Raw genomic sequence first — 68,636 nt, 5'->3', positions numbered from 1 at the left:
TCTGTGACACAGGGAGGGGTCCAATCGCCAGAGCCCTGACATGCCAAATGGATGGTCAGATCCTTATCATCGGGGGACAGAAAGTAACAGAAAGCCTCTGTCCCAGAGATAGGGATCTCTTGGGCAAGGCAGTGGGGGTTCCTCCAAGAATTTTTATGGGCTGACATTTCTCGTCTAACAATTGTTTGTGAACTTGGACTTGAACAGGGACTGTTCACCCACAAGAGGGAGAAGAGCCCAGGCACGTTTGTCTTCTCCAGACACTGCAGTTTCTCATGAAAAAACATACAGAAAGTCCTCCTGTTTCTTGTCTTGCCCAAATATGGAGAGAACATCTGGGGAAAAGAGTTAAAATAACAATCTGCTAAGGCCCCAAAACATTCTGGGGAAAAAAAATCTTGGATTTATAAACAAGTCTCCACTTCAAAGATGCTGACTTTTGTTTGGCCAATTCTGAAGAGGGGCGAGTGTAGGAGAAGGGGTTCACTGTGGCACACGCACCGGGGAGACACCCAGGCTGGTGTGCGAGGAGGGAAACGGGGGACAGGGAGGCCCCGACACCGATCTCCTCTCGCTGCAGCCTAGTGCCCTGGGGTGCACATTCCAAAAACATTTTTGCCAAAAATATACATATATATTTTTAAATTTTTCCCTTTTTGATCAAGCAAATTCCAGGGCACCAGCTTCAGTCTGACTTTAGGTCTGTTTATATACCTGGATGCCTCAGACCGGCTCTGTGAACCCTGGCCCAGATGACAGGCTTGTCAGGAGGCCACCATGCAGGAAGCTCTGTGATGTGAAAGGTTATGCAAACCCCAGCCCTGCACAGGCCTCCTTTGAATTTGAAACGTGGGGAATTTATGGGTTGGAAATTCTTGACCCAGAAATGTTTCTCCAAGCACCAGAGAGGCCCGAGCTGGTTTCCACTAGTCTTTTCTTTAGAGGCCAGAGATGTTGTGGGTAATCTTCACCCCAGCAGCCTCGGGCTTTGTGTTTGCTACATCTGAGAGGTCCTGCCAGCCAAACTTCCCAACGTGCTCAGACTCACTTTGACACTAAACGAAACGAAATGCGAGCAAAGCCCCTCAAGCCCCGGGCCTTGGGAGCTCCCGGGTCCACCCCTAGCTCCCGGTTGTTCTCAGCAGCCCCCCCTTCCCCACCCCCGGCTCCAGATATCTGTCCTGCAAAGCGTCCCCACCTTGGTGGTCCCGAAGGACCCTGAGCCTTTCCAAAGCCTTAGTTTCTTTTTCAATAAATCTGGGGTATCGAGAAGAGGCATGAAGTGCAGTCGAGGGGTGAACACGCCCTGCGACTGGGGCGCTGGGCAGTGCTGGAGGTTAGAGATGTCTCTCCCACCACCTCCGGGCCGCTGCCCTCTGCCCTGTGATCAGGCTTGTCCTGCCCTCGCCGGGCTGGCCCAGTCCCCCTTTCGGGCCCCTCTCATGCGGAATCCAACCTTATTCAACAGATATGTCCTGAGTGCGTACTGTGTACTGGGCACACCGGTCCCCTAAGTGACCCAGATCTGTCTCTTCCTTCCTGGTCCCGCCACGCTGCCGGGTGCATCGTATCAGTTCGCTAGGGCTGCAGAAGCAAATTCCACTGGCTGGGGGCCTAAACCACAGAGGCTTAGTGTCTCAGAGTTCTGGAGGCCGGAAATCTGAGATCAAAGTGTGAGCAGGGCAATTCCTCCCAGGACCCCTCTCCTGGGCGTGCAGACGGCTGTCCTTTCCTTGTATCCTCATGGGGTCATGCCTCTGTGTGTGTCTCTATCCTGACCTCGTTTTCTAAAGACCCCGGTCAGGTTGGATTAGGGCTCGGCTTAATGACTGTATTTTTCCTTAATTACCTCTTCAAAGGTCCCATCTCCAAATACAGTCACATTCTGAGGTCCTGGGGTAGAGGACTTCAGCCCACGGATCTGGGGGGGGGGACACAGTTGACTGGACAGATGGACGTGTCCGGTGACTCCCAGGCAGGAAGTGGGGAAGCAGATTTTAAGCTTAGGTCATGGGACCCCAGTGACCACTCCCTAACCACTATGCAGCCCTGCTTCCTCCTGGGTCCGCTCTTTCACCTGTCACCTCTCCAGGGCCTCTCCACCCAGAAGCCACAGTGGTATTTCTAAAATATAAATCTGGTTGTCACCTCCGTCGTGTAAAACCCCTTGGCAGCCCTGACTGTCCTCAAGACACAGTCATGCTTCTGACCCCAGCGTCCAAGGCCCTGCGTGGTGGCTTTGCTCCCGTCAACCTGTCTGCCTCCCCTCTTGCCCCTCACCCCTGGCACCAGCCCCACTGGACACTGCCATGTCCCCAAGCTCACCATGCTCTCTCTTGACCTTCGTGGCTCCAAAAACGAGCGCTTTCTTTGTTCTGCCCAGCTTTGTCATCAACGACTAATGCTTTCTCAAGGCCCCTGCCCTGGACTGCTGCCCTGAAGCCCTTTCTGCACCCGCTGGGCCCACTGCCTGGGGGCCCGGGCCGTGCTCCTGCATGGAGGTCGGCTGTCCTCTAAGGCCCAGCCCCGATCGGTCCTCCTCCGGAAGTCTTCCTTCCGCGGCTCTCCCGCGCACGACCTGTGGAGTTTGCTGTCGTCATGCCATCGGTGTGCTTGCTCCCCCACGCCCCAGAAGAAAAGCCCCTCCCAGGCCATGAGACAGTCTTCGTCACAGTGACTCCTGTGCCTGGCCCAGGGCACATGCCCATCAGTGTTGGATAAATGAGCGGAAGAATTTTTAAATGAACATAAGTAGAAGAGAGGAGAGTCTTTCGAGGTGCCAAGCGCGTCTCGGTTCATAGAGGACGGACGCGCTCCTGGAAGGAGCTAGAGCCTGGCACGGGGCAGGCTGACATCAGCGTAGGCAGGAGGAATGTAGAGCCATTTTGCAGGATGGGCCACCAGGACTTGGCTGATGATGGGACGTGGGGAGCCGGTAAGAGGAAATCGAGGGTGGCTCACGTTCTAGCCTGGGGAACTGGAAGGATGGAGTTGCCCTTAACCAAGATGGGGAAGACTGCAGGAAGAGTGGGTCTGAAGGGGAGAGGGAATCAAGATATTGGTTTTAGAGATTTTCATTCCCTTTTTCCCAGCTGAGGCTCTGGAGCCCAACAATGGAAAGTGGCTAGGCGAAGCCACCCAGCCACCCAGCCGTGGTCAAACTGCAGTGTTCTTACTGCTCCCAACAGCGTCCACTTTGCAGGCTGGTTCTCCGTCGGAGGACGTGGCCCAGGGCTCCAGGGAGCACAAACAGCAGCTTCTCCCCCCAACACACCCCCCAGCGATACATGAGGGTGGCAGGAGGTGGGGGGACTGATCTACAACCTGAATTTACCTTTACCGAGTGCCCCAAGTTCTTTAGGGCACAGGGGACTGAGGGCAGTAGGACCCGCTGGGTCCTGGGGAAGCTCTTGGAGCCCAGGAGTCAAGGCCAAGGGCTGTCCTTGAAGCAGAAGAGGGTGAGCCGGATGCTCAGACCCCCGCCCCCTTGCCCTGGGGGAAGGTGAGGCTTCTGTGGTCGAGCAATGGCAAACTGGTTTGTCCAACTCTGGAATGAAGCACAGCTTAGACATTAATCTCTCTTTATCTGTGGGATCTGGAGGCTGGCAGGCCTGGGGGGTCATTCTTGCCTGGCCACGAAGGTCTTGGTTGGCTCAGAATTGCTCTCCCTCTGCCACATGGGTCAGTCCCCACTGGCCCCTCACCCCAAGCCGACCTGGGTGGGTCAGAGCCTGGAGGATGAGCCCAGGCCCTGGAGGGAGGAGGGGGAGCATTTTATAGCTCCCAACCCTCCCCTCCCGCACTTCCCTTCATCCCTGCCGCAGCTTGGGTAGGCCTTTGGTGTTCCCTCCCCCCCACTTTACAGAGGAGAAAACAGGACCCCCAGACCCCCAAGGATGGCTGGACACTGGGAGCCTGGACTCCAGCCTCAGTCTGATTTGACTGCTGCTCACCCCCTCCCCAACCCCATCAACCCCAGCCACTGCCCAGCCAGTGGGAAGGGGCCCCGTGTGCGTCCAGATCCATCAAGGCCTGGAGGGAAGAGCTGGGGACAGCCACGCAGCACGGCCCTAGTTGCGTGGGCTCAGAAGCCCCTGTTCTTGCCCCATTTGCACTCCTACGTCCCCGTGCACATGCACGCGGGGGTCCTGGCCCCTTTCTGCTGCCTCTCAAGCTCAGATACAGAACAGTTCCGGCCGGGTGTTTTCTGATCCTGCCCTTTGGGTGCCGGAGCCCTCACTGGAACAGCCCACCTGCAGCCCCACATCTAAAATGACTTTGCCGTGTCCTGTCCCCACCCGAACTCAAGCCCCGTTAGGGCCCCTGAAAGTCCCGACAAATGAGTTCTCATGAATCCCTGAATGCCTCTGGGCCTCCTGGACAGTCTGCTGGGGAGGCCCAGAGGCATCCAGGCTAAGCCCGAGGGACTTACCGTCAGCCCCACGGACTGCAGCTTTGGGCGAGCGAAGTACTCGTTGCCTGGTGTCCTCCTTCGGAAATGGTCACAATCTCTCCCTCCTGGGTCTGCTCTGAGGATGAAATAAACTCGTGTATACAGCAGAGGACTCAGTTGGGAGGATTCAGTGGGACGATATCTGGTGAATCAACGGCCCCTGGGCTGTGGCTGGTTGAGCAAGGTCTTCCTCTAGGAAAAAACCCACCACGGGATTTAGGACGTCAGGGGTGGTCGGGGGTCTTCTGGGGAGGGGCTGGTCTGCGGCTGCTTCTCAGATCCGTCCATGTCGTTGAGCCTCTCCTTTCTCCAGACCCGCGTGTCCAATATTACAGCCTCTGAACGCGCGGCTGTTCACAGTCCACCCGCATTAAATAAAACAGCGAAGTCAGCTCCTCGAGGGCGCTCCCCCATTTCAAGTGTTCGGTAACCACGCACGTGGCTGGCAGCCGCCCTACAGGACCCCGCAGATCGAGAACATTTCCATCGCTGCAGAAGGTTCTGTGGGCACTATTCTGGAAGCCGGGTTGGCTCTCTGGGGGCATCACACCGGGATGCCAGTTACGGGTTTGAACGGGGGCAGGCATAAGAGGCGAGACCCAGCTCCTGCCCATGGCCTCCCAAGAGCCCAACACAGCCAGCAAGGGAGTAGGGAGCAATGAGCTCACTGTCCTCCAAACTTCCAGCCTCCAGCCAGGACCCCATTGGCCAAACCCAAGGGAAGCCTGGGGGCAGGGTGATTGTTGGTGCAGCCCACCAGGGTCAGGGGCTCCAGGGGAGGGTGGAAGGATGAAAAGAGATCAAGAGGGGCACATGGAGGGAGCCTGGTCTTTGTCCCTTCCAGGCTAGATGGCTGGGGGCACCACGGGAAGTGACAGCCTACAGGTCTCCCCATCAGCTTTCGAGATCAGCTTGCAAACCTTAGGTTCTGACGTCTGACTCTAGCAAATGTGAACGCTTAGAAAAAGTGATTTTTGTCATGGAAAATTTAAAACACACACAGAGGTAGAGATAATAGAATGTATACCTAGTACTCAGTGTCACCCACGATCAGCACTTTGCTAATTTTGTCCCATCTGTCTCCTGATTAAAAATTTTTTTTCATCATGGAGGATTATAAATATATACAAAGATAGAGCAATGACACAATGAATTTCTAGTACCCATCCCCCAGCGTTGACAGTTATGGACTCTTATCAATCTTTTTTTTTTTTGAAGATTTATTTATTTATTAGACAGAGAGAGACAGCCAGCAAGAGAGGGAACACAGCAGGGGGAGTGGGAGAGGAAGAAGCAGGCTCCCAGCGGAGGAGGCTGATGTGGGGCTCGATCCCATAACGCCGGGATCACGCCCTGAGCCGAAGGCAGACGCTTAACGGCTGTGCCACCCAGGCGCCCCGACTCCTATCAATCTTATTCTGTCTGTGCTCACGCCCGTTTGCCCCTCCCCTGGGATTATTATGAAACAAATCCCAATTTACAACTATTGAAGTTACAGAGTACTGGATTATTCCAGGAGTCCTTGCCTTGAGTAGGAAAATGTCTTTAAACAAATGTATTCTTTATTGATACAATAATAGAATGAGGGGTAAGACAGCAGAAGCACATTCTAGTACGGTCACCTTCCTGCGACATTATGGTAACTTTGTATCTTATATATTGCTGTGGGCATGGTTTTTCATAGAGTCAGTTGGCGTTAATCAAGCACGGTCAGTTTTCTTCTTTTGATCTTCAGATTGTCAGAACTTTGGCCAATGGGAGTCCCTTAAGCAAGCTCTTGAGCCTCTTAACGTGACTCCAATAATCCTTAACAGTCTTTCTTGCCCTGTGGCTCACCGCAGCATTCCAGGTCCAGCAGGTGGCTCCTGGCCCACACATGGGGACGTGGGGACATGACCGTCATTAATGGTTGCTACTGAAGTTATTTGAAACCATGAGTTTGTGTCAATATTTCTGATGTGGTTCTAATATTCTTATATTATTTGATTCTGTAATTGTTACTTCTGTTCTTACCTGAAAATCTTGATGCCTAACCCATGAACATATATACTCAGTTCTTTTTTGTTTACAATACAATACAATAGTTCCAAAATAATTCTGCCAGTATAAGAACCAAAGGCAGGCAGGAAGGCAGGAAGGAAGAAGGAAAAAGTGCCAAATCAAGTTCAAGATTTTCTAAGCAATTCCTTTTACGGGTAGCCTGCATCCCTTTATAACGGTGAATTTCATGCATCAAACTGGCTGGCTGGACCCCAATGGCCAGATATTTGGTTAAACATTATCCTAGATGTTTCTGTGAAAGTGTTTTTGGGACAAGATTAGCATTTAAATCAGCGGACTCCAAGTAAAGCAGTTTACCCTCCATGATGTGGGTGGGGCTCACCCCATCAGTTGAAAGCTGATAGAACAAAAGACTGAGCTCCCCTGAGCAAGAGGGAATTCTGTCTCCAGCTGGCTCTTGGACTGGAACGGCGGCCTCTCCAGGTCTCCAGCCTGATGGCTGCCCTGCAAATTTGGGACTTACCAGCCTCTACCATCACATGAGCCTATTATTAAAATCTCTCTGCCTCACCACCCCCCATGCCCTGCTGTGGCCAGGTGCGTCTGCAGGACCCCAAGACACCTTCTAACGGTGTTCTATCCTGTGCCTTTGCTCCAGAGCAGAGGTCTTCAACAGGGGTCAATGCTGCCCCCGGGAAGACACACGGTAATATCTAGACACACCGTGGGTTGTCACCACCGGGGTGATGAGGAGGAATGCTGCTGGGATCTAGTGGGAGGAGCCCAGAAATGTTTCTAAACATCGTACCAGGCACAGGGCAGCCACACACACACACGCGTGGTCAAGGTCTGAGCTTGGACTAGCGAGGCGAACCTCAGCTGAAGGCACGGAGAACGATCACAAAAGTGGAAATAGGGTAGAGCTGTGATTATAACTCTAGCAAAAACCAGTCCCAACAACGTGCCGTCTGAGAAAAGATAAAGTGGGCTAGGCTGGATAGCGGAGTCCCAAAGATCTTTCCGTCCTAATCCATGGAACTCACCCATTTAAAGTGCACCATTCGGGGGACCCAGCTGGCTCAGTTGGCAGAGCATCTGCCTCTTGATCTCAGGGTTGTGAGTTCGAGCCCCACGTGGGGTGTAGAGGTTACTTAAAAATGAAATCTTTTTAAAAAATAAATCAGTGAAAAATAAAGTGCACAATTCGGCGGTCTTTGTTTGCAGGGTTGTACTCATCACTAGCAGACATTTCCATCACACCAAAAAGAAGTCCCATACGCGTTAGCAGGCACCCCTCCCTGTTCCTGCTCTCCCTGGCAACCACTAGGCTAGTTCCCGTCTCTAGGGATTGGCCTATTCTGGGAGTTTCATATAATTGGCATCACACAATATGGGGCTTTTTGTGGTTGCCTTCTTTCACTGAGCACAATGTTTTCAAGATTCATCCATATGGGTTTTTTTTTTTTTAAGATTTATTTATTTATTTGAGAGAGAGAGGGAGAGAGCACACCAGTGGGGGGAGGAACAGAGGGAGAGAGAATCCCAAGCAGACTCTACACTGAGCACGGAGACTGACGTGGGGCTCGGTCTCACGACCCTGAGATCATGACCTGAGCTCAGACCAAAAGTCAGATGCTCAACAGAATGAGCCACCCGGGAGCTTCAAGAGTCGTCCATGTTGTAGCAGGTGTCAGGACCCGTTCCTTCTCACAGCCATACTCCACTGTGTGGACAGCCCACGTGTCCTTATCCGTTCGTCCACTGATGGGCATTCCGGCTGCCGTGCCCACGTTCCTGTGGGGACAGGTGCGCATTTCTCTCGGGTAGACACCTGGGCTACAGTTGCTGGGACATGCGGTTCACTCCCTAGTCAACCCTTTGGGGAGCTGCCTGCCTGTTTCCCACATTGGCCGCACCAGCAGCGCACCAGGGTTCCCCTCTCCCCGCATCTCACCAACACTTGTTACCCGATGTCTGTCTTTTTTATTATGGACACTCGAGTAGGCGCAAAACCGCATCTCATGACTCGGAGAGGTTTTCAAGATCTGGTGATTTCATTGTTTGGTTTGGAATATTTCAATGGCTTCCTGTTTATCTCAGGAAAGTCCAGGATCCTCCCCGATCCTCTAAGCCCAGGGTGTGTGGGCCTGCCACCGGGGTCACGGCCCCCCGGCGTCCCTCCTGCACCACCCCGGCCTCGGTGCTGAGCTCCAGCCACACGAGCCGGCTCTCCTCCGCATCAGGCTGCTGCTGTCCAGTTGGCCTGCCACAACTCGCCTGCTCCCGCCTGTCCCCGCCCCCTTTCCATCCCAGACTGTCTAGTTTTTGACAGCCCGAGTTGCAATGTCCCTCCCTCCCATGGGGGACTGGTTCCTGATCGCCATCCCACAGGCTCTCAGCATGTCAGGCTGCTGCTTTGCCACCTTCAGAAAACTGCATTGTTGGTCTGTCTGTCCCCCCTCCACACTCCACCCCTGCCGGCCGCGAAAACCATTTGTATTGGGCTCCGTACGTTCCCAGAGCCTGGGACGGTGCCTTAAATGAAGAAAGCACGGCGTACAGGGCTCTTAGTGCAGGGCCGGAGCTCACGTGACCATGAGCGGGCACTGCTTCCTAGGGTAGATCCTCCCTGCTCGCCTGTGCAGACCCTGCAGCCAGGCCTCAGCTGGCCTGTTTTCCCGCCAACCCCGACGGATAGAGTGGGTGGCCAGGAAAGAGTGAGGGTCTCCCGCATTCAGCATTGCTGTGTGCTAGCTGGGGGCCGTTCAAGGAATTGGCTGCCTCCTCTCTGGTCCTGACCGCGTCCTTTGTGGTAGGAGTGCTTATTATGCCCATTTTAAAGGTGGGTGTGTTCGATTTCCTGAGGCTGCCGTAAAAAAATCACCTCGTGGCTTACACCAACAGAAAGTTATTCTCTCGGGGTTCTGGGGCCAACGTCTGCAGTCAAGGGGTGGGCAGGGCCGTGCTCCCTCTGGAAGCTCCAGCAAGGATCCGTTCCTCGTGGCTGGCTTTCTGTTTCTGCGGGCCTTGCTTGGCTGGCGGCCACACGGCTCCAGTCTCTGCTCTGTGGGTCGCATGGCCTCCCTCCCTGTCTCTGAACCCCCTCCGCTTCTCTCATATAGGGAGACACCAGATTGCATTTAGGGGTCACTCCGATAACCCAGTATAAACTTCTTCCCCAAATACCCTTAACTATTCATCTTTGTCCTGGAAGGTACTATGCCCAGGTTCTGGGATCGGGAGGTGGGCATATCTTTTGGGAGGCCACCATTCAGTGCACCACGGGCCACAGTGTTGGGGGGGCAGAGCAGGGCCAGAAACACCGCAGTGTGGCTCCCGAGCTTGGGTCTCCCTGGGGCCTGCTCGCTTCCCAGGGGCAAGGGACCAAGCCCGCCCGTGGGACAGGGCATCGTGGCTGCTCTGCCGAGACGGGAGCAGCGTGGGGGGCAAGTGTGGCTGAGCTCAGAGCACCTGCATCTCGGAAGCCCGGAAGCACCTCCTCTCTGAGCTGCAGGGGCTGGGACAGGTAACCCCAGTGGCATCAATGCAGGCCCCCTGTGTGCCACGCTCCCTGGGGCTTCTCAGGACTGACCCGCTGAAGGTTATTCGAGGCGTGTTTGTTTCTTGTCTGTGTCCCTGTCTCAAATGTCACCTCCCCAAGGGCAGTCTTGGTGTCCCAGGAGTGGTGCCTGGTCCACAGGTGTTAGGAGAGGCATGGTGTGAGCGGCTGACCCCCAGATCATCTGGGGAAGTGGATCCCACCGTCCGGTCTTCATAGGTGAGGACTCTTTCCTGGGGAGCACTGAGGGGGCCAGGAGCCAGGCTTCTAATCCCGGAGGCATGGAAATGGTAGCATGGGCCCCTTCTGCAAGTCCCAGGCAGGCAGGAAGGGGGGAGGGGAGAGGGAGAACCTGGTGGTCTCCCCAGCAGAGCGTATGGAGCAGGGAAGCCCATGGCCTGGTGCTCAGCCAGGGTCCAGCCCCAGCCCTCGTGCTCCGGATGCCCCAGCCAGCTCGGGCTGCCACACAGAGTTCCACAGACTCGGGCGGCTAAAACAACAGACATTCAGTGTCTCATGGTTCTGGAGCCCAGATGTCCTGTCCACCACGGAGGGCTGGGCTGACTCCACTCCTGGCGGGGGTTCTCTTCCTGGCATGCAGATGCTGGCCTTCTCTCTGTGTCCTCGAACTCGACCATCCTTTCCTTCATGCTCAAGCAGAGAGAGCCTGCTCTCCGGAGTCTCTTCTTACAGGGACACAAATCCTCTGGGATCCTGGCCCGCCCCTATGCCCTCCTCTAACTGAATTACCTCCTTATAGGCCCCATCCCCCAATACAGCCACACTGGGGGGCTAGGGATTTAGGATTTAGGGGCTCACTCCTTCAGCAGACAAGCATGCCGTCCCTCCAAGAGGCTGGGCGCAGGGCCAGGCGGCTCAGGGGAGGACGCCACAGCTCAGAGCTAGGGCCACGCAGCTGATGGGTGGGTGAGCCGAAACTCGTGTCCAAGGCTGCTGGAAGCCAACGCCCCTGTGCGTAGCCACTGCTGGCACTGCCCAGACTCATTCATTCATTAATTCATTCGTCCATTCATTCCTTCCTCCTCTCAGCCCACGCAGGAAACTCCTGCTTCCTGAAATCAGGGACGCAGGATGAAGAGTCCTTGCCCGGGAAAAGACAGGAACACCCCCTTGTCCCCCCCCAGGGATCATTACTGTGCCAACCCCGGCCCTCCTCCAGGAGCCATCAGCTAAGGGGACAGGTGTGTTCCCATGTGTGGCCGGGGATATGAGAGAGGGGCATGAGGAGAGAGGTTCTTGGGAGCCAAGGAGAGACTGCACAAGCCTGCCAGGCCCTGGGGTGAGGCCAGCCTCTCCTTCTCCCAACGCCCCGAGCAGGTGATGGCAGACCCTCTGCTTAATTCACAGCAGTGCTTCTAACGAACCCTTCTGAGCATCCCCTCTGTGCTGGGCCTTCTCCCGTGTGTTAGGCAGGCACTGTCTTGTTAATCTTCCTGAGGGTGGAGGTCAGGGCGGGGGCTAGCTCTGATATCACCATCCCATTTGACAAATGAAAAAATTGAAGCACAGAGAAGTTCAGTAACTTACCTAAGGTCACACAGCTTGCCAGAGTTGGAGCTGGGACTTGAACCAGGCAGTGTCCCTCCAGTTTGTGCCATGTATCACTGACCAAGGCCAGCAGGGACCCTGGGGAGTGGGGGTCTGAGTGTTCTAGAGCGTTCAGACCCAGCCTTTCCAAAGCTGTCTTGCCCAGGTCAGCCAGGCTGGCCACTCCTGTATGGTCAAATCACAGAGTGACACAGATCATTATACAGATAACTGGAACCCTCTCTCATTTATTAACTGTGAGAAAATAATTTCCAAGCATCTCCGAGTCCTCTATTATTGCTCATAAACTGAAGAGGAGTCCCATAAATGGCCCCCCACCCCAGCTGAACGCTCCTCTTGAGCAGGAGACGGCAGGAAGAGACGCATGGGAGTGGAGAGGGCGTCCTGGTGGAGGGACCAGCTAACACAAAGGCCAGGGGTTAGGAGCTGGAATCCACCTCGCCGTTAGAGGTGGGGAAACTGAGGCAGGGGTCAGCCTGCAGTCTAGGAGGCCACGTCCTCAGGGGATACAGACATGAGGGGATGGGGGTGGGAGCCAGGGGACCCATTCCTGAGCATCTGTAGTCACGCAGGCCCTAAGCAAGGGGGGTGGTGGGGGCCGGGACTCCCACCACTGATGACCCACTCATCTCCCAGATTTATTCACCTGAACACCATGGCTAGAGTGGCCATTCTGGGGTGATGGGTGACCCAGGCCCAGCTCTGCCCAAGGGCTCACCGTCCACTCTCCTGGGAGACAAGCAGTGACTGACAGTATGGACGTGGTCTCAGGGGGCTGTGGGAGCCCGGGGGAAAAAGCCTAGGCCAGCCTAAGGCCCAGGAAGGCTTCCTGGAGGTGGTGGTACCTCAACTGGGTCTTTAAGGGGGAAGAGAGGCGACGAGGTGCAAAGAGTGTGTTTTTGGCGCCGCAGGGACACAGGCGGTGGGCTGCAGCGCCCTGAGCAGGACTTCGCTTGGGGAAAGTCGCGCTCCTCCTCGCCGCCCAGGGGGCAGCGCCCTGGTGTCGGGCGCCCCCTGGTGGCGGCTCCGCGCAGGGATCGGACGGGGAGGCTTGCAGGTACTTGCAGGCCTGGTGGACTTGGGCCCTGCCTCTGCTTCCAGCAGGGAGCTGCGGGTGACGGGGTCTGGCTTGGCCATTTCAAGGCCCTCTCTGGCTGTGGGCTGGAGGACCGGCTGGCATGAGAGTGAAAGCAGGGGGCCCATTCTGGAAGCCATGCCGTGGACCCCTGGGTCTGTGTCCCCTTCCCTCCATCCCCTCTACCTTGGGCCCCTTCCCTCCCCTAGGCTGCCCCATCAACTCCCACAGGCCCCCTTGCCCAGGAGCCGCCCTCCATGTGCAGGGGGAAGGACCGAGTGCGGACATGTGCGTCCCAGCATCCCACCTCATTCCTCAGGGCTCACCGGAAGCAAATCCTCCAGCATTTCTAAAGTCAAGGAGAAGTGGCTTTGAGCTTCCTGGAAACCAGAGCACAGAGGGAAATCGTCTGCTTACTTTATTCGTTCAGTGCTCAAGAACAGAGAGGAGTCAAAGGTGAAAGATTCCTCTAACACTCCATTTCGGGAGATCCCCCAGATTTGATGGAACCACAAGAGCACAGAACTCTGGGCAAATTCTGGGTCGCAGGATGGGCCCGGTTTCTGGAACCTTCAAATCTCGTGTTTCCTAACTGATGTTGGTAATTAGCAGCTCCGAAGAGGGACAGGCTGAGAGGAGAAGGTGTGTCCTCAGAGAAGCAAGCCTACCTCCCCATTAGAGGTGGGGCACTGAGGCAGCGGAGAGAGGGAGAGGCGTGGCCAATGCCACGAGGGTCAATTCTGCAAATACTTACAATCAGCTGCACTGACTGAGGCACTGACCTACAGACATGATAACGCCGGGTCCCCTGCGTCCCTCAGCAAGGGGGGCCAGAAGCCTGTGGGCAGAGAGCTCCAGGCCAGCCACAGACTCAACAACCCAGCACAGAAATAATGCTATGAAGGAGTCCGAGCACCGTTTCTGCGGCTCTCCTCACCCCTCGCCCAGTCAGAGGGTCCCCCGTGATCCTCTGCAGAGCGGTGGTCCTACATCCGATGGTCTGACATCTGTTGTGAACTGACTGAGCCATCACTCTTCTCAGATTCAGCCCATAGCCCAGGGTTTAAATTTCCTCCTAACCACCCCTGGCAACTCTGGGATGCAGCCAGACCGAGAGGGGCTTTGTTGGGTCCCCTGACAAGGGTCTGCAGGTGCAAATCTGTATCACCCCTGATCAGAACCCAGCCCCCAGCTCCCTTATCCCACAAACTCAGCTGCCTGGGGAGCCGAGAAGCTGATGCCCGAGCGCAGAGACACCAGGGGAGTTGGGCCCAGGCAAACCGGGGCGTCCCTGCTGAGGCCAGAGGGGCCTGGGGCCCTCACTCAGGCACCTGCCCCTTCCCCATACTTTCCGCACCCAGCCAGTCAGTCACATTTTTCTTCCTTCCTTTCTTTCTTTCCTTTCTTTCTTTCTTTCTTTCTTTCTTTCTTTCTTTCTTTCTTTCTTCTTCTTTCTTTTTAATTTTTAAAAAGATTTTATTTATTTATTTATTCATAGAGCTCATGCACAAGCAAGGGGAGGGGCACAGGGAGAGGCAGAGAGAATCCCAAGCAGACTCCACACTGACCGTGGAGCCCGACGCGAGACTCGATCCCATGACCCTGAGACAGTGACCTGAGCCGGAACCAGGAGCTGGACGCTCAGCCAACTGAGCCACCCAAGTGCCCCAGCCAGTCACATTTTTCAAGTAAAATCAGCAATACAGATTTTTTTTTTTTAAATTGAAATCAATCCATGTTTAGGATGGCAACTGATTTACAGATTTTTGAGGTATAACTGCCATATAATGAGCCGGGCTTGTTGCGGACGTACGGTTTGATGCGTTTGGACATATATCTGTAGTCTGATGTGTAGGTCTACAGATCCTTGAATCCATCACTGTAACCAGGGTAAGGATTGCCATCGCCCCCAAGTTTCCTGGTGCCTCTTCTGTAAGATCTGGTTGCATTTTTTAGAATTTCACATAAATGGAATTGTATGATATGTTCTCTTTTTTGCCTGACTTCTTTCGCTCAGTGTAATTATTTTGACCCTCATCCACGTGCTTACCTGTGTTCGTAGTACGTCCCTTCTTACTGCTGAGCGGTATTCCTTCGTAAGGATGTACAACTTGTTGACCTCTTCACCTGTGGGGGACACTGGGTTGTTTCCACTTTTGCCCTCTCAGCTATTACCAATGAAGCTACCACGGATATTCCAGTCCAAGTCTCTGGATGACCGTGTGCTGTCATTTCTCTTGGGGAAATCCTAGGAGGGGAATGGCTGGGTCACGTGGGAGGTGTGTGCTTAACTTCTTCTTCTTCTTTTTTTTTTTTTAAGATTTTCTTTATTTATTTGACACAGAGAGAGAGAGAGAGAGAGTGCACAGCAGAGGGAGAGGGAGAAGCAGACTCCCCGATGAGCAGGGAGCCAGACGACCTGGGCTCGATCCCAGGACGCGGAGATCATGACCTGAGCCAAAGGCAGACGCTTAACCGATTGAGCCACCCAGGTGCCCGGCTATGCTTAACTCCTTAAGAAACTGCCGAGTTGTTTTCCAAAGCGGGTGCGCATTTACTCCCAGGAGCAGCGTATGAGAGTTCCAGTTCCGCCATATCCCTGCTGACACTGGGAATGGTCTGTCTTTTTAGTTCGGACCATCCTGGTGTGTGTAGTGGTATCTCGTATCTGATTCCCTAATGGCTAATGATGTCACATTTCTCATGGGCTTATCTGTCATCCCAATCTCTTCTTTGGTGAAAGGTTTGTTTATTTATTTATTTTTAAAGATTTTATTTATTTATTTGACTATACCACTCAGGGAGAGGGAGAGAGCACAAGCAGGGGGAGCAATGGGCAGAGGGAGAGGGAGAAGCAGGCTCTCTGGGGAGCAGGGAGCCAGATGCAGGGCTCGATCCCAGGACCCCGAGATCATGACCTGAGCCGAAGGCAGACGCTTCACCGACTGAGCCACCTGGGAGCCCCTTAAAAGGTTTATTTAAAAAAGAAAGTGGGGTTGGGGGAATACCTGGCTGCCTCAGTCAGTGGAATGTGCAACTCTTGACCTCAGGGTTGTGAGTTCAAGCCCCGTGTTGGGTGTAGAGATTGCTTAAAAATAAAATCTTAAAAAAAAATGTTGGATTGTTTGTCTACTTACTGTCCGGTTATAACGGTTCTTTCTGTGCTCTCAATTACACATTTCCCATGTATGCCCTCGTGGGGGTGTAAATTTTTCCTGGAGGAGGGGAAAATGCATCTTTTTATGTGGAGGACGCAGATGTACACATAGGACGGAAACAGACATCTGCGGGATTAAACATTCATGGGGGCGTTAGGAGAGAAATGTCGAGAAGGGCTCCTTGGGGGATGAAAAAAGGCTGGGAAACATGGTTTCAGATGTAGGTCCTTTGTTGAATATATGCTTTGCAAAGAGCAGAATGTTAAATTTGGATAAAGTCCAATGTATCAATCATGCCTTTTATAGTTTGTAGTTCTGTGTGCAGTTTCCTGGGCCACCGAGATTTTTCTCTTATGTTTTCTTGCAGAAGTTTCCTATTTTAATGATTCCTTTTAGGTTTATGATCCATTTCATAGACGCAAAAATTGGTTTTTGTGCGTAGTGTGAGGTCCTTGGGGAGTTTTTTGGGGTTTTGGGGGGGTTGTCTTTTTTTTTTTTTTTGCATCAGGACAGCCAATTGACCCAACGCTATTTGCTGAAACACTTTTCTTCCCCCACTAAACCGTGTATGTATGGGTCTATTTCCAGACTGTCAGTTCTGTTCCTCTAACTCGAGTATTTTTAACATGCTGTGCAGACCAAAGAGAAGCCCATCTTTGAGCCACCTGCTCTGGGCCCCGCCCGCCCCTGACTTGGTCTCCCCGGAGACCTCTCGCCTCCAGGCCTCGGCTCTGGCTCCGACCTGGCCCCAACCCCTCTGCCCTGAGATCACCCCCTGCTCTCCGTGGCATCTCTCTGTTGATTTGGTTCTGGGAAACCTGGGTAAGGTCGGCAGGCACCGGATCACACGTAGGGCTGGACGGAGGAAGTAAGGAATTGGAGTTTTAGTCCGTGGAGATGGAGACAGGAATGGCAGGGCTGACTTGGGTTTGGAAGTGTTGCTCAGGCTGCAAAGGGAGCCACATGGAGGCCCCGGCCAGCACGTGGACCCTGCCAGCCGCTCGCCCTGCCTGTGGCCCTGTCATCAAAGCAGTCCCTCCCTTCGAGAGCAGCACCAGAGAGAGGGAAGGTGAGGTCTGACTGGCCTCGGGCAGTAGGAGTCAGGAGAGGTAGGGGGGAGGGCAGTGAGCTGCCCTGGGGGCCATGCTGGGCTATTAGAGTCCTGTAATGACCACTGGGCCAGCAGCACTCTCATGAGTGGCCCTGTCCTTTTGGGGGCCACGTCCCTCTGTCGTTGATTCCCCTCTGGCCAGCAGGGGCTCCCAGGCTCCTGTGGGGATGGCACAGACGTCACCCACACCCTGGTTCACTCACTCACTCACTCACTGACTCGGTGGCTGTGGACCTGGCGGTGGGGATATGATGGTGAGCAAACAGACACGTTCGCGCTCAGAGGTCGCAGACTGGTCGGGAAGTGAGGGAGCCATCAAGAAATCGCGCCCATGAGTGGGTCATCATGGAAGGTGCTCTGAAGTGTGCTCTGAAGGCCAGGAGTGAGTGCAGGGCAATCACAGGTTTCCAAGAGATCAGAGGACACAGGAGTGGGACCTGGTTCAGGGATTCCTGGGCCCTCCCCGGGGGAAGGACAGCCGAACTGGAAGAGAAGGCACAAACAAAGTTCTGGAAGAAAGCACGGACACAATGGTACAACAGCTGGGAGGACATGGTCTGCTGAGAAGCAGAAAGGAGGCTGGCAGGCGGGAGGCAGGGGTGGGTGAGGGGACACAAGGTGGGGCGCCACCAGCTTCACGCCGAGCCAGGGAAACCAGGAGGGTGCTAAGCAGGGACGTGACACATTCACACTGGATGTTGGAAGGACCACCCTGATCCTGGCTCAGAGCAGCTGGTGAAGAATGCTTAGGAACCGGAAGAGAAACGTGAATGCAGCTGGGGTTTAGAAAGGGTTAATTGTATTACGGGGGCGATGGTATCGTGGTGATGGAGAAAAACATGCGTTTACAAAATCGGACGCACATATCGAAGTATTCAGAAGTGAACACTCAGCATGTCTACACTCGACGTCCAAATATTCAGGAGAAAAGATAAATGAAGAAAATAAGGCGAGATATTAACAATTGTCCAAATCTAGGTGATAGGTACCTGGAGTGTCCAGGATACTCTTCACACTGGTTGGGGATTTGTTTGAAATATTTCATATCAAACTGAAAAAAAAAAGAATAACAAAGTAGGAAAGATAGATCAGTAATAGGTAGAAGGACAGACAGGCAGACAGACAGGTAGTTAAGATCATCCCGGCTGTCCAGCAGAGGCTGGGGCCGGGGGTCTCAGGCTAGGAGACTCCATGGAGACGCTGTCCGTTGTCAGTGAATTCTAAACTGACCGCCAGTGTCCATGTGTCATCTTGTCCCCTTGAGTGTGAGCAAGACTGATAGCTATGAGGGGGTATCCCTCCCACAACCTGTTAAGTTAGATGGTAAAAGGGAATCTTGCAGGTGTAAATCAGGTCCCTAATCAGTTGAGTTAATCCAAAGGGAGTTTATCCAGGGTGGGCCTGACCTAATCAGGGGAGCTTTTCAAAGAGGGAGTCTGGAAGACCGGGGAAGTCAGAGAGACGTACTCCTGTGGCCTTGAAGACACAGCTTCCATGAGTTCTACAGCTGCAGGGAGAGGACTTCTGCCCACAAGAACACGGGCAGACCCCCGAGCCTCAGATGAGACCTCAGCTCCTGCAGGCACCAGGATCTCAGCCTGCCAGATTGAGCAGGAACCCATTTGTGCCGGGCCGGCACTTCCTGCCCACGGCCACCGTGAGACAACGAGTCACCAAGAGCGTGGTGGCTTGTCACACAGCAACAGAAAACAGATATGTGTTAGCGGAGTCGAGGGGGAAGAGCCAACAGCGTGGGGCAGGGCAGGGACAGCGGGACGGCGTGAAGCAGAAGACTCGCACGTGCTCAAAAGAGAGATCACCAGATGGGCCAGAGACGAGAACCAGGGAGAGGGACAGGGCAAAGCCTCCTGGATTTCTGGCTTGAGCGGCGGACGTGCGGAGCCTGTAGGAGGAGGTGGGCCAGGTGGCAGCCACTCGGGCGTCTGGGGGAACTTGTGCAGTCGGCGGGGCCTAGCGCGAGGTGAGGCAGTTGTCGGCGTGGGAGTGAGGAGCACTCAGGACGGAGCCTGGAGGACCTGACAGGATGCCTGGAAGGGCTGGTCTGGGAAGACAAGGGGGTCCTGCCGTCCCAGAGCTGCCCCCGGGAGCCCAGCGAGCCCCAAGCCCTCCAAAAAGGGACATGATCTCAGATTTGAGTGTATAAGGATGACCGTAGAGATTGGAGTCAGGGAGGTCCCTGAAGGGAATGAGGCTGCTGCACGGGGTCGGAGGAAGGGCCAGGAGTCCTGGGCTGGGGGTGTCGCCGCAGAATTGGGGAGAGAGAACAAGGCCGAAGGCAATGAGGAGGTCATGGTGCGAGGCCTTGGGGGGCTGTATGATGTGCAGCCTGAACCCCTCACCTCACCCTGAGGCCTCTCTCCTCCCCAGCTTTTGGGACACCCCCCTTGCCTCAGTTCGTGGGCAGAACAGCCTCACCAAGAAGAAAGAAAACGTTAGTAAACTGAGGCAGCAGAATCAGCAGGGCCCTGACATGGAGCTGGACTGATGGGGCCACAGGCAGCCCCCTGCGGGGCGAGCCGGTTCAGGGTCTGAGGGTCAGGGGGCATTCTGGCAGCAGGCACGGCCTGCGTGACCTCAGGGAGGTCCCACCTCTCTGGGCCTCAGTCCCCCATCCGTGCAATGAGCAGGCTGGACCCGAGGCCTCCTAGGGCCCTACCACGTGCTCACAGCCGATGGCCTGCACCTCATTTCCACCTCTGGCAAAGGGGGCCCTGACGGCCAGAGTGACACCAAAATTCATCCCTGGGTTAAGTGAGGGCTCGCTCATGGTGTACTTCTGTTCTGGTCACGTTCCACAGATGAACAAGGGACAAAGCCCCTTCTGAGCTGGCGTCAGCAGGNAGGGCAGTGCGTTGGCCCCTGGACCTGAAAGTCTGGGCGTCACATTCCAAATCTCAGCTCTGCTCTCTTCTGTGGGGTCTCCCCTCTTGCTATCAGGGTGGCTGCCAGCCCCTGTCCTCACAACAACCCCCCTGCAAAGACAACCAGAGTCCCAGACTGTTCTGGGTGGACCAGCCCGGGACCAGTCACTGTGCCGGAGAGACTCTTTTCTCTGCTGGGCCAGCCCTGGCTCCGAGTGCTTCCCTCAGCACTGAAATGGGGGCCAAGTGGGTCCCAGAGGAAAAATCCAGACCCATGGCTGGAAGATGGAATGCATAATGCATCTGTAAAGGTAGCAGGACCCTTCCCCTCGCCCCCGCCCCCCCAGACTTGTCTACCTGGAACCTGTGAAGGTGAGTGACCTTATTTGGAAAACAGCTTTGCAGATGTAATTAAGTTAAGGCTTTTGCCATGAGAGCATCCTGGGTTTAAGGCGGGGCCGGTGTCCTTCTAAGAGAGGTGGAGGGGGATGTGAGCCACAGAGAAGGAGAGGGGAGAGGCCATGTGACAACAGAGGCAGCGACTGGAATGTGGCCACGAGCCAGAGAGCAATTGGAGCCTCCAGGAGCTGGAGAAGCAGGAAGGTTCCCCCTCTAGAGCCTCTGGAGGGATCTCAGCCCTGCCAACACCTCGATTTCTTATTTCTGGCTTCCAGAACCGTGAGGGAATGAATCTCTGCTCTAAGCCACCCAGCATGGGGTCTTTCCCTACAGCAGGCGGAGGGAACCAACAGGTCCACCCTGGTCTCACTTATGAAGCCCCGTAAGCAGCGTCTAGGGGTGACTCCCAAACCTTGAGGGTCCACCGCTGCTCCAAACACCTCAGCCAGGAAAGGACGGCAGTGGGTGCGAACAGCTGCCGCGTTCTCAACATTCAGCAGTGAGCCTCCGAAAGGTAGGTGTGAATAAATATACCCACACGACCGAAGTGAGACCACAATACACAGATAAAATCACTGCATTCTTCTCCAGGCTCATGGGCTCAAATCCCAGCTCTGCTGCACCCTGGCCACGTGAACAAGCCACTCGGCGTCTCCGAGCCTCAGTTTACTGTCCTATAAAATGGGGATGCTGTCAGTACAAGCCTCCAGTTAATGTGCAGATTAAATGAGCTGGATACAACGAATTCAGCCCAGGGGTGGGTGTTTACGAAGTGCTGTGTCCTTTCTCCACTGCCCCCCACCCCAGCTCTCTTTCTTCCACTGAGCACCACCTTTTTTTTTTTTTTTAAGATTTTATTTATTTGAGAGAGAGAGAGAGAGAACACAAGCAGGGGGAGGAGCAAAGGGAGAGGAAAAAGCAGACGCTCCCCTGAACAGGGAGTCAGATGCGGGGCTCGATCCTGGGACCCCAGGATCATGCCCTGAGCTGAAGGCAGACATCTAACCGACTGAGCCACTCAGGAGCCCCTGAGCATCTCCTTCTGTGAGCAGGCCCCACGCTCACATCCGCGAAAGAGGGATGATGATGTCCCCAAGCCGCAGAATGCCATGTCAGCATTTGCAAAGTCAGAGAACAGTGCCCGGCCCACAGTAGGTCCTGCATCCGGGTTTGCTAAATAAGGTAGAATACATCAGTATCTTCCATTTCTGATTTCCCATCAACTACCTGGCGCCCTCAGAGTCCTTGTGACCTAAGAAAAATCTAACCCACCAAGAGTTCTCAAATGTAGTGAAACTTTTATAAATAGCCAATCAAACATAAAGATGAGGGGCGCCTGGGTGGCTCGGTCAGTCGAGCGACTGACTCCTGATTTCAGGTCAGGTTGTGATCTCGAGGTCGTAGGATCGAGTCCTACGTTGGGCTCTACTCTCAGTGTGGAGTCTGATTGTCTTTCCATTCTCTCTCTAATAAATAAATAAAATCTTTAAAAAAAAACGAAGATGATACAATGTTATATCTTGTAGGTATTTAATGAAGCATCTCTTAATTTTAATTTTGCCATTTTACTTTCGTGTTCCGCAGTAGTGCGCGACGTTGGTTGTTAGTTTCTACCGGACCGAGGGGGCGAAGGCTGTGTGTTCACGCACAGGGGAAACAGCTTCTTGGCAGGAGCTCTGGGGGCAGCAAACTGGGGGAACCGGGAGAGGAGGGCAGGCTCTCTCGCTCTCTTCCCCGGCTCACCCCACCTGTCCTTCCATAATGTCGCGGCTGGAAAGGCCCAAGGGGACATCTAGTTCAGCCTCCTCACTCACAGATGGGAAGCCCAGGGCTCTGGAGCAGAAGGGACTAGACGATGTTCAAGCTGTGTCGGCCCCAGGTCTCCCTCCGGATGATGAAATTTCTTTCCCTATTTCATCCCTGCCCACACTTAGCACAGCCCACCCCTCCTCCCCGGGTTGGCTGCAATTGTGCAATTGTACTTCCAGCAACAACCCCACGGCCTTGCCGTTCCATGAAGTGGGTCTTCTCCCTTCGAAGCTCATCACCCACATTCCTTCTCCAATGGGCCCTCCTTCTTAAAACTACAGAAAGGATGAGTTGATGCCAGAGGGTGCGTGCCCGGCTGTCTCCTCCTTGCTGCGTCTCGAAGGTTCAAATCCTGGCTCCGGGTCTCCCGTGCTGAGTGATTTCGAGCATCACGCGGCCCCTCTGGGTTACACTTGTTTAACCTAACCCGCAGAGACAACACTAGCTGCCTTCCAGGGCTCAGGACCAGACTTGTCCACATTCATGAAGCTTCTGGCATAAAGTAGCTCCTTGAGAAATGTGAGGACGTCCCCCACCCCCAGTCCCATTAGGCACGTCCTCTTTCAAACTCTGAGTCCTTTCTTCTCGCTACCGTGTTGGTGCCTAAAATAACTTTAAGGTTATCCCCTCCAGGGGAATTTTAGCAGGGATCTATTTTAAAGAAGCGGAGTGCTAAAGGTGGAATTTCTGACAACAGCGAGGATGAGAAAATATTTTGTGTGTATCGGGCGGATGGTGGAAAGAGGCCTGGAGGAGGGGCGGAGGGAGGTGGTGAACCTTTTAGGTGGTGCCCTGACCTTGGTAGCAGGTGAGAAAAGCCAAGAAAAAAAACCAGAGTTGCAGGAGACGTTGCAAACTGATTCTGGGAGTGGTTGGGTTTAATTTTCTGGAGCAACAAAGGGCTGAGAACCAGGGATTGCAGCAAAGGAGAACCGCGAGTCATGAGGAGGGAGACGTCAGGCCAGAAACTCACATGACTGTGAGAAGTATTTCAACAGATTCTCTGGGGTGATCGAAGAGCCTGTGAACCTGCCCTTTGCCGTTCTTGGGCTTGCCGACCCCAGGTGGGGCTGTGCCGACCTGACTCAGCCCCAGAGAACTGTCTTTTCTTCTCGAGGAGAAAAGACGAACAATTGGAGTCCAGCTCTAAATTCACTGAACATTAAGGGCAGCAGGGACTACCTCAGCCCTCGCCCGGGGCCTGTACACCATTAAACAGACAGTCAATGGAAGCTCGGAGAAGAGAAGGTTGGTGGCCAGGGGCTCTCTCTATCGCCACCAGGACTAACAAAACAATGCCCTAAAACTGCGAAATGTATTATCTTACAGTTCCATGGAAGAACGACTGGGTTCTCACTTTGGGCTAAAATCAAGGTGCAGGCAGGGCTGTGTTTCCTTCTGGAGGCTCTAGGGGGAGAACCTGTTTCCTGGCCTTTTCCAGCTTCTAGAAGCTTCCTGCATTCCTTGACTTGTCACCCTTTCCTCCTTCAAGGCTAGCGACAATGCATTTATCTGATCTTTCTTCTGGCACGTCTCTTTCTGACTGTATCCAGGGTATCTCCAGTTTTAAGCATTTATGTGATTAGATTGAACGTCCACAGATAATCCAGGAGGACCACTCTGTCTCAAAGTCCATGCCCTTAAGCCCATCTGCAAAGTCCATTTTGCTATGTAACATATAGTCACAGGTTCCAGGGATTAGTGTTGGACATTTTTGGGGGACATTATTCTGCCCACACACTTTGCCCCCCACCCCCCATAGTCTCTCTACAAGTGCGGTTCATTTATTTGCAGAAAAATGTTTTCTCATTGTCATAGGAAATATGGCTAGACCAAAATTTTTTCAGGGATTTTAAATCTTTTATTTTTAATTCTATTTTATACTCTGAATGTTTATATACAGAAGAGTACATAACTCACGAAGTTACAGCTTGATTTTTGTACACTGACCATGTCATGTGCACCCAGATCAAGAAACAGAATATGCCCTATGGCCCAGGCTCACGCTCACTTCAAGTGCAAAATATGAGTCAACATTTGTTGACATGAAAAAGTTCCCTATGTTGGGGCGCCGGGGTGGCTCGGTTGGCTGAGCGTCTGATTCTTGATTTTAACTCAGGTCACAATCTTAGGGTCCTGGGATGGAGCCCCAAATCTCTGTGCTCAGCGGGGAGTCTATTCCAGGATCCTCTCTCTCCCTCTCCTTCTGCCCCTCCCCCCTGTGGCCTCCCTCCCTCTCTCTCTCTCAAATAAATAAATAAATCTCTTTTAAAAAATAAGTTCCCTAAATGGACAATACCAGGAGTATTATTGAAATAAATAGCGGAGAGCCAAAGTGATGTTCATTTTTTCATTCAACAAACGCTTTCTGGCACCTGTCCTGGGCTGGATCCAGGAAGAATAGCAGGAGTTGATCCGATGCTGGTCCTATGCACAGAGTCTACGAGGCGGCCGTGTGTGTGTGGGTGGAGTTTATGAAGCAGATGAAAACACAAACGCATTGGCCAAGCCTAACCAGAAAGGCTTCCCCAGCAACAGCAGGCCTTGAAGGCGAGCACAGTGGAGAAGAAAGGATGTCAGGCACGGGGAACAGCATGAACGAAGGGGAGGCCATAGGGGCAGGTAGGGGTTTTTGAGGAGTCTGGGGAGACAGACAGGGATGTGTCCATTGGACTTGCCAGCCTGTGAGCCCTCAGCATGTCTCATTCCCGTTTCTGCAGCCGTAAGCCCAGCTGTCCAGACTCAGAGCTGGAGGTCAGAGCCCTCAGGCCAGCGGCTTCACTGTACAGCTGGGGACACAGGCCCGAAGGAAAAAAGACACATGGCCATGGCCAACCACTTGCTTCATTACTTCCCTCAGTCCACACTTCTTTACAGAGTCCTCCCCACCCCCGCCCCCACACGTGGATCACTGAGGCCAGAGGCGCCAGATGGAGGCCCTGCCCCAAGGTGCTTGGGCCCAGGGGCACAAAACTAGCGGTGAGGCCTGGAGCAGGGTCCTGACCACCTATTTCCTCCCCAGGCTGTTCCCCGGCCCCATGGTCCCAGGGATCCTTACTGCCTCGTCCAAGAGGCTTCCCTGCTTCCTATCAGGCCTCTCATCCATTCTTCCTCTGCTTATCCCACGTTCATTTACAGGGTGTCCCCCAGGTGCCTGGCAGCGTGCTAGGCACCAGGAACACAGCCGTGACCTGTGCGGGAATTGGCCTGCGTAGCCGTGCCCTGTGACGTCGGAGGAGGGGAGTGCTGCGCTGTGCGGGAAAATAAAGCAGGGGAAGAGAGGGAGGGCAGGGGGGTTTCCAGTAAGATGGTCAGAAAAGGCCATTTGAGGAGGGGACACTGGGACCCCAGGGAAATCAGGAGGCACGTTTTACAAGGACGGGGGAGAAGAGCACAGTTGACCCTTGAACCAGGCAGGGCTTGAGGGACGTCATCCCCCACGCGGCTGAAAACCCCTGTGTAACTCCTGACACCCCCAAAACTTAACTACTCATAGCCTGCTGTTGACGAGGAGCCTTACCCGTAACACAGTCAATAAACACATACTTTGTATTGTGTTTGTCTGTGTATTACATGCTGTATCCTTACGATAACGTAAGCTAGGGGTCCCTGGGTGGCTCAGTGGGTGAAGCGTCTGCCTGCAGCTCAGGTCATGATCCCAGCGTCCTGGGGCTCTGTGCTGAGCCGGGAGTCTGCCTGTCCCTCACCCTCTGCCCCTCCCCCTGCTCTCTGTCTAATAAATAAATAAAATCTTAAAAAAAAACCATAAGGAAAATACATTTATAGTACTATACTGTATTTCTTGGGAAAAAATCTGCCTATGAGACTGTTGCAGTTCACACCAGGGATGTTGGGGTGTGGGGAGGGGCCTGGAGGCAGGACCTGCCCCCATGGGTCAGAGTTGAGAACCCCCTCCCAGCACTGACTCACCGTTTCCACCTGCCCCAGAAGTGAGCTAGCAGGCGTGGATCCCGGGAAGGCCTCTGGCTGCTGCTTCCCGGTCTTCCCCATTAGCAGAGGCCAGCACACGACGGGTGCCCCGCTGGACCTTGGCCTTTATCAGGATCACATGCCCAGCTGACCTCATACCTCCCTACTCCTCCATCCCCTCCTTCCTGGTCAGCACTCAGGGACACACCCCCATTGCACAGCTGAGGAAACTGAGGCTGAGAGCCTTTCTCAACACCCTGCCTGGCACTGGGCGAAGGACTCCGTGCGGGAGGCAGGGATTTGCATCATGCCCCCTGTGACACTTTCTGGGGAGGGGGCTGAGCTCTCCCTGGCTTCTGTGGAGCATGTTCCCGGCGGAAACCGGCCTCGGCAACTGGACCGGGAGGAGAGTGGCAACGTGGGGAGCAGGTGACAAAGTATTCTCGTGCGGGACAGCACCGGGTGATAGGAGGGCCGAGGGGGCGGGAAATAGGCTCCGAAGGGGCGATGGGAGGGGCTCAGAGACTCCGAACCGCTGCACGATGTTTGGGGGCGGGGGCCGGTCTCGGGGACGGCCGCGGGGGTAAAGCCTGGAGAAGTTGGGCGCAGGGGCCAGGGAGCCAGGGAGGGTCAGGAGGCACCGCGCGGGCGGTCGAGGCGAGCTCCCGACAGCCGTTTGAGGAAGAGCCTGGCTGTTGTCCGAGGGGGGCGGGGCCAAAGCTGCCAGGTTTGGTTGGGGTGGGGAAGAGACCCCGCCCGCCGGGCTCCGGGCCGGGGAAGCCGGACCCGGGGCGGGGCTTCGTCTGTCGGGGGCGGGGCCCGGCGTCTCGGGGCGGACAGGAGGCGGGGCGAATAGCGTTGGGGGGCGGGGCCCGAGCTGCCGGGGGCGGGGCGGGGCGGTCCGGGGGTGAGTCTGGAAGCGGCCGGGCGACGGCGGGGGGCGGGACCCAGCAAGGCCGAAGTGAGGCAGGGGCGGGGCCCGAGTGGCCGGGGCGGGGCCTGGAGGGCCGGGGCGGGGCCGGGCGGGGCAGGCGGTGGCCCAGAGGCGCGCGGGCGGCCGCGGCGGCGCGGAGCTGCGCTCGTTTCCCTGGGCTCGGCAGGCGGGCGGCGGCGGCGACGGCGACGGCGACGCGCACAAAGGCGGATTGTGGCTTCACTGGTTCTCGCGGCGGGCGGCGCCGGGGAAGGGGCGGCGGGGCGCGCCGGGGGCCCCGGCGGGCGCGGCGCGGGCGATGAGCCGGCCCGGCATGGCCTCTGCGCGGCCGCCGGGCCGGGCCTGCGCCTCGGCGCCCGCGCCCGCGGGGCTCCGGGCCGGGCCGCCCGCCCTCCCCGCCACTGCCGCCGCCTCCCCCGAGCCTGCGGGCGGCGCCGAGGCCGAGGAGCGCTCGCTGCAGCGCATGCTGCGCGCCATAGCCGAGGAGCGCGGCCGCCTCAGCCTGCGCCGTGAGGTCTGCGGCCTCGGTGAGTGGGGCGGGCCGGGGCGGGCAGCGCCGGGGGAGTGCGGGCCTCCGGGGGTCTCTGCGCGGGTCTCCGTCTCTGCGTGTGTCTCTGTCTCTGTGCGCCTCTCGGTCTCTGTGTCTCGGTCTGTGCGCCCATCTCCGTCTCTGAGTGCGTCTCGGTCTCTCTGTGTTTCCGTCTCTGCGTGCGTCTCTGTCTCTGCGTGCGTCTCCGTCTCTCTGTGTTTCCGTCTCTGCGTGTCTCTGTGCGTGTCCGTCTCTTTATGTCTCTGTCTCTGCGTGTCGTGGCCTCCTCCATGCGCCCCCAGCTCCCCACGTATAGCTTTTTCCTGCATCCCTGTGTCTCGGTCTCTAATTTCGGTCCCGGGAGCGGCTCCGCACACTCCTGTTCCTGGGTCTCTTCCTCTTTCCCGGGTCACTCGGTGTCTCCCTCTGTCTGTCCTTTCGAGTATGTTTGTTCAGCCTTCTCCTTCCTCTCCGTGGTTGTCAAGTCCCTGCCTTCTCTGGGAAGCCCTCCCCGGGGCTCTGTGCCGCTGCAGGGAGTGTGGGCGTGGGATCTGGGGAGACCCGGAGCGCATCACGGGGGTGGGGGGGCAGGCCCCCAATGGGCTCTGGGCAGACCTCCCTGCAAGCGTGCGGTGGCCACCGTCCCCGGCTTCCTGAAGCCTTTGTCTTCCCGCACCTCTCACACTGCCTTGCCTCCTCCCCATCAGCTCTAACTGGGGACCTGTTGGGCCTTGGCCTCCTGAACCCACCCACTTAGCTCCGAGAGCAAGGCCTGCTACCTCTCTGGGTGTGATCTTGCTCAACTGAGGCCCTAGGTCTTACATCTGCTGTGGGCTGGGGAGGGGGTGCCTGGTATTGTTTGGAAGAGCCTGGGACTGGTAGGTGTGGGTGGGGTCTCCCTGCTTGGCTGGGTGTGAGGTAATCGCTTTGGATGGATCCTGCCCAGACTGAAGCCGAGGAGCCCCCTCCCCTGTAGTGTGGGCTTTTCGTTTTCTCCATGGAAGGACCCCTCCCTTCTTCATGCGGGGATGATTTCATACCACGTTGTCAGCCACCCCCCAGCCCCACCCCCCTCGTCCACGGTCTGAGCTGGGGATTTCTGAGGGGGGTGACAGCATTGTGAAGGAGGGAATGTCAGCTTTGGAGATTCGGACAGATTTGGACCTGTCCCCTGGTCGTTTACCATCAGGGAGTCCCAAAGAGCCAACATATCCCCTCTAAGGTCACACAGCAGCAGGGTCACCGCAGCCCTAGGGTTCCAGGCCCCTCAGCAGGCCACGCCCTGGAAGCTAGTGAGGAGGGGAAATAACTTGGAATCCTCCTTTTCGTAGGAGCCAGGCTTACCTTAGCATAAGACCTGTCTCCTCAGGGAGCGGGTCCCAGACCCGCCTGTCCCAGGGATGACCTTTCCTCACGGGCAGGGGTGGGAGCGAGGGAGGGGGTGCCTACCAAGTAAGAGATGGACCAGGAAATGGGTTTCTCAGGTGTCTTTTCTGAAAAGATGTCACGACTTAGTTTTGAGCAAACATTGAAGGATCGTCATTAGTTCATTCAGCAAACGTTCACTGAGCACCTACTGTGTGCCAGGCTGTGTGCCAGCCTGGCAGGCGCACCTGCCACCTGGCACAGGATGTCTGAAATAGGAGGGGTCTGAGGGACCATCTGCTGCAGGCCCCTCGGCCCTGCTTGCTCAGAAGCTCCAGGCAGCCCCTCCACACTTCCCCGTCAGCACGCTCCCGCTGTCCTCTGCCTCTGAGCACCTTCTCTCCCCTGTTAGGCCCTGTCCCAAGGACCATTCCGTGAGGACAGTAGTAATTACTTATAGCACCTGGCACGTACAGAGCGCTTACTGAGTGCAAGGATGTTACGTGTGCTCTGTCAATTTGATTCTGACTCTGCCAGACAGGAATATCATCTCCATGTCACAGAGAAGCCAGAGGTTCAGAGAGGGGAGAGACTTGCTCAGAGATGGTCAGTGAGGAAGTGGCATGGCTGGCGTTGCCCCTGGGCCCGTCTGACCCCAGAGCCTGCCCCCCCCCCCCAGACGTGCCCAGCTCGGCCTCACTGTGCCTGCCGCGCTGCATGTGGGGAGGAGAAATGCCCCGTAGTTACCAGTCTCCTGTCCTGGCACCCAGGCCTCCCTCCTGTCTCACCCCCTGAACTCAGTCCCCGTAGTGCTCTGATGCCCTGTGTTTTAGGCCTGCTGATTTCTCTTCCTGGAAAGCCACCGCTCCTCACCTGCCCCACACACGCCTACAGGTGTCCCTTCAAGCCTCAGTGCCAGTGCTGCCACTTCCTGGGAAGCCTTCCTCCACTTCCTGTCCCGCTGCCGGGGCTCTGTGTACTGGGCACATGTCTGCAGGCTGATGAGGCCGATCGTGGCATCGTGATAGCCTGTGTGACTGCCTCCCCAGGCAGCCAGTGAGCCCCTCGAGGGCATGGCCCAGTCCATGTCTCCTCAGTGCCCAGCACAGGGCACGTGCAGAGCAGGTGCCAGGAAGCATTTAGCAGACAAATGAGAGAATTTCTGTACTAGTAAATTAAGGGTGAGGGTGTCTGTAGAGACTGGAATCTCAGCCTTTAGCAGGGCTCACTTTGTCCGTCTTTCATTTATCAGATGAGAAATTGATGTTCAGAGAGGGTCAAGCTTAGTAGTGACTTAATGCCAAAGTAGAGCTGGGACCCAGTGGTTGGCCTGCGCCCCCAGATGGGAACCCAGAATGTTTACATGGCCGGTGGTGGATCACTTCCCCATTTTTTCTCCACTTTACAGCTGTGACAACCTGTTAGATTTAGGAATGTAAACCTCCCAGATTGTGGTTGTTGTGTAATTAAAGCTGAGGTCATTCAGAAGCATGCCGTGTTCCCTGAGGTGGTTTTGAAGGTGTCAGGGAGCCTCTGGTGGTGACGCCTGACCCCAGACACACTGTTGTCACTTCTGAGTCACAGTGTCTGTCTAAGATGGGAGAGAGCGACTGGTCCCCCCACACAGGGATTGTTGCTCGGCTGTCATGATGAAAGGCACCTTGTAGATCCAAACCTGGCTGTGGACTGTTTCCTTCAGCAGTGTCTGTGCTAGAAGCATCTTTTGAGTGCCAGGTGGGGGGCTTGGGCCTGACCCTGCCTTGTGGGAGGCCACAGCTGAGTAGGGAGAGAAGCCAGGTGCACGGGTGACAGCCGAAGTAAAGATCCTGCTGGAAGCAGCTGCTCCGAGCAGGGTTTGGGGGTTTTATCCACAGGAAACTGCTTGTGATTCCAGGGAACAGATGAACCAAGCTGGCTGGCTGAGCGAGCTTCTGTGGGGCTCCAGGTTCTCGGAGCTGGGAAGAGTCAGGAGGTCCAATGCCAGATGTTGTGCGATGCAGACATCTGGACCAAAAGTGGATATAACCTGACCCTTCCTCCTGGGGCTTGGGCTCTCTCATGGGCCCGGGGCGTCAGCTCCAGCATGCTGGGCAGGAAGGCTCCCTCTCAACAGGGGCAGCATGCTACTGACATTCAACCCTGGGACCTGGTGTCCGTCACGGACAGGCGGACGCTGGGAGGGGTGGGACCCCCTCATGCTGCTTGTCTTTGGGCCCTGCCTAGGCCACGCACTTTGTAGAGCTGCTATTGCCTGGACTCTGGCCCCCTTTTAGGTGGCCGAGGGCGTTCTCTCTCTGGCTGCAGAGCTGTGGGGCCAAAGGAGTGTTTCATGTTCACTGTTTTCTTTTATTCTTGAAATAGTCCTGTAAGGTAGGTATTGTTATGCTCTTCTCTCTGTCCTGATGAGCAAAGGCAGGTTTAGAGGTGAAGTAACGTGTCCCCAGTCACATGGCTGGGAAGTGGCAGAGTCTGTCTAAGCCTAAGTTCTCAGCAGAGGTGGACCCCGCCCACACCTGTCCTCGGGGTGCTGCCCGGTCATCACAGGTGCGCAGAGCTCCCAGGCACAGGCGGATTGAGGGAGGGCCCAAGTCGAAGTGTGAGAGGTTCCCTCAGGGGGCACGGAGGAGGGAGCCCCCACGGCTGATCACGGGGATTGTGTGGGGTGTGGCCTTTGAGAGGGGCCGCGCAGGGCGGGTCTGGCCTGGGCAGAGGAGGAGTGGCTGGCCCAGCTGGAAGGGAAGCTGTGTGGGAGTGGAGGCTGCAGCAGTGGCTAGGCCCTTGGCCCAGCCTCGGGGGGTGTTGTGGCTGTGAATTGTGGGGGGGCCTGCACGGGACCCGGCACACTCGTTGTGTGCCAGGTACGCGGCAGCTACAGCAATGCCTATCGAGGGAGGTTCTGTTAGCTCCCCCATTTTGCAGATGAGAAAAGCAAGCTTCAGAAAGCAGACTGACTCACCCGAGGTCATGGAGCTGGGATGTGGCAGAACTGGGGTCTGTGGGTTCCAGCTGAGACCTGTCAGGTGCCAGGAGCCATCTTGCAGGGAGTTCGTGGAATGAGCCAGAAGGGATGATGGGGGGCACTGCCTTCCAGTGAGCTTCTCCTCCTAGCTAAACTCCCGAGTATGCCAGGCTGCCAGGCACCCGGTACCAGTCTGTGCATCGGGAGAAGGAGCGTATACCCCTGGCCCAGCCTGTCACCATTTTGCTAGGTGCAGAGTGGCTGGGCATCAGTGGTGGGGTGGGGGATTTTGGTGGGATATGTGGCTGGAAGGGAAGACCGGGGGCCTGAGCCTCTGCGAAGTGGAGGTGGCAGAGCCTGTAGGGTTGTGGGAATCATATGAGAAGTGACAGCTTCGTGGGGCAGCGTGAGGAGTGGATGAGGCATGGCAGGTAGGGCCTAGCACAAGCCAGGGCCCAGCCCAAGCCGTGGCCCAGAGGCAGGCCCGCTCCTTGCCGTTGCCCTTGTCATCAGGAAGGATGCAGAGCACTTGGCCCGGTGCCCACACATGGAGTTGGGGTTGCATGCGTGCTCTGGGGTGCAGCCTGCTGGGCACTCCCTGGGGACAGTTTCCCGGGCTTCCCCGGGGCGCCGGGCCCTCCAACCCAGCTAAGGCAGGGCAGGCTGGTCGTGGGCCCCTGCTGTGGGGAGGAAGTGTGACCGTTTGGAGTGTGGCGGTGCCTCTTTCGGTTCCTGGGCCTATTTTTAAGGCCTGTGGGTTCCGGCTCTGTCCCTTTCTGGGGCTGGAGCAGCCTGCGAGGCTGTGGTGTGGTTCTCTCCCGAGGCAGGGACTCTGCGTCCTTTGAGGGAAACCCGAGGACTTTGGACCTCATACTGTAAGGAGCCCCAGGGTCACAGCTGCAGGATCGTCTTCGCCAGGCCACAGTATACTGAGCTGTGTGGCAGCCCCCCACCCCCCACCCCAGGCCTGCATGCGAGCGCCGCCCTGCCCCCACTGTGTCCCCTCCTCGCAGTGTCTGCTGGCCTTAGTGTGCCTGCCTCCTTCAGCGAGCCGGCGGGCTCCGGGCGGGCTCCGGGATGCCGGCTGAGCCGGGAGGCCGCCGAGGAGCAGCCCGACGCGGGATCCTCATTAAAAAACAGCCTCGGAATCCCCAAACGCATGTTTTCCCAATTAAAAAAATGTTCCATGCACATTACAGAAACTGGAAAATTTAAGAGAATGGGAAAAAAATTACCATTCCAATCACTCAGATAACTACTAACTTTGCAAAGTCTTGCTTTCCAATCTTTTTAAAGCCTTTTTAAAGAATTCTTGATGGTCTCTACATAAAGTTTCTTAGTCATGCTTTCTGACTTAAAATTCCTGAAACATTTTCCATGTTGTTCAGACTCTAAACGTCGTTTAAATGACTATAGGATGACTGAGTGGTTGTGCCGTCCTCTCCTGCGTGGGTCTTACCTTGTGGGAAACTGAGCTTGGATTTAGGTCTTCAGCCCAGCTCCGCTTTGGGCTCAGACAGCAGAATGTCGTCTGGGTCACAGCCCACCTTGGGGGGAGCTGGGATGGAAGGGGTTTGAGGGGGACCCCGTCCTTTTAAAAAGGGAATCCTGGGACGCCTGGGTGGTCAGTCAGTGAAGCATCTGTCTTCGGCTCAGGTCATGATACTGGGGTCCAGCTCGCATAAGTTTTTAAAAGAATATCTGTTTTTACCTCTCCCGAGTGGCCAGTGAGTACTTCCGGGCTGTCTGTTGGCAACAGTAGAGAGAGGGGGCTTCGTTTTTCATTTTTCGTCTTGTAGGTGGAGTTGTGGTGACTGTTTATCTTTTTTTTTTTTTTTTTAAGATTTATCTGAGAGATAGAGAATGAGCGGTGTGGGGCAGGAGCAGAGGGAGAAGGGGAAGAAGACGCCCTGCCAAGCAGGGAGCCCCATGTGGGGCTGAATCCCAGGACCCCAAGTTCATGACCTGAGCTGAAGGCAGACGGTTCACTGACTGAGCCGCCCAGGCGCCCCTGGTTACTGTTTTTATTTAAAGGCAAAACTCCTTTGGTTTTGGCGATGCTTCGAGTTTTGCAAAAGGCTTTTTATCCTTGGGACGATTCTTAGGACAGAGGAAGTGAGGAAAGCAGAGTACTCTGGGGAAGAGCGGGCATCNCCTTGCTACGTGGGGAGGAGCTCTCCCCCTCCCCAGCTGCCCGGGTTTGCGCTCCTCAGCCTGTGTGCTGGAGGGCCCTGGCCCTTGACCACCCCGTGCCGGTTTCTGCCGCCAGTCCCGTGAGGCTGCACAGCCCGCTCCGTGCATGGCTTCCCCTCCCTCACCACCCGGGCTCCCCTCCAGGACCCCCGGTGCTGTGCGGGCTCAGGGTGGGCTGCTTCGTGAGAGCAGTGGGGGGCGGGCAGTGTGGGTCATGGGTTGGTGGAAAGTATCCGTGCGGTGACAAGGTGATCGTTTCTTGGGGGGTGTCCCTTGAGCGGGGCATTCCTCACAGAGGGTCCTCCCTGGCAGAGACGGAGTGGGGAAGAGGGCAGAGAAAGTTCCAAATTTAATTTTCCCCCAATGCTGTGCTGCTTTGGGGAAATCACTGCTGCTGACTGGGCCTCTGTTCTCCTGGCAGGTAGGATGCGGGCAGGATGACTGTTCCGCCTCCACGTAGGGCAGAGGCTGGCCTCCAGGCTTAAAGCATCAGAGAATGTCACGGAGGCTGCCTGGGACAGGTGACAGGGCCCGGGCCGAATCCAGGGGCCTGTGGGGGTGACTGTGGGCAAGGCCCTTCCCTGTGGCTGTCCGTTTCCTCTTACGTAACATGAGGGAAGGCAAGTTGACCTGGAGCGCTGTTCTCAGCCCGAGGGGTGGCGCATGTGTCCAAGCCACCTGTGACAAGCAGGGCCGGTGACACCGCCTCAGAGAGGTCAGTGCCACTCGAGTGCTTTGGCTCCCGCCGACAGAAGTGAAACAGGAAGAGGCAGAAACAGGAAGAACCCCATATCCCACCCCTCACAAGGGGGAAATGAGAACTGTGTCATCCCACAACCCTGAGCCGCGGCCTCACGTTCAGGCTGCAGCCTCCACAGCCTCCGAGCCCCCATCCCTGTCGGCAGGGCCTCCTTGGGCGATTCCGGATTCCTCCTGACCTGACCAGGGTGGAGGGGAGCGGTCCCCTCCACGGCGGGGCTCCTGAGCCGTGGCTAAGCTCCCTGCCGCAGGGCGCAGGGGTGCCGTCGTCTCCAGCCCGAGGTGCTGCGCCCAGGAGCCTTCCCTGGAGGCTGGCGAGGCGGGCTGGCTCCCCGAGCAAGTGGGAGCCAGGGCAGCCAGCGACGGTGCAGCCAGCATCCTGTCCTTCCCGCGGCACCCCTGTGGCGGAGGGGGTGTTCGCCCCGTTGGCAGATGGAACCGGCGAGGCCCAGAGCGGCGAGGCGCTGTGTTCAGGGTCCCAGAGCAGTCAGGCCGGGTTTGGGGCCCAGTCCTCTGGAACGCGAGGCTGTGGCCTGTGCGTTGTCGCCCTCGGACGCGTCCATCTCGCCGAGGAGAGGCATTTGGCACCACCTCGCCGAGCGGCCTCACCCGGTCCGGTCCGGTGTGGAGCAGGAGCGCGGCCCCTGGCTTCCCCAATGAAGGAGGCCTTCACGGCGCGGGGAGGAGAAGGGGATGGCTGGGAGTGGGCCCTTCTGCAGAGGAAGCTGCGTGGCGCAGGGCTGGGGCCCCGTCTCGGGGGAGCGAGCAGGGCCCGGGGGCTGGGCTGGGGTGTGTTGGGTGTGTCTGGTCTCCAGAGGGGGCACGCACGGTGGCGTGGGAGATGGAGCAGTTGTCCATTGCTCTGCCTGGGGCCCCGAGGTGCCCCCATGAACCCCTCTTCCACGCAGCATGACAGCAGCTCTGCGTCTCGGCACCTTGGAAGGCTCGGCAAACGCTGGGGGCCGGTAGTAGCCGGGTGCTGGGGCACGGCTGTGGGCAGGGCAGAGGCCCCTCCTGCCCGGGTTCACAGGTGGCTGGGCGGGTAAGGCCGGCTCCAGTCGGTTCTCAGCTCTGAGCCTGGCTCAGTGAGCGAGGAGTGAAGCGAGCCTGTGGATACACTCACATGGCCTCCAGGCCCTCTTGCCGGCTTGCGGTGTCCACACAGACCCTGCGGTTGGAGCATCTCACGGGGCTGACCTAGGCCTCTAGGGCCCCCTGGCCTGCCTCGCCCCATGTGGCCTGTTGGGGTGGAGGTGGGAGGAGGAGAAGAAATGCTGTGCAGAGGCCAGGCCGGTGACCAAGTGATCTCAAGCCCAGGCAGCGGGGCAGGGGTGGGGCGGCGAGCGGGGAGCTGGGGTGGCCGGTCACAGCTCCCGTCTGGGATGGGGCACCTTGCGTGGGTGTCTGGAGCCTCGGAGGTTCCTCGGGAGACCTGCAGCCTGTCTTACAGGCCCCGTGTTTAATGAATCAGAGCAAAGCAGTGAATCAGGAGTTTGAATAAGGCCACAGCCCACAGGAGGTGGGACGTTGACTGGGGAGCTGCTCTTTTGGCCCCGAACTGCTCGGCAGGATGGAAGCTGGAACGGTTTGCCGGTATCCACGGGAGTGCCGAGTGACATGGGCCCTGGGGCTGCGGGGGCTTTGCAGGCCTTGCTGTTCGGGAGAGTCCCGAGGATTGCTTTTGGAAACTTAGGGCCGCGGACCAGTCTGGCGGACATCCCACCCCAAGAGAGCGACCTTGAGGTCGGGGCCAGGGTTTATTTCCCAGCGTGCCTCCCCCAGAGCAGCTCTGGGAGCGGGTGCACACGGACCGTGGCCTGGATCCCAGCCCCAACTGCTGTCGTGGTCCTTCTGGGTAACCTGAGTCAGGGCTCTCGGTCTCCTCCCCTGGGAAGTAGGCTATCATGGTGATCCCGGCTGTGACCTGACGGGTGTAAACGCACTTCGAGGATTTCACCCCACTGCGTGCGTGAGCGGAGGGAGGAGGAAAGCCCTTGCCGGTGGAGGCTCTGGGCAGGTTTCAGGGCTGCCAGCGTGTTCTCTGAGCCAGCTGTGGGGCGGAGGTTGGTCACCCTCATGTATCTGTTCAACCCTCGCCGACCTGCTGTGGTGGGCCCTGCCCTATGCGGGTCCAGGTCCCGCTGCCAGCAGGGTGTCCTGTCTCGGCGGCAAGGGATGCTCAGGTGCTTGGAACCAGCGTGCCGAGGCTGCGGCTGGGAAGGCAGCCCCGGGCAGGAGACTCGCAGGGTGACATCAGACAGGGTGACTCCAGCTGCGAGCCTCCCGTTCCTCATCAGCTGAGGGAAACACAGAGACTGTCCCCACAGGGTGTTCGGGAAGGTGGAACGAGGTGAGGCAGCGTGAGGTGGGCGGGATCAGCTGCTTGGATCCGGGAGGCACGGGGGTCAGGGAGGGCGTGGCGTGGGGGTGGTTGGGCGGGGAGGTGACAGCAGAGGTGACACAGACGCGGGTGAGATGGGCACGGTCAGGGCGGAGACCCGTCAGTGGGGGGAGTGGCGGGCTGAGGCTGCACAGGCCTTTGGTCTGAGAAGAAGGGCAGGGGACCACACTGCAGACACGGGCGGGGGGGGGGCGCTGTCTGGACGGCCTGGCTCGTCTGGCGAAGGAGCCCGAACGTCAAGAAGACGGAACTGGGCAGGGGTGTTGGGCTTCTCCTGACCCGGCCACCTTGCGTCCCTGAGACCCCATGCTTCGCTGAGGCCGAGCAGAGCACTGGCCAGGCCTGTGGGCTTCTCACGTGCAGACCCGTCTGACCAGTACTTCTCCATCTAAGTGCCTCATCCCCGCGGCCAGAGCACCCCCGGACAGCTTCTTTGTGTTTCGTGCCCCAAGGGAGGGTCGTGAGCCAGCGAGGAGCACTGAGAGGCACGAATTGGTGAAAGGCCTATTGAGGGGACCACAGAGGCCTATTCATCGTGCCCTGGCTGCAGGGGTGTGGGGGAGTGTCCAGGGGCCGAGGCCTGCCTGGGACTCTCCCCAGAGAGGCCAGTTGACCCCCCCACCCCACCTTTGGGAGGGGGCCAAGGGGAGCAGAGGCTGCCGCCAAGCTCGGCGTGCTCTCAGGAGGCACCTCCCCACCGCAGAGAGACCCCTCCCCGCCAGACCCTTCAGGGGTGCCCAGGCCTCTGAGGATAAACACAAAACCCCCAACCCAGCCAGGAGGCCCCCTGACGTGGGGTCCTCTCCAGCTGTGCCTCCACTGGGCCTCCTCGCCCCTGGGGCCTTTCCCCAGCCCGGCCACACCAGGCGTCACCCCACAGCGGGGCCTTGAATGCTCTTCCCCTGTCTTCGCCCACTTCACCCGTCGGTTTGAACCCTCAGATGGAAGCCCCCTCCTCAGGGGAGCCTCCCTGGTGCTGCTGACTCGTGGGGACTCGGTGCCTGGCCTGCGCTCCCGGCCCTTGCCGAGGCAGCACGCACACGCTTGTGTGAGGCGTTGATGCATCGTGGGGCGGGGGCCGTCCCACAGCCACCCCGCGCCCCCGGCCTTTAACAGTGGCCCTCGGTCAGTGTTTGCTCCAAGTCAGACCAGGTGTGGATGGGGGGAGCGGGGGGTGCAAGTACCAGTGACCTTGTCGACCTGTGTCCTCGCTTCTCGGTGTCGACTGGGGGAACGTGAGGGTTGCGCATGGTGCCTGGCACACCCTTTAGTGTCATTAGAGTTCAGGGGTGTTTATAAACGTACCGTAGAGTGTTTGGACAACGCGAAGGGTAACTCCGCGCTCTGAGCACGGCCTGTGGCGGACGTCTGCTTTACTTCCTTCAGTCCCGGGCCTAGTTTTTACAGCAATTTCTTTCATTGAGGACTTTCTGTGCCATTTTGAGGCCTGCTTTTTTGTTTTTGTCTTTTAAACTGTCTATCCTATGCATTTCTCCAAGTAACTGTACTATTATTACAAATATTTTTGTGGTTAAAAAAATACTTTTGTTACTTTCTGAATAGGTGAACGTGCTGCAGGGCATCAGATTCAAAGGGTAGGAGAAGATGCGTGGTGACCCCGTCTCCTTGCTCCGTGGCCTCTCTCGGGAGGCTGCGGTGACACCGCCGGTGGCGTGAATAGCGCTGGTTTACCTGGGCGCCTGCTCAGGGCCAGTTCCCTGCAGGAGGCTTCGCGTGTAGCCTTGACACTCCCAGCAACCGAGAGGCGGATTCCCTTCTAACTGCGGTGTTACAAGTGGGCAACAGGCCTCGACGGGCTTGGGGCTTGCCTGGCACCTGTCGGAACTGCTGAAGCCGGCATGGAGCCCAGCGCCCACACTCCCCCGCGGCTGCGCTCCCCCCTCCCCCCCCCAGCCTGTGCTCGGTCACGGCCAGCTGTTCCCTCGATAGTGAGATCCTGTAGCCGTCTGCTCCTCCCCCACCCCGTTCACCCCGAGTGCTCTCCTCGTGGCACAGGTAGAGCTGTTTGTGTCCTTGTTCGACGAGAGCAGAGCCACCCATGCTGTAGTGATCTCTGATTTCTCTGGCTGCTTCCCTGCGGATGGGACCATTTCGGTATTTTGCAAACACTGCTGTCATAATTACATAATTTGGAAAAAAAAACCCTTGGGGGTGGACTTGCCGGGTGGAAGGTGTGAGCATGTGTGGGTCTTGTTGCCTGCCGTCTCCGTGGAGATTTTTATCAGCCAGACACGAAGTCCTGCGTCTCTGCCTTCCCTTCTGCTTGGGAGTGTGGTCAGGTGTTCTGATTTTTACAGATCTGAGAGGTGAAAAGTAGAATTTGGTGGTTTTCATAGAAGACTCCTCTCACTGTGTGAAGTGGAGCCTATTTTCATGTTTGGAAAGCTGTTTGTATCTCCCTTTGCTTTCCAGGCTGTCTTATTTTAGATGCATTATATGAAGCTTATTATTTATCAGGAAGATTCAGCCTTCGTTAAGAGTTCCAGGAGTTTTCTGGCGAGTTGTTTTTTTTCCTTTGTTTATGATGCATGTGGGGCTTTTTCCACATAGAAATTTTTTATTTTTGTGTAATTCGATGACTCTTTTCCTTGAAAGCTTTGGTGGTCTACTTAGAAGGGCTTTTTCATTTCTTTTTTTTTTTTTTTTTTTTTTTTTTTAAAGATTTATCTTATTATTTATTTGACAGAGATAGAGACAGCCAGCGAGAGAGGGAACACAAGCAGGGGGAGTGGGAGAGGAAGAAGCAGGCTCATAGCGGAGGAGCCTGACGTGGGGCTCGATCCCGGAACGCCGGGATCACGCCCTGAGCCGAAGGCAGACGCTTAACCGCTGTGCCACCCAGGCGCCCCCGGGGCTTTTTCATTTCTTGAGAGAATAAAAAAATTCTCCCACAGTTTTTTTTTTTCCCCTGTGATTTTACTTAAAACATTAAGCGTTTTGCTCTTCTGGAATTTAATTTGGCACGAGCAGGGACCCAGCCTTGCTCTTTTCCCCTCGCTGGCCAGTTGTCCCGAGGCCCGTGGCTGGAGGCTTGTCTTCATCCTGCTGGTTTGAAGTGCCACCTTTCTGTCAGCAAAATGACAGCGCGTCTTGTGTTTCTGGACTTCCTGTGCTCATCCACGGGTCTGTGTGTTTACACGCAGTACCGTCTTGGCTTCATCAGTCACTGAGCTCACGTCACTTACTTGTTCCGTTGGCCAAAATGGAGTGCTTCCTCTAGGCCAGACACTCTTCTAGGACCTGAGTATACAGCAGTGAACAAAGCGATCAAAGGGGACACATAGTCATACCTTCACGGAGCGGACATTCTCATGGGGCATCTCTGCGAAAACGCACATCGGTTCTAATAGGGCAGGTGTTGGCAAACCATGGCCCCAGGCCAATTCTGGCCGGCTGCCTGTTTTTGTAAATAAACTCGGGTTGGAACCCAGCCACGCTCATTTCTTTGCGCATTGCTTGGGGTGGTTTTGTAGTTGAGACAGGACCATATGGTCTGCAGAACCTAAACTATTTTCTGTCTGGACCTTTACAGAAAAAGTGTGTTGGCTCCTGTCCTAAGAAAAGGCTGAAAGCAGACAAAATAAACAGGTAAAACATAGATGATGTTATGTAGTGACAGGTGCAGAAGTGGGATAGGGAATGCTTGGGGTGGGGTTTGCAGTTTTAAACGGGGTGGTGTGGGAAGGCCTCGCGGAGAAGGTAGACACTTGAGTAAAGGGCTGGAGGCAGGTAAGGAGGATTTTGAGCAGGGAAGTGACAAGAACTGATTGAAACATGAGGACCAGTTAGGAAGCCGTGCCAGTAGGGCAGACGGGAGGTGGTGGCTTGGCTCTGGGTGGAAGAGTGGTTTGTGGGAGGTGGTTGGAGTCCAGGTTTGTTTGAAGATGGAATCAATGAAATGATACAGATAAAGTCACAGTTCCGCGGGAGCGGGGGCTTGGGGGGAAGCAATGGTAGAAATTAACCAATGTGTACATTACCAAATCTGTCCAGGAAAATGATGGAAAAGTTTCCGTTGGAGTCAGCTTCTGGTTGAGATGGTAGCTGGAAGGTGCTGCATGGTCAAGGGGTGTTTTTTGGTTTGTTTTTTTAGCATTGGGTGAGTCTCGATATTTTGTTTGCTAGGATTCTTTGGGTTACAGGTCCCTCCTCCCTCCTTCAGTTCTGTTCTCACTGGCTGGTTTCTCTGAGGCAGGACAGAGGTATCCCACAGTTTTAGGTTTTTTTTTTTTTTTTTTAAAGATTTTATTTATTTATGTGACAGAGAGACAGCCAGCGAGAGAGGGAACACAGCAGGGGAGTGGGAGAGGAAGAAGCAGGCTCCCAGCGGAGGAGCCCGATGTGAGACTCGATCCCGGAACGCCGGGATCACGCCCTGAGCCGAAGGCAGACGCTTAACGACTGCGCTACCCAGGTGCCCCAGTTTTAGGGGTTTTAAGTCCACAACACCAAGGGGTGACGGGAGGGTTTAGCTTTCTGCTGTGGTTTTTTAATACTGATAGGAACCCTGTCCCCACGTCATTCTTTCTGAAGTGTCCTGGCTGTTCTCGCTTATTCTGAAACATTCTCTTGGCATTTTCTATTGGCTCATGTTAAATTATCAGATTAGTGGAGTTGCTCCTGTGATTTGAATATTCCTAGCTAAGAACTCGGCAAACCTTCAATCATTCAAGTCTTTTTTTTTTCTTTTTTAAAAATTCTGAATGGAATATTTATTTCTTCCATTATGCTTTCTAACTGGAATATTGGTTTATCTCAAAGCTGTTGGTTTCTGGAAGTGCTGGTGACTTTTACTTATGACTTCTGTTCTTTTCAGTTGAGTTTTTTTGCATTTTCCAAGTCAGGTATAATGTCATCTGTAAGTCATGTTAATTTTATCTTATCTTCGCAATTTCTCTTATTCTTAATATCGTCATTATCTAACTGCAACGAGTCTGGACCTTTAGAATGATGTCAATCATAGTGAACCGTGGTGATATTTAACTGGCTTCTTTTTCTACTTAAGCTATAGATCATGTTTAAGGAAGTACCCTTAATTCTTACTTTATGGAACTTTTTTTTTTTTTTAATCGAGACGGGGTATTGAATTTTACTGAATGTTTTCTTAGCATCATGGAGATGACCATGTGTTGTTTCCCTTTTGATCTGTAAACGTATAGTGGAAATGTGAATAGGTTTCCTAATACTGGACCATTTTTGTATTCCTGAATTAAATCCTGCTTGGAAATGGGATATACTTTTAGTGGATTGCTGGGTTCTTTCTAATACTGTATGTAAGATTTTTATGTTTCTTTCCATGAGTGAGACTCGCCTGCACTTCCTCGTATGTGTGTGCTGCTCTATTTTTGGAATCAACATTATGCCTCCTTGTTAAAAAGAATGTGCAAATTTCTGAGGCTCTAAAAATGTGTGAGTAGCGTTGGAGGGTCTGTTTCTTGAGGATCTGGTAGAATTACCTCTCAAAAGCATCTCTTGGCCCTACTACTCCAAAGTACCTTTTTTAGAAGTGGTTGTTGGACAGTTTTCTCTATTGTAATACGTGGTCCTCATTTTTAATGCAGTAAACTTTTTTTTTTTTTTTAAGGAGGCTCCCAGCATGGAGCCCCCGATGGGGCTTGAACTCACAATGCTGAGATCAAGACCCGAGCTGGGATCAAGAGTAAGACGCCTACCCGACCAAGCCACCCAGCAGCCCTGTAAACTGTTTTAATTAGGGCGTTACATAGCTCGCTTAACAGTGTGGTTTAATGGTCTTGAAGAGGACTGGGGTGGTTTCAAGGAATGCCTCCCAAAATCTGATTTGTGATTTTTCAAAGGTCTGGTTAATGGAAAATAATTTGCTCGAGGCAGGGGAGGCAGCTGGATCCTCATGGCCCCCTTGGAGCTGACTGATACCAGTTTTTCTGATATAGTCCTTCCTCATTATTCATGGATTCTGTATTTGCAAATTCATCTGCCTGCTAAAATTTATTTGTAGCCCCCAAATCAGTACTTACGGCGCTTTCACGATGAGCTGCAGACATGCACAAAGTGGTGAAAATTTGAGGAGCTCAGTGGGTACACATTCCCCCCAAGGTCAAACAAGGTGACGCTCTGCTCCGTTTCAGCTCATGCGCTACACGCGTGTCCGTTTGGGGACTAGTCAGTGCCTGTGGTTTGCATTTTGGTGCTCTGTGTTGGTGATTTTGCTGTTTAAAATGGCCCCAAGCGTAATACTGGAGTCTGTCCCAGGCATGAGGAGGCTGTAACGGCCCTTACGGAGAAGGTAACGTGTTTTAAGTTTCGTTCAGGCACAAGTTATGCTGCTGTTGGCCTTGTGTTCGGTGTTAACAAACCAACTCTGTGTTAGATAAGGTGTCGTGAAACAAACACACGTAAAACAAGGTTATGTGCTGATTGGTTGGCAGAAATGGTGTGTCCAGAGGCTTCGCAGGAGCCCCCCTGCCCCGTATTCCCCTAGGAGCACTGGTGTAATACGGCTCACCCCAGGTCTGTGGCTACTTTGTAGGACATAAATAACTACCACGAATAACGAGAAGGGGCCATTCTGATGCTGCTGTAGGACCCCAGGCCAGCAGGGAAGGTGGGCCCTCAAAATGTCCGTGGCGTTGCCCAGGTGAGCGGCTCAGCATTAGGGGCTGCCTCTGTGCCACAAGTCTACCCCCTGGATTCAGGGGTCCTGAAAACCTCCTGCCGTGGCAGTTTGGTGGCATGGAGCCAGGGACAGGGAGCTTGGGGAGGTTAGGGAGCTCTCTGCCAGAGTGGCAGCTGCCTGGGCTTGTGAGCCAGGGCGTCTCTTGCCAGGCAGGCCTGGGGGAAGGCCACGTTGTGGACAGAGACATGCAGGGCAGCAGAGCAGAGTGTCCCCACGAACCCACGTGTGGACGAGCTCTGCTTACAAAGGATGTTCCTGTCGGCCTCTCACCCCGTCCTCACCGTCGATTCTGGGAGGGTGGCAGGTTAGACCCATCTTACGGATGGGGTCCCTGAGATTCTGAGAGGTTGCGTGGAGTGGCTGCCCCGCTGATGTGGAGTCGAGACGGGACCTGAACTCAGGTGTGTCTGACTGCAGATCCGCACGCTGCTCTGTGCCTCCAGGAGCCGGAATTGTCGCCCAGTCTCGCCCCTCGCCCCTGGCTTTGGACGTGGAGCGTCTCTCTGAAGACGGGGAGTCCCTACTCGATCCCCCTCTGTCTTTCATCAGCCTGACGGCATTCATCGGGAGCTGTACATTCACGGGAAGAGGAGGGATCATCGGGCTGTTAGCAATACCGAGAGTCAGACAAGGAGGAAGGGCAGCTATTCCCCGTCGGGTTTAGCAGCCCCTGTCCCTCGGGCGTGCCTGCTTCCGGTTCCCGCGTGGCCCAGGCAGCTGGGGTCCGCATGTCTGCGAGTGTCTGCGGCGGGAGCGTCGGATTACACACAGCCCGTGGAGCCGCCTGTGCTCCTGGGCGTCCTTCTCCAAGCAGGACAAAGATCTGGCTTAGCGGATATAGTGTAATTTACTAGATGGAATGTCAGCACAGAATGTTACTTTCTTTCTCCCTCTTCCTTATTATCGTTTGGGTTACACTACTGGCTCTCGTTTAAAACCATAGGAAAGAGATTTGTGTACATGGCTTTGATTTTTGTGTTTGTTTTTATTTCTCTTGCATAAAGTAGATTCATAGAAGTAGGAGAATGCTTTTCACAAATGCTGAGGTGGTGTGTTCTCCAGCAATATATGAGAGCCTCAGGGCAGCGCGCCCTTGCTAGCTTCGGCTCTTACAAATTTTTATCAACGTTATTAGGGCGGGATTCACGTAGGACAAAGTGCATCCATGTGGCCACTTGGATGAGTTTTGCTGGCTGTAGGTACTTGTAAAACCACTAGTCTGAGAAACAGAGTGCGTGGGGACAACCACTGATCTGCTTTTTTTTTTTTAAAGGTTTTATTTATTTAGAGAGAGAGAATGTGAGAGATCGTGAGAACAGGAGCAGGGGGAGGGGCAGAGGGAGAAGCAGGCTCCCTGCTGAGCAGGGATCCCGACAGCGCGATCCCAGGACCCTGAGATCATGACCTGAGCTGAAGGCAGATGCTTCACCAACTCAGCCCCCCAGGCGCCCCTGCTCTGCTTCTTGTCACTGCAGGCAGAGCCCTCCGCGTAGCCTTCTGTGTCTGCCTTCAGCGCGTTCTGAGATCCACCCGTGGTGGTGTGTGGCTCAGTGCTTGGTTTTACTGCCAGTAATCGTCCACTGCGTGGCTGTATCACGTTGTGTCCAGTCTCCTGGTTTCCAGTTTGGGGCTGTTATGAATAAATCTTCTAGGAGTATCCGTGTACCAGTGTTTACGGAGACACATGCTTCATTTCTCCCGGGTATGTCCCTAGGAGTGGCTGAATCACCGGCAAATATGTTTATAAGAATCTGCCCATTTTCCGAAGTGGGATTTTTGTAAATACCGTTTTCCCTCTCCAAAAATGACAGTTTGTTCTTTGTAATGAATTTTTGGTTACTGGTGAGAGTAGTGTTTTCACACGTTTTTGTTAACCAGTTACATTTCGTTTTTGGTATGTTACCCATTTGTCTGTGAGGGTCTGTGGGCATTTCCTTGCACCGCTTGCTGTGATCTGAGTTCTGTGTCTATCACTGTAATATACTTAGCCGCGGCTTGCGCTCCCCCGGTTTCCACGCTCCCTTTGATTTCAGTGGTGCTTCTCTTGGACAAGAGTGCAGTTTTACATGTTCAGGACAGCAGCTCTTGACCTTTGTGATTACCCTTCCTGCTTTTGACTTTGAGCGTCCCGGGTGTGGATGGTCTGCGGGCCCGTTCCACCACGGTGATGCCCACGGGCCCCCTTCTGGCGCTTGGCCTGGCGGCTCTTTGCCTTGAACACCTCTGCCCCCTCGCGATGGGGCCTCTTCACCTGGTGCTAGAGGAAGGTGTGTTGGAGTTTGAGTGTCTTCCCGCTGGGCAGTCATGCCGGTACTGAAACAGTAACGTGCACGATTCTGTCTGTGCGGTATTCCACAGCGGATGGCCAGTCTCTAAGCCCCTTGCAGCGTTTGGAGCTCGCTGGTGCTGGGCGCCCAGTGGGAGCCGGTGCTCTGGCAGGCCTGGTGAGGCTCAGCCCAGGCTGGACGCCCTCTCCTCTTCTCTTCCATTGCACTTCTCAGCGCACGCGGTAGGCCCCCCTGCCCCATGCAGTTCCCCAAGGTCCGACTGTGGAGTCGCTTTTTCGGGCCCCGGAGAGCCCGGCGAGGGGGGCTCCCAAGGCTTCTTTGGATGATGTTTCTTAAGTCAGGGCCTGTGGCTGACAGAAGGTGGCCTGGGCTTCAGGTGGACGGCCCTGGCTGGGCCACCTCCCGACTGTGGGCACCTGGGCAAGTTGCCCCCTCCCTGAGCCTGTTCAGTTGGGCCAAGCCGTTTATTTAGCCAGCATTTATGGAGTGTCTGCTGCATGCCCGGCACTCTGCTGGGCTCTGAGATCTGGTGGTGGCCAAGACAAAGTCCCGATTCCTGTGATGCTTTCCTACTGCGGGGGACAGACAGCAAAGATATGGAAACACCAGGGACGATAAGGTTGCAACAGCAGTAAAACCAGATGATGTGACCAGGAGAACCCTGGGGGCACGTCTAATATGGGGTCAGGAGAGGTTCTGTGAAGAGACGACACTGGAGCTGTAAGTGGGGTGCAGTGAGGAGCTGCCTGGGCAGGGGTCCCAGGCCAGAGGAGTGGAGGCTGAGGGGCAGCAGGGACGAAGTGCCTGAAGGGGTGAGGGCTCAGTCAGTGTGTCCTGGAGGCCAGTGACCGGGGACGGAGCGGGGTTGGGGCTGTCCTGCAGCGCTGGTGAGAACTCTGGGTTTTATTCTGAATTCCATGGGAAGGCTGTAAGGGGGGGGGCAGGAAAGACCCTTAAATAAAGATCCCGTGGCTGTGGTGCGGAGGGTGGGCTGTTGGGGGGGGATGGAGGTGGCAGCTTGTGTCCCAGCGGAGGTCATGCGCGCTTGGGCCGGGGCTGGCAGCGAGGGTGGGGGGCAGGACTCAGTGTTTGGCTGCTGGGAGTTTCGGTGGGGCGCATTGGTGTGGTCCTGGTGCCGGCCCCCTCCGAGATCTTGTTTGGGTGTGGCCCAGAGAGTGTGGGGGACTCTGGGAGGGTGGCCTTGGGGCTGGGCCTTTGCACGAGGAGTAAATGCTGGCTGGCAGTGTGGTTCAGGCTCCTGGGGCCTGCAGACTGTCCTCATGGCCCGGGGCGGGTGAGCTGTGGAGAAAGGGCTCTTAGCGCTGTCAAGCAGGGAGACGGGACCCCTCGAGTGGCCCCCTCTGGGCGCGTGGGCTCATAGAGAGCACAGGGTGCATAGTTTGTGCCGTGGCCAAAACTTCCTCCGGAAGCCAGCCCGGGAAGCTGTCCCGTCCACTGTGCTTCCAGGGCAGGACCGCTGCTCACCACAGATTTTGTGCAGGGCATCCCGTTCCTTCATCGTGCCAGGTTGCCGAGCATAGCGCGGAGCATCTTTCCAGAGCCTGAGTGCGGGGTTGGATAGGCCTGAGGGCCTCAGCAGTCTCTAACCCTGTGCCCTTGAGCACGTCTTTGAACCTCTTGAGGGCTGGTCTCTTCTGCGCTGGGGGCAGTGAGGACAGGGCGCCGTGACAGCTGAAGGCGATACCCCGCGTGGCACGCTTGGCCTGGGCCCCACAGGCGGCAGGTGGGTCTCGAGTCTTCGACGTTCTGCTCATCATCATCGACGTGGACTGGGCGCCCAGCTGCCGCCGGGTTACTACCAGGTGACTTCTGTTAGCACAGTGGAGGGGATCAGCAGCCGCAGGCAGCGCCTGGCCCGAGAACAGACACTGGTGGCGACCCTGTGTGTCTCTGTGGCAGGTGGCGGGCTTGGAGCCGTGAGCCCTGCTCGTCACAGCCGGAGATGCTTCTGGGGGGCTTCCCAGGACCGGCAGGGAGGGCACTTTTGCTCGCCTTTGCAGGGGATCTGTAGTGGTGTGCAGGACGTGCCTGTCGTCGGGGTGTGGCGGGAATCTCTAAGCAGTGATGCAGGATGACACGGGGCTTGGTTCCACCTGGGCCCGACAGGCAGGCCCGCTGATCCGGACCCCTGATTGGAAGACCCCTTCTGTTTTCCTCCCCCTGGGAGCCAGGCTGTGGGCCGTGGCCGGGCCGAGGGCACAGGCTGGTTTGGAGCCCAGGCTCTTTAGTTGCTGTGTGGCTGAGGTGAGCAAAGCCTGGGGTTTCTGCGAGCGACTCCGTCTAACAGAGCCTGATGGCCGAGCCCCCAGGAGGCAAGTCAGGGGACCTGACAGGCCTGGTGGGGCCACTGAACTGCCTGTGTGTCCGGGGGAGGGGAGGAGGGCGGGGTCCAGCACCGGCTGGCTCTCAGGTTCCCCATCTCTCAGGGTGGTGTTTAGGTCCTTCTGGCACCAAAGTACGAGGACTAGGTCACAGTGGTAAAGTGTTTTCTGGAGAAGAGAGGAAGAAACCAGCAACAATCTAATGTTTTGATTGTAAAAAATAGCTCTGTTGCGTATCTTGAAACCGCGTCGGATCTGCCCAGAAAGGGACGAAGCCCACGTGGCTTGATTCTGCTCTGTTCCAGGCACTGGCTCTGTCTGTGCCGGTTCCCTGGCAGCTTTGGGCAGCCGACATTCTCTGTGAGGAACCTGGGGACCAGAGAGGCCAGGCGGCCTGCCTGCCGTAGCTCAGCGAGCCGCGAAGTGGGAGCAGAAACCTGGGTCTTTCCCGCCAGGGCCTGTGGGTTTTTTCTCCTCCTGCGGGAAAGATTATGATAGAGATTTATGGATCCTAAAGAAACAGTATTTGTAATAAAAAGAAGAGGCCCCACGAAGATCAAGGGAGAACAGATCTGGCCGATGACAGGCTCCGCTGCGCGCAGGGGTGAGGGAGGGGGTGGGCGCCTTCCCTGCTTTCTACACACGCACGGCAGCTGTTCCTTTAAGTCGGGTTCTCCGTGGGAATTGCCGCAGCCTGGGGTGGGGGTGGGGGATGCTGGCCGAGGGTGGTGCCAGCCTCCGGAGCTCCCTCCAGAGCCTGTCCGCTCCCAGCCCAGCCAGCCAGTGACGCTGCCTCTCTCTCGTTAGGGCTTTCCTTCCCCACCGAAGCTGCTGATTCATCCACCCTGGAGTCGCCCGGGCTGTGGGGCCAGGAGCCGGGGCTCTCGGGCTCTGCTGGGTGGAGGCATTGGGCCTGCCGGGACATGTCCCTGAGCCCCTGTCCCCTGGCTGGGGGTGGGGGATGGGGGTGGTGAGGGAGCAGGGGGCTCTGAACATCCCAGAGCCCCAGCAGACCTCTGACCAGAAATGCATGTTGGGGGTGGGGAGGAGGGGGAGACTGGGCTTGGCCAAGGTCACACGCAAGGGCCAGGTTGACCCGTCCTTTCTCACTCTTCTCCGGCCTCCCTCGGCAGGGTGCTTCAAGGATGACCGCATCGTCTTCTGGACTTGGATGTTCTCTACCTACTTCATGGAGAAATGGGCGCCGCGGCAGGACGACATGCTTTTCTACGTGCGCCGGAAGCTGGCGTACCCGGGCAGCGAGGGCAGCGTGGACGGGAGGAAGGTGAGCAGCCCCCTCCGGCCCCAGCCCAGCGTCCTTGCGGGGTCTGCCCTTAGCTGCCCAGGTGGGCTTCCCTGCAGACCTCGTGCAGGTCCTGAGGGGAGGACACCTACTGTGTGCCAGGAGCCGTGTGGAGACAGTCACATGTCACCAGGACCCTGAAAGGCAGTGATGACATCACTGCTGTCCCTCTGACGAGACGTTCAGAGGCGAGGAGGTTTAGCCAGCATGCTATTAAGCAGATCAGCAGGAGAACAAAGATTCGAGCCCAGAGTCCAGGGTCGGCCCTGGCCGTGGGCAGGATGACCTGGCTGGAAGATGAGGGGGAGGCCCCGTAGTCCCGAGCCTTTACCGTGCAGCAGACCCAGTGCTGAGCTCTTTCCTTCTCAACCTGCTGTGTCCTCCCCGCAACTCAGCAGGGCAGGTGGGGAGAGCAGGGCCTCAGGGATGGAGTGACTCAGCTGAGGTGTTTGGTCCACTACGTTTAAGTGGGTGGAGGCGTTAATAAAGCAGCCTTCGCAGGTTCCCTTCTGTTTTTCAGAAACGCTACTAGTTTGTAAAATGTGCAAGCAACCTGTATGCCAAACAGGGGCATGCATCGTTTTCCTTGAATCACAAAAATGGGAGGGCTATGGAGGCAGGTCTGGAACTCACAGCCACCTTGGCTCCAAGTCCAGTGCCCTCTGACCCCTGGGCCGCAGCCTGTGAGCTGCGGCCTGTGTGTCAAGTGCGTGGAGCCCTTTCCCTGCCGTGTGCCTGTTCCTGGCGCTTGACACGTAGGCCCAGGTGTTCTGCACGTGGACAGGCCTGGCGCCTGCTGCAAAGGCCACCGGTGACTGCGTGCTGGCAGCCAGAGAGCTGGTCTGGCTGGCCTGGGGGACATGCAGGACGGCCCTGTGCTGGCCTGGGTCCAGCCGCCGGCTGCGGGGCTGCGCGTTGTCCCTGAGACCCAGAAGCGTGCCATGGAGCCCGTACTGTAGGGAAAATCCGGTGACTGGAAGGGATGGAAGTGGTCAGCAGAGGCCGCTTGGGTGAGGTGGGTTTGAGGAAGGAAAGAGCTTTCCTAGCCGAAGGGATGATGGCCCCCAAATTGTGGGCCCGAAGCTGTGTCAGAGCCCCTCCATTCAGGCGGCCGTGGTGGTCCTGTGTGGCCTGGGTGTAGAAGGTGGGGCGTGGAGACGAGGTGGGCACGGGCCAGATCACGTGGACGCTGGAGGTCATGCCTCGGAGTTTGGGTTGACCCCTGAAGCTCCGATACAGTGAGGAAGGGGACGTGGTCAGAGCGCCATCCAGCAAGCTCTTGGGCGGCAGGCGGAGGAAGGACTGGAGGGGTTGGAGCAGAAGCAAAGGAGAAGGTCAGCCAGGAGGGTTTCAGGTGATTGAATGTGGGCCGGCGGGAAGGCCCCACCTGACAGCCAGGTCTCTGCCGTGGGCTCAGGGTGAGTCCGGTGCCATTATAGGAGGACAGGGTTTGGTGTTGGACATGGTGATGTCCTCTGGGGGCGGATCTCCTGTCTGAAACTCAGCAGAGAGGCCAGGGACAGAGGCAGAGCTTCAGGACCGTTGGCTCCAAGATGGGACCTGGAGCCATGGGAATGTGTGGGAAGAGGAGGGAGACGTGGAAGGTGACAGTCACAGAGGCCTAGGACAGAGCTCTGAGGTAGCCTGACCCTGGAGGGGCCCGCAGGAGACTGAGTGGCTGGCCAGATGGGGGTGCCAGGAGGAGGGGGCATGACCCCTGCGGGAGACACGGGCCCTGAGGAGCCAAGTCCAGCAGGATGAGCAGGGGGACAGGCCATCGGACCTGTGACCAGAGGCTGTGGAGGCTTGGGCAGAGCAGCCTCGGCAGTAGGCAGGGACCCAGGCTGCACTCAGCATGGGCAGGGGTTGCCCTCTGGGAGGGATGAAGAGAAGGCCCCAACTGGTAGAACTGGGGGGGCAGGTATTGGTGGAGAGACCTGCGAGCTGAGCACCTCGGGAGCCTGGCCCAGAGCTGCTCAGTCCCTGGTCACCGTGTCCGCCCTGTAGGGGTTGCAGCTGGGACGCCAGCTTTTCCAACTTTGTCTCCCCCGACTTGCCAAGTAACTCGGGGCTCAGCCTATCCTGGGAAGGGGGCTGGGGGGACGCTCAGTGAGGTTAAGGTTCTCCCATTGCGCACACCTGGGAGGCAAGATGTGTGGCATGATGTGACCCCATGAGTCTCCGGGCAGAAGGCGGTGAGCGCCTGGGGAGCCTCACTGCCAGTGACACCCACTGCGGGCACGCTGTGCTCTCTCGGCACAGCCCTGGGGCACAGGCTCCGACTGCCAGGGCTCTCCTGCCGCACTGGAACCAGGGAGCTTCCTGACCCAGGGCAAGCAGCGCAGAGGCAGCTGGCCTGCAGCCTGCACCACTGGCCTGTCCACATCTGCTGGAGTTCACATTGCAGACGCTGGGTTCTGTTTGTTTGTTTGGGTTTTCTTTTTTTTGTTTGTTTGTTTTTTTCAAAATCTTGATCTTTTCCCAGTCTGCTGAGACCCGAGGCTCTAATAAGGATCTGAGACTCAGCTGGACCTTGAATTTCGGTGCCAGGAGAGGCCCCAGCTCTGGTTAGGGATGGTCTTCTTAGCCCAGGACAGCCTGGAGTTCTCTAAGAGGCAGGCAGGAGAAGGGAGAGGCCAGGTGAAGAGGTAGGAAGAGAAGTTCCCTGGATCCAGAACTGAGGAGTTTGGAACAGGAGTCCCGGGACCATTTGGGGGTGTTGAGGTCAGAGTCCGCAGGAGCGTGTGGCAGTCCAGCGGCTGACATGCTAGAATGTTCCATCGAACACCACAGTGAGCTGTAGGCAGATGCCCCTCCCCCCAGCACTGGGAGCCCAGGAATGACTCAGACCTGGCCCTGTCCTCAGGGAGCCTGGCGTCTCCTGGGGCAGGCAGACAGCATCGCCAGTGATCCCAGCGTGGTCAGTGCTGCAGTAGTGGGAATCACAGGGACAGCCAGGAGCCCACACAGGGAAAGCTGTGACATCAGGCCTCAGTGTTGTAGGACAGGGAGGGGGGTCCACAGTGGCCTAAGGACATTCCCACTGGAGGGTGTGGCGGGGGGGGGGCGCCAGGCACATACCTGACCCAGCACCTACGAGAGGGGACCATGTGGTGTCTGTACTGTTTGGAGGGCAGGGGCTTGGGCAGCTATATGGGGAGCCCCTGCAGGCCTGAAAGGTGCAGGGTAGGCAGGGAGGGACAAATGGAGAGACCGGATGGCTGTTCCCCGGCAGCCTCTCTGCCCCCACCACTCAAAAGAACAGGCGGAATGAAGCATGAGAGACTATGGACTCTGAGAAACAAACCGAGGGCCTCAGAGGGGAGGGAGGTGGGAGAATGGGATGGACTGGTGATGGGTAGTAAGGAGGGCACGTATTGCATGGTGCACTGGGTGTTATACGCAACTAATGAATCATCGAGCCTTACATCAGAAACCAGGGATGTACTGTATGGTGACTAACATAATAAAAAAAAACATTAAAAAAAAAAAAGAACAGAAGAAGCAGGGAGAGCCCCAGGGCAGGCGCCGTGTGGGGCCTGCTGCAGCGCCTGCGCACTGCGGGCTCTCTGCGGCAAGCCAGGGCCGCCTCCCGCCCCCTCCCCAGCCTGCAGCTGAGCTGGTACCCGGTTGCCGTAGCAACCTGCGGGCTTCCTGTGCTAGGCCGCTGGTGGTGGGCGGATGGGTGGACAGCCGCCTCCAGGCAGGTTGAACAGAAGCAGTGTGGGTGGGACAGGAGGCGGGGATCCCCACGCCCTGCTGCAGGGCCCAAGGGACCACCTCAGAGGCTCCCTTCTTAATTCACTTGGGGTCGCCTCGCTAGAGACTGAGAAGCCAGGCTGGGGTCCATGTCTGTGTTAGCAGCTGCCCACGCAGCAGTCAGGGAGAGGGGGCCGGGACTCACCCGTGCCCTGTGCCCCGCAGCCGACCGAGGCGGAGCCCGAGGTGGAGGTGGAGGTCTACCGGCGTGACTCCAAGAAGCTGCCGGGCCTCGGAGACCCTGACATTGACTGGGAGGAGAGCGTCTGCCTGAACCTCATCCTGCAGAAGGTACTGGGGCGTGGGGGGGGGCGGGGCTGCAGGGGGCAGGGCTGCAGGGGGCAGACCCTCCCCTCCACGCACACGGTCCTGCGCGCCCTCTTCCAGCTGGACTACATGGTGACCTGTGCCGTGTGCACGCGCACGGATGGGGGGGACATCCACATCCACAGGAAGAAATCCCAGGTAAGCCCCCCGGCCTCCTGACTGTAGCTCAGCCCCGAAATGGCAGCCCTGTGGCTGCTCAGTGTTTCCGTGGGGGAGACAACTCCTCCCCTTCCTCTCCCTCCCCGTCCTCCTCACTTCCTTGCCTGGAAGGGCAGGTCTGACCAGAAACCTGTCCAGCTCCTTGCAGAGCAGTTCCCTCTGGCTTTGGCCTGGCTCTGAGCCGGCTGACCACAGTGATCTGTCCCCGGAGTGGCTGTGGGCCTGGGTGCAGGGTCAGGCCTCACTCAGTCCTTCAAATCCCCTTCCTTTCAGCAAGTGTTTGCGTCCCCCAGTAAACACCCCATGGACAGCAAGGGGGAAGAATCCAAGATCAGCTACCCCAACATCTTCTTCATGATCGACAGCTTTGAGGAGGTGAGCCGCTCGCGCGCAGCCACGTCTGCCCGAGGCCCCTCGTCAGGGCTGCGAGCAGCTGGCCTCCCGCCGGCGAGGGCAGTGGGGGCTGGGGCCGATCCCGACTCCTACCCCTGTGGCTCCCACTCTCCCTGGCGCTGGACTGGGGCCAGGGGCTCCTGTAAAAAGAGCTGCCTGGGCAGGAGGAGTCATTAGGATGGCCATGAAGTGGGATGCCTCAGGATGCTAGGGTTTCAGAGGTGTGGGGCCGTGGAAGTTTCTGGGCCAAACTTCTGTTTTCAGCCTGGGAAAACCGGGACTCGGGGCAGAAAGTGACTCACCCAGGCCACACCGGGGCACCCTACCCCTGACCCCGCCCAGCTGCTCTCTGCCACCACCGAGGTCCCCATAGCGGTGCTGGTACACTCATGGAGAGGCAGTCAGGAGCTCAGGGAAGACTCACGAAGAAGGAAGCCTGTGTTCAGGGTCTCGTCTCGGTCAGATGGTGCTTAGGCTCAGGGGACTAAGTGCCATCTCCAGGCTGGCACAGCCCGTTCGTGGCAGAGCTGAGATTTGAACCTGAGTCCACGTGACCTTGAAGTTGGGTCTGTGCACCAGCCCCTGGAGCAGTGATGCAGGCCGGGGGGTTGGCAGGAGGGGGAGCCTGGGAGCCAGGCTGTGATCCGTGATCTGCGTGGTGGGCAGCTGTCCTTCTCGTGCCCCATCCCAGGTGTTCAGCGACATGACGGTGGGGGAGGGAGAGATGGTCTGCGTGGAGCTGGTGGCCAGTGACAAAACCAACCTGTTCCAAGGGGTCATCTTTCAGGGCTCCATCCGCTACGAGGCACTCAAGAAGGTGTACGACAACCGAGTAAGTGTGAGGACGGGCCCCCCACGGCCCCCTCTGTCCCTGCGCAGCTCCTCAGAGCACCTGCAGCCCCAGGCGCCCCTGCCTTATGTTGTGTCCCCCCGAGCTCACCTGGGCACACTGGATCGGAGGGACAGGTGCCCCCCCCAGCCCACGTGCAAACACTCCCGAAGTGGACCCTGGCTGGCGGGGAGGGGGAGGAACCCAGGTGGACAGGCCGCTCTCCTGCAGCTGGGCCCCCCCACCCGACGAGGCTGGCCCCTCCCAGAGGAAGGGGGGAGGGGGTGGTCTCCGACTCCCTGGGTAGGCTGTGTTCCCAGCCTGCTGCTTGGCCTGCTGCGAGGCGTGGACCCTCGGGCGGAAGCCCCAAGCATTCCAGCACTACCCTGCCTGCTGGGGGGCCTGGCCAGTGGGGACAGCCGCCCCCAGAGGAAAGCGGGCAGCCCTCAGGGGCTGCTCTCAGAGGGGCGGTCATCCTCGCGACCCTGCATCCGCAGGAAGAGGCCGTCTGTGGGGCTGACTCGGGCCGTCTCCTGCCTGTCCGCAGGTGAGCGTGGCCGCCCGCATGGCACAGAAGATGTCCTTCGGCTTCTACAAGTACAACAACATGGAGTTCGTGCGCATGAAGGGGCCCCAGGGCAAGGGCCACGCGGAGATGGCCGTCAGCCGTGTGTCTACCGGGGACACGTCTCCCTGCGGGACCGAAGAGGATTCCAGCCCGGCTTCACCCATGCATGAGCGGGTAAGGGCTGCACAGCTCGGGGGACGGGCCTTCTGTCCCTCGGATCCGCTTCCCACGCCTCCCTGATCCTTAAAGTCCCCTGGTGAGGTAGGTGTCATCACCCCCACCCTCTGGGAGCAGGCTGAGGTTCAGAGAGGGCAGTGACTTGCCCAAGGTCACACAGCAGGTCAGCGTGTGGGCCAGGGCTCTTTCTGCTTCCCTGAGCTGCCACTGCAGCTGGGCCCAGCCGAAGGGGAACCCAGGCTGGTCCCGGCACCTGCCTCGGGCTTGCTGCCCGAGCATGGGCTCACAACCGGCCTTCCCTGGGGAGTGCCCTGGGGACGATGACGAGCTAGCCTCTCCTCCTGCCCTGTGAGGCTCAGCCAGAGAGTCCTGGAGCCACCCAGCTCCTCCCTCTGCCCCGCCCACTTGTTTACGAGGTGTCGAGGTGTCGTGCATCTTCAAGTACTGGGAGTCCCCACGGCAGCCCCGTGGGTAGACGGGGGCGTTCCTCTCTACAGACCTGGATTTACTGGCGCCACCCCAAGTCACACGGCTCTCGTGTGACAGCACCGAGCCTTTGAGCCCTGCTCTTTCTAGGCCACCGTCCTTCCCCAGGGGTGGGAGGCCGAGGTCAGTGGCAGCTTTATTCCCAGGTACCCTAGTGGGGCCCAGGACTCGGGCGGGAGAAAGTCTCGAGCCCGCGGGCTGCTCTGCCCTGCTTGGGTCTGGCAGAGGGGGCTGCTCAGAGCGGTGGGTCTCAGAAGGGGACAAGTAGGTGGGGGTGCCGGGGCCAGGAAGCAGCCCTGGCCAGCACGTCTGCAGGAAAGGGCTCGGGGGTGAGACCATGTGAGCTGGAGTCCGGGCGCTGCTGCTCGAGTGACCTGGGACAGGTCTCGGCCTGTTTTCTTGTCCAGAAACGGGGAGCACTAGTGTTGGGAGGCTCTGGGGAGCTGCTACACAGCCAGGAGCCGGCGTGGCCGTGACCCTGGGGTGCTTCCCTAGCCGCTGGTTACCTTTGGCTGTTGATCTGCCGGGGAGAATGACTGAAGGACGTAAGCACACCGCAGTGCTGACGTGCCCGAGACGAGGAAGCGTGTGTTTGCTAGACTTTTTGTTCTGTAAAACCGTTAGCCATGCCTATCTCCAGGTAGTCACATAGCACATTTCTTTCTCTTTTTTATGTCCTTTCTGGTTTTGCTCCATCTGCAATGAATGTGATTGAAAAGCACAATAAAAACAGTCCATGCTATTTTTTGCAAAGACGTGGGTGAGGGTCCCAAGCAAGGGCCTCTCTCATCTTTCACGTAGAGGTCGTTGATGTATTTCCGAGCTGATTTCTGAGAAACGGAGTGTGATTCTTCTCCCTGGTCCTAAATTGCCCACTGAGGCCATGCAGAATGTGTCTGTGGAAATCCTCATGGCGACGTAGCCTGGGCTCTGGGCTGGATCAGCCTGGGCACCACTTCTGGCCACGTGTTTGCTGAACGACAACAGATACGTTTCCAGGCCTGCCTGAGCCTGGCTCTTCCCGTCCACCAAATGGGAGTGATGATGTCTCCCTCCCAGGGTGGTAGTTGGGGGTGAAGGCCATGGTGCCTGGATCAGGGGAGCAGGGAAGCCCCGGGTTGAGGGAAGGGACCTGCCAGGGTCATGCAGCTGCCAGTGGCAGGGCCTGACCTCCTGGGGGCTGCTCAGGCCCCCGCCACCTCTGTGCTTCCTGTCGCGTGTCCCCCTTTTTCAGAGGGGTCATTTGTAACCAGCTCATGACAAATGCAGACTGTGTGTATTGTGGTTTCTGGTGTTTTGTTTTTTCTCTATCTTTGGAAAACCTTCCCTGGCTTGTGGGAGGACCGTCTGGAGCCCAGCGGCCGCCGGGACTTTGGTGGATGTCGGAAGCCGTGACGAGGAGGCTGATGGGGCTCCTGAAGTCTCAGTCCCAGCTCACCTTGTTCCTCAGATTCTTGTTTGCATGGGGAGGAGGGAGGAGATGGGCCAAGTTCCCTCTGCCTGGAACGCCCTTCCCCCCCTTCTTCACCTGGCGAACTCCTACTCGTCCTTCAAGACCCATCTCGAGCGGCGTCTCCTCCAGGAAGTCTTTCCTGATTTCCCAGGCTGTGGATCCCTTTTGCTCTGTGCTCCCCTGTATCCTGTGTTTCCCTTTCTGTCTCAGCAGCCAGCCTTCAGTCTGTGGTTGTCACTTTCCGAGTCTGTCGCCCCTCAGCAGACTGTGAGCTCCTTGAGGGCAGGGAGCGGTGTTGTGTGCCTGTCTGTCCCCTGTGCTGCTCCCGCCTGACCCTGCGTGGCTGTGCAGAATGTTTGCTGAACAGTGTGGTTACAAGATGAGGGGATGGGAGCCTGGGCCGCTTTGCCATTGCACTTCATGAGAGGGGGCTGGGGCTGAGAGGGACCGGGGTGGGGGAGGGAGCATCTTAGCCAAGGGGAAGAAATTGGGGTGAGGAGCATGCCCTAGGAGGCAGAAGACCTGGGCCGAATCCTAGTTTTGCCCCTGTCCTACTGGGTGACCTTGGGCAGGTCAAGGTCGCTGTCCCACCTTCCTTTCCTCATTGGTCCGACGGGCTTCCTACCAGTTCCCGTCTCGTGGATTGATTGGGAGGCTTCCGTGGATGCGTGTGCCGTGGCGGGGGCTTGAGTGGCGTCAGTGGCCAGTCTTACTTCGGCTGGCTAGCGTTTGGGGCCCGTGGGGGGCACCCGGCTCCTCCTCGGGCAGAGCTGAGGTCTTCTGCCCTCCCTGAGCTGAAACCGGCTCCCAGCGCCCGCTCAGCCCCAGGGAGGCCGGCCCTCCAACGGGTGGCGTCGGGGCCCCGGCAGTAGACGGGGGCTGCTCTGCTGACTATGGCTCTTTGTCCCCAGGTGACCTCCTTCAGCACGCCCCCCACCCCGGAGCGCAACAACCGGCCGGCCTTCTTCTCCCCGTCCCTTAAGAGGAAGGTGCCCCGGAACCGGATCGCTGAGATGAAGAAGTCTCACTCAGCCAATGACAGTGAGGAGTTCTTCCGCGAGGACAACGGCGGGGGTGAGTGCAGCAGCCCTCCCGGGCACTCGGGGTCCGTCCATGCGTTCACATCTGGGGGGCCAGCGTGTGCCAGGGGCCCCTCAGGCTGGGGATGGAGCTGCGGACGGACAGACAGAAATCCCTGCCTCGAGGAACTCCCAATCTGGGGTCAGAATAGGAGGCAGGACAGGAGGCTTGCGGACCTTTCTGGGTGTTGATGGTCTGACTGCTCCACTCAGAGGGTTCGAGAAACCCTTGCCTAGTGTGAGATGCGCTCTCAGTGTCGTCCCGCCTTTCGTGCCTTCAGGCTGCTGCCCTGGCTTCTCCTTAGTGCCCTCCCTCCAGAACCTGCCCGGGAGCACCCCTTAGGCGCTCCTCAGGGCTCGCCCGCCCTCCGTCTGGCGGCCCTCCGTCTGGCGGCCCTCTGTCCGGCGGCCTCCTGGGCATCTCTGCCTGGAGCCAGCGGGTCCCAGGCTAAGCCATACTTGCCCTGCAGTCCCTCCCGGCAAATCTGCGGCCTCTCACTGCCCTGCAGCCAGCGAGCCAGTGAGAGCGGGAGGCACCCTCATCTAAGCAGCAGGAAGCCACTGGAAGGTTTAAGCAAGGGAGTGACAAAGTCAGATTCGAACACTGAAAGACCACTCAGCGGTCCCTGTGGAGGACTATAGGAGGGCAGGCTAGCTGTCAGAGACAAGGTGTGGGCATCCTGCTGGAGGGACGGCTGACAGCACAGGTGGCCCCTGGCCGGAGCTGGGACTGTGGCCTTGAACGGAAGAGACACCAGTCCTTATTCTGAGCGCCGGGGTCCAGGGACGAACGGCCCCGGCCTTGACCTGCTCTTGTGTGCGCTTGGACAAGTGCTTTCCCCCTCCCTCGGCTCCTTTCCAGGTCAGTAGGAAAGGGCTGATAACCACCCAGCCTGCCTCCCTGGGTGACCCATAAGAATGGGTCATGGCGATGGGTCCTCCCAGCCTTGCCCCGGGCCCTGCAGACTGGCGGTGCCCAGTTCCAGTGACAGACTGGGCCACGGGGAAGCAGAGAAGTAACACAATGTGGCGACAAGCCAGACCCCACGGAGGAGACTCTCCAGGGCAGAGAAGAGGGGTCAGGGACAGCTGGAGGGGAGGGGAGGGGAGGGCTGGCTAGGCAGGAGGGAGTTGGGCGGGTCACAGGCCAGGGCCTGGCAGCTCTGGGGCGGGTGTGGGGCATGGAGGGGCCGGGGGCAAAGGGCCCAGGCTGCGGCAGAAGTGGTCCTGGGGTGGGAGGTGCTTCCTGGTCCTCCCAGGAGGGGCCCACGGCCTGGGCCCTGACCCGGCCTTCTCGCCTCCAGCGGATCTGCACAATGCCACCAACCTGCGGTCTCGGTCCCTGTCCGGCACGGGGCGGTCCCTGGTTGGGTCCTGGCTGAAGCTGAACAGAGCGGATGGAAATTTCCTTCTCTATGCACACTTGACCTATGTCACTTTGCCGCTGCATCGGATTTTGACAGGTAATGCAGGCCGAGGTAGAAAACAGCGTCACTTTTCTGTGGCCCACCTGAGATGTGCTCCTGGGGGTGTCGCTAACCCTGACCCCTCCCGTCAAGTCCGGAGCCCGTCAGTGGGTGTCTGTGTCGGCTTCTTGGCCTCTCTGGGAAAACCACGGCCCTTTCTGCCCCTCTTGAGTGGCTGCAGACCCCCGGCGGTGTGTTACTGGTGTGGGGGGAGGGGAGGCGGAGCTCTCGGGGCCCTCAGTGACCAGCGCCTGCGCGGCGGTGCCGGGGGGTGCTCCGGGGTCAGGCCCGCCCACGTCGGAGCCCCCCCTTCCCCTCGGCTTGGGCTAGGCTGTGCGGCTGCTCCGAGGCCATGCCCCGTCTGTAAATCGGGATGACAGTAGCGGCGCAGTTTGGCGGGGGCGCGAGACCAGATGCGTGGAAGTACTTAGCCCGGACCGCCCGCGTAAACGGCGCCGTCGGGGCCGGAGCGCCCGGGGCCTTCACTGCCTTGTCTCGTCCACTCCCCTTCCGCCGCCCTAGACATCCTGGAAGTACGGCAGAAGCCCATCCTGATGACCTAGCCGTGTGCAGAGCCTGCGCAGAGCCCCCCAGCCCTGCCCGGCCCTGGGGGTGCTGCCAAGTGCCTACCTGTCCACCGCCACCGGGGTCTTCTGTGACAACCCAGCGCCGGGGCCGCAGCCAGGCAGGGCCGCTCGACTCCTGGGGCCAGGGCCGACTCCGCGAACACCAGCCCAAACTGAAGTGCCTCTTTCTCCTCCCCTGCTGGCTCCGCTCCTGCCCCTGTGCCCCCCCGCCCATCATCCCCACCCCCCGGCCCATCTCTGGAGCGCCCTCCGCACCCCGAGAGGACCAGACGTGCCAAGAGGATGTAAGAGAGAGCAAAGGAGCAGCTGGCGTCCAGAGCGTGTCCAGACCTTCTGACCCGACGTCCGCACTCAGACCGCAGGTGGAGAGAGCACCCAGTTGGGGGCACCCAGAATGTCAGCGAGGCAACGCCTTCCTAAGGAGAACTGGCTCACGGTTTCACACTGCTGCACCGATGAACTTCAGCGCCCGAGTTCGTCCCGATCTGTCCACCCTCCCTTGTTTACCGCTTGGTTACAAATGGGTTGCCACGGGGAGATGGGGCACGCAGCTGTTGGAGGGTTTTGCCCTGGGCTGGGAATACCTCACCCCACGGCCGGTTCTAGAAAGGCCTCGAGCTGAGCAGACAGGCCCCGATCCTGCCAGAATGGCCTTTGCTTCCAGCCAAAGAGCACCGCAAACACACACACCTCCACCTTGGAGACACCCCGCTCTGCGCCTCGGGCGGCGTGACCTACAGAATTTGGACTCTGAGGGCAGGTGGGACGGCTTGGTAGTCAGACAGGAGAAGAGTGTTGGGGGGGGGTGGTTGGCCTTCTCCCAGGAAGGTTCTACGTGGACCCTCCATCCTCGGGGGGCCGGGGAGGGGATAGGGCGTTTCCTGGAGCTTGCTTTCTTTGACTGAGTGCGCTGGTCCCCTTTCTCAGACCAGCTCACTGAGGCAGAGAGGAATTGACCTCCAGGCGGCTGGTCCAGTGGGTTTGTGTGAGTGGCTGTGTGGCCCCGGGCTCGCCCACGGCCTTGTTCGGGCTGGAGGGATTCCGACCTGTGATGGATGACACATTGTGCTCTTCTCAAAACCATGAGCCTTCTCGAGCAGAAGCGGTTCCCCTGCCCCATTGGGAATAAACCGTCAGCTGGGTCTCTGTTGCTATGTTGTTTTGTTTGAAATCCCCAGGAATATTTGAGGGTTTCCTGTTGTGCACGGAGACCCTCTCTGCGAGGAGAGAGGGATTGGAGGGGCTTTTCTCCCATCTGTTGTATTCTGTGCGCTCCAAGGGTTTGCGCTGGGCCCAGGGAACAGGGGCTACTTTGGGGCTTTCTCTAGATTTTGTATGCTGTTATTAAAGCAAGCTATTGCATTTCATTCTGCCTCAGTTGGCCCACCTGTAAAACGGGGCTGATACCACCTACCTCATGAAGTGTCCAGGGTTCCCGTGCACGACTGGGTCAGGCATCCAGAGTGTCCGTTCCGCAGAGCTGGGGTTGGGAGCGGACTCTTGGGATGCTTCTCCCGCCCCTGTCACCTGTGTGGTGGGGCTGGCCTGGAACATTCTCGCCCTCTCCGGCAGTGCCCAGCTCGCGCTCGGCTGAATGCCAGCCGTCCACACAATTTCGTGTTCCAGAGCAGTGTTTTAGGACAGCACAGAGTCGGGCCTCGCCTCCAAGCCTTGGAGCAGAGCCTCCGACCCCTTAGCACGGCCCCGTGTTCCAAGAGTGTTCTCCAGTGGAGCCAAATGCCGCCCCCAAGTTTGTGTCCAGGGTGGCTAAAATACAGCTTTTTCTGCAGGAATTCTTTCTCCCTGGTCATCTGGGGTCTGAAGACTCTGGAACTCAGGTCTTGGGAGAAATACGGTCCCGATATATCTTCCACAGAAGGATGAGGCGGTCGAACAGACACAGGACAGCAGCCCTCCCTCTGTTCTCAGAGGTTGAGGAGCACGAAAGGGCCCCCCCGCTGGAACCAAGCCCTGAGGCCCAGCCACCACTGCTGGCGGGGCCCCGGGCACATCAGACGCCCCCTCTGTAAAACGACGGACAGAAGTTGCAGGGCACCCGAGGGCCGGTGGCAGTAATGTGTGCAAGGGCTTTGCCGGTCTTAGAGATGTGTGCCGCGGTGGCGCTCTAGAGATGGCCCCCATCGGTAACGGTCTGCTACCGTCGTCATTCCCGGCCTCCGGCTTGGCCAGAGGCCCCCCCAGGCGTCCGTGACACTGCTGCCCCGGGACAGACGGACGCGTGCCATGGAGCCCACCTTTCTCGGTCTTTCCCTCTTCCAGAGGGTACTTCTGAGACTGAATCTTCAACAAGTTTTTTGAGAGGCACTTGGTCATTAGGCAGTGAGCTGTTGCCCTGAGGTTCATTTTTTTCAAAGTGACAAAGGACATCAGTAACAGAGTAATAGAATGAACAAGTGACAGGGCCAAGCCCAGCACCCCAGTGTCCTGGCACGTCCTGCCGTCACTTCTCGTAAGGCCGTCTTTAATTTTTCTGGCAACACGCCTGTCTCTTGTGTAACGCAGGAATCACCAAAGCACGCGCACGTTTCTTCAGTGGAGATTGGAATCAAAGTACGGTTTTTCTGTGAAGACACCTCGGTGTCACTTTTCAGGACACGAATAAGAAAGCTCTCTTTCTGTAAGGAACGTCACGGTCCTAGCGTCTGATGGGCGGCGTGTCGCCTCTAGTCCACCTCCCAGTGCTTGCAGGCTGAGGGGGCATTCGGTCTCACACGCCGGTGTCTTCCAGGAACTTCCAGTTGATTGTAGAAACAGCCGAGGCTCAGTATCTCAGAAGATTATTTAAAATTTAAGTGACAGGGAAATTGTCCACAGAGAACAAAATCTTCCGCAGCCCAGTCAGCTTGGAGATGGCCGGGTGTTCCGACGAGTCCCAGCCTCGCTGACATTTGGGCTTCTCGAGGGCTCTGCAGAGCCGATCCAGCCGGGCTTCTGTTCTCCGCGGAGCAGGGCTGGTTCAGGACACGCACACCGGCCCGACGGGATTGCTCTTTAGGGAATCCAGCCGGGAGCGAGCCAGCAGCTGCTGTTGCTGTTGTCATCACATGCCGTCTACTCAGTAGACTTGAAAAATGAGGTAAAAACTCCTTTTTCCCCATTAAAAGACATTCCCGAAGGCAGGCCCTGTGCAGTTGGCAAATTCTAGTGACTTGGCTTGAAGGACGCATCTGACACTGTCCCAATAGGGAGGCCTGAGAGCGTTGGGCCAAGAACCCTTAAAGAGGTCCCGTGTTAAAAAGCTGCCAGCGTTTTCCTGAGCCTCGATAGGTCTGAGTCTGGCACACGACTGAGCTGGAATGTCTCCTAGCCGGCCTGACACCAAGCGTCTGCTGGCAGGACGTTGCTTCTCCCTGTTCGGGCTTCTTCGCACCTGTGTCAGAACAGAATTCTCTTAAAACCCATCAGCACCCTGACAGGACACAGGCTCGGGAGAGCAGCAAGCTTGCGCCGGCCGCCCCCCGGCCCCCCGAGCGGGAGCGGCCTCCTGCGGGGGGCACAGCCCTCCTGGGCCCTGTGGCCAGGGTGCCACCCGGCCCTCTGGGGGGCCGAGCCCTGGGAGGCGGGTGGGGGCGCGCATGCGAGGCTGCTGTCCTCTGTCCCTTTCCCCCGGCTGCCGTGGCACGGACCCGGTCCTCGGCAGGAGAAGGAATTCTCCGGCCCTCTCTCTGAGCCTCTGCCTCAAAGAGTCTGGAGAACTCCTTGGACGCCCACCTGCAGGGGCCGAGTCCCTGGGACACCGAGGGACCCGGCGGGCGGCGGGTCCACAGCTCCATCGCAGGTAGTCCCCGCGGCGGGGAGAGTTCGTGTGTACAGTTTTCTACCGTCCCCAGGCAGGCAGGCACCTGGATTGTCGCGAGCTCAGGAGACCAGAGGCCCGCGCAGCAGCTGGCAGCGTCCCGTCTGTGTCGGGAGGCCGGGCGGCTTCGGTGTTCAAAGCGATCTTGCGGCTCCCAGGCCAGCTCTCCGGGCGACAATAACCACAGCCTGCAAAGAAAACCTGTGATGTTCGACGGCTTTGAGGCTTAACGAAAATGATCTCTACAAAATCTGGGCAAAAACGCCACGATGGCATAGCGGGCCGTGTCAGGATCTCATGTCAGCGGTATTCACATCCGCACGAGCAGCTTCTGGGCTCCGCGTCTTCCACGTACAGAAACCTTTTCCGAGCAGCGTCAGTTTGGCTGTGGGCTGTGCCGTGTGGTTTTGCATTGCTGTGGAAAGTTGATTTGCATGTTGGCTATTAAATTCATTTTCCTCCATGTTTTCCTCTCATGAATCTGTACTTAGTTGCTTTTTCTTTAATGGGTATTTCAGATCAAACACAGATGTTACAGTGACGCACGCACTTAGTGACTGAACCCTCATTTGCCCCAAAGATTTCTCCTTCGACTGTTTGTGGAGCTTTCACATGAGTTGCTGTCTAGAAATGCTAGAGACGGACAGAACCCCCCCGGGGCCCTGGCTCTGGCCACGCTGCGTCAGCCACAGGGTCGGGGCGCCCACGGCCGGGGTTTTGGTCCAGCAAAATCCAGTCACAAGAGACGCGTTTCAGGCTTAGCTCCCGGTCCCCAAAAAGCAGTATACGCCCCCCTGCCCCCCGCCCATTGCCCGTCACACTGTCAGATGTCCCAAGCTTTTTCTGGAGAACCTCTTAAAAAGGCCTCGTGACGATGGGAAGATGCGTAAGATCAGTCGGGAGTCCCGAGGTCAGGTGTAGACAGCAGGCTCCCCGACAGGCGGCCTGGTCTGCGGGAAGATGGTTTCTGGGCCGTGGCTCTCTGTTGCCTCGAGACACTCGATAATCCAGTTGATGGCGAGCTTGCTTGCCGTTTTTCGAGCTGACTCCACCCTCCAGAGCCCGCTGGAGGCTCGGCGGTGGGTTCGCTCGTCCCCAGAGCAAACCTTGAGTCTCAGGCGATGGGCACGCGTCAGGCCTCCGCCACGGCGGGGGGTTCGGGGGAAGGAAGTGAAAGCACAGAAGGGGGGTCTGAGAGGAACACACATGCAAATCTAGAAATACAGTGCGACTTGTCACATCAAGGACGTCTCTTGCAAACACCCGTTGCGTTAGAAACACCGAACCGGGAGAAGTTCCTGAAGCGGCATCCGCAAGGGCAGACCGCATGAGAGCGTGCTTATCAAGCAGCCGTCTGGTAGGTAAAATGAAAAGACAGCGTCCTTGTTGCCCCCGTCTCATTAAAGGTCAAACCCCCGTCTCATTAAAGGAGGAGGAGGAGACCGCTTGAAAACAGTGGCCTGAGAAATATTGAAGAGCTGTTTGCGGAGAAAGCTGTGTAAGAACGTCATCCTAGGGGCCGCCTGCTCCTGGAGGCTAAGGCGGCTGCTTCGGTCCTTCCGTCCCGTTCCAGGTGAAGTTTTAGGAACTACTGTCGTGCCCTAGCTTTAGAAAAACATGTTGACTGGAAGAGAAAGCTTTTGGGAATTTTCTCTTGGGAGGAGGGGAAAGTGTAAAATAACTAAACCCATACGCCGTCCTGGTTCACTGTGCGTACACGTGGGGATGGGTAACCTGTGTGCACACGTGTGGGGATGGGTAACCTGTGTGCGTACACGTGGGGATGGGTAACCTGTGTGCGTACACGTGGGGATGGGTAACCTGTGTGCGTACACGTGGGGATGGGTAACCTGTGTGCGTACACGTGGGGATGGGTAACCTGTGTGCGTACACGTGGGGATGGGTAACCTGTGTGCGTACACGTGGGGATGGGTAACCTGTGTGCGTACACGTGGGGATGGGTAACCTGTGTGCGTACACGTGGGGATGGGTAACCTGTGTGCGTACACGTGGGGATGGGTAACCTGTGTGCGTACACGTGGGGATGGGTAACCTGTGTGCGTACACGTGGGGATGGGTAACCTGTGTGCGTACACGTGGGGATGGGTAACCTGTGTGCGTACACGTGGGGATGGGTAACCTGTGTGCGTACACGTGGGGATGGGTAACCTGTGTGCGTACACGTGGGGATGGGTAACCTGTGTGCGTACACGTGGGGATGGGTAACCTGTGTGCGTACACGTGGGGATGGGTAACCTGTGTGCGTACACGTGGGGATGGGTAACCTGTGTGCGTACACGTGGGGATGGGTAACCTGTGTGCGTACACGTGGGGATGGGTAACCTGTGTGCGTACACGTGGGGATGGGTAACCTGTGTGCGTACACGTGGGGATGGGTAACCTGTGTGCGTACACGTGGGGATGGGTAACCTGTGTGCGTACACGTGGGGATGGGTAACCTGTGTGCGTACACGTGGGGATGGGTAACCTGTGTGCGTACACGTGGGGATGGGTAACCTGTGTGCGTACACGTGGGGATGGGTAACCTGTGTGCGTACACGTGGGGATGGGTAACCTGTGTGCGTACACGTGGGGATGGGTAACCTGTGTGCGTACACGTGGGGATGGGTAACCTGTGTGCGTACACGTGGGGATGGGTAACCTGTGTGCACACGTGGGGATGGGTAACCTGTGTGCGTACACGTGGGGATGGGTAACCTGTGTGTGTACACGTGGGGATGGGTAACCTGTGTGTACACGTGTGCGGATGGGTAACCTGTGTGCACACGTGGGGATGGGTAACCTGTGTGTGTACACGTGGGGATGGGTAACCTGTGTGTGTACACGTGTGGGGATGGGTAACCTGTGTGCACACGTGGGGATGGGAAACCTGCCAGACTTTGTACTTGATCCTTAAAGTGACAGGAAGAACAGCTGGAAAACTGCAGTGAGGAGGGAAAATGTCTTGTTTTGGGGGATGATGAAACACAAGACGTCCTTTCTTTTGCTCACAGCTTCATCGCGTCCCTCCTCACTTGGCCTCTACATAAGCCGCAGGTTTAACAAGGTCTTTCTTCTCCAATGTGTGGATTAAGGGTCTTTCATCTTGGAATCTGACTTTAATAAAACAAGATTGCTCAGTTTGAAAGAACCATGGTTCTCAGTGAACTTTCATGATTGTATTTTGAATAAACAGTTTTGTTCTGAAGATTTTAGACAGTTCCGGAAGCCAGTCGAGTCGAGTCTTTTAATGGGCACGTACACGACACCTCCGTGCGGGACGCTGGGGACAGCCCACGTGGGTCTGCGGCTCCCTGGGTGCGTGAGACCGGGGCCTAGGTTTTCGCAGCCGTACCTCCCTCCCTGGGTGCAGAGGCTGAGGTGAGACACGTGTGTACAGAGACTGGCACAGTCGCCGGCAACACTGAGTCACTGCTGTTCCCCTGCTGGAATGTGCCAGGAGGGCATCACCAGGGAGCACAGATGCTCCTGTGGGGGGTGGGGCAGTTCTCAAACTTGAGCGTATGTGAGAACCCTCTGTTGAAACCCACACGGCCAGTGCTGAAAATATTCTGAAAGTACTGGTGATGGTTGCACAATTCTGTGACTATCCTAACGACCGAACCCTACACTTTAAAAGTGCGAATTTCTCAATAAAAACATAACACAGGGGCGCCTGGGTGGCGCAGCGGTTAAGCGTCTGCCTTCGGCTCAGGGCGTGATCCCGGCGTTAGGGGATCGAGCCCCACGTCAGGCTCCTCCGCTAGGAGCCTGCTTCTTCCTCTCCCACTCCCCCTGCTTGTGTTCCCTCTCTCGCTGGCTGTCTGTCTCTCTGTCGAAT

At 57.2% G+C, this 68,636-nt stretch overlaps 1 protein-coding gene and 1 long non-coding RNA gene across 4 annotated transcripts; one reads left to right on the top strand and one right to left on the bottom strand.

Annotated features, from left to right (window-relative positions):
- Positions 1-8,090: 8,090 nt before the first annotated feature.
- Positions 8,091-26,034, bottom strand: LOC103674035. Its single transcript, XR_571533.2, has 5 exons — positions 25,947-26,034; positions 14,708-14,784; positions 12,965-13,037; positions 11,562-11,747; positions 8,091-8,248 (listed from the first exon to the last, which is right to left on the bottom strand). It is a non-coding gene; the product is annotated as an uncharacterized LOC103674035 (long non-coding RNA).
- A 262-nt stretch (positions 26,035-26,296) lies between these two features.
- Positions 26,297-62,120, top strand: KIAA0930 (KIAA0930 ortholog). 3 transcript variants are annotated; one of them, XM_040637697.1, is made up of 10 exons: positions 26,297-26,375; positions 49,526-49,677; positions 53,620-53,745; positions 53,842-53,919; positions 54,214-54,315; positions 55,025-55,165; positions 55,710-55,904; positions 58,758-58,920; positions 60,230-60,388; positions 60,914-62,120. In XM_040637697.1, the coding sequence occupies exons 1-10, from the start codon at positions 26,312-26,314 to the stop codon at positions 60,952-60,954; spliced, it is 1,221 nt and encodes a 406-aa protein (XP_040493631.1). In that variant the 5' UTR covers positions 26,297-26,311; the 3' UTR covers positions 60,955-62,120. The 3 variants fall into 3 exon arrangements, with proteins under 3 accessions (XP_040493631.1, XP_040493632.1, XP_040493630.1); XM_040637696.1 differs by lacking the exon at positions 26,297-26,375 and adding an exon at positions 27,276-27,407; XM_040637698.1 differs by lacking the exons at positions 26,297-26,375; positions 53,842-53,919 and adding an exon at positions 27,275-27,407.
- The last annotated feature ends 6,516 nt before the right edge of the window (positions 62,121-68,636 follow it).

The sequence above is a fragment of the Ursus maritimus genome, unplaced genomic scaffold, assembly GCF_017311325.1.
Source record: "Ursus maritimus isolate PB19 unplaced genomic scaffold, ASM1731132v1 scaffold_21, whole genome shotgun sequence".
NCBI lineage: Eukaryota > Metazoa > Chordata > Mammalia > Carnivora > Ursidae > Ursus > Ursus maritimus.
The sequence above is the reverse complement of the archived record's forward strand: the minus strand, read 5'-3'. Positions and strand labels throughout refer to the sequence as shown.

What these genes read in the sequence shown, in the direction of transcription:
- KIAA0930 (XM_040637697.1), top strand. Translation starts at nt 26,312, where the DNA reads ATGTTCCCGGCGGAAACCGGCCTCGGCAACTGGACCGGGAGGAGAGTG. An exon ending in AGAAGGTGTACGACAACCGA is followed by an intron (nt 55,166 to 55,709) that starts GTAAGTGTGAGG and finishes GCCTGTCCGCAG; the next exon opens with GTGAGCGTGGCCGCCCGCAT. An exon ending in GCTGCATCGGATTTTGACAG is followed by an intron (nt 60,389 to 60,913) that starts GTAATGCAGGCC and finishes CCGCCGCCCTAG; the next exon opens with ACATCCTGGAAGTACGGCAG.